At 42.8% G+C, this 72,089-nt stretch overlaps 3 gene segments (V, D, J or C); all 3 read left to right on the plus strand.

The window, feature by feature from the left end:
- Nucleotides 1-31,918: 31,918 nt before the first annotated feature.
- On the plus strand, nucleotides 31,919-37,058 carry LOC123482680. The segment is given in 4 exon segments: nucleotides 31,919-31,961; nucleotides 32,053-32,139; nucleotides 36,428-36,607; nucleotides 37,009-37,058. Coding segments are annotated over 4 exon segments (360 nt in total).
- Nucleotides 37,059-49,927: 12,869 nt separating this feature from the next.
- On the plus strand, nucleotides 49,928-50,403 carry LOC123482631. The segment is given in 2 exon segments: nucleotides 49,928-49,970; nucleotides 50,070-50,403. Coding segments are annotated over 2 exon segments (363 nt in total).
- An 8,451-nt stretch (nucleotides 50,404-58,854) lies between these two features.
- Nucleotides 58,855-59,346, plus strand: LOC123482681. The segment is given in 2 exon segments: nucleotides 58,855-58,928; nucleotides 59,024-59,346. Coding segments are annotated over 2 exon segments (369 nt in total).
- Nucleotides 59,347-72,089: the final 12,743 nt, after the last annotated feature.

The following is a 72,089-nucleotide window of genomic DNA, read 5'->3' on the forward strand; positions in this document are numbered from 1 at the left end:
CTTTCAAATTGAACATCAATATCAACTAAGAATATAGAAATGATATATAAATGATGTATGAATCACATTAACCATTTCCCCCCTTTGATTCATAAAATCATACTAAAATCACCTTAATTTTGAAAAAAAAAATTTGAAAAATGATCAAATTATCAAAAATGATATTTATCCATTCAGTTCCATTTGTCCATCTTCATCCAGATCAGGAACAGTCAACACCGGCATCTGAGTGTTGTCTCCAGGCATCACTCTCCAACCTATCTCAATCTCATAGCTTTCTCAAAGGTCAGTAACAAATTACAAACCTCACACACAGTGTTATCAAAGCTGCAACTAAAATCTGAACCATCACTGCCCCTACTGGGCCTACCTGATCTTGCAACCAAGTCTTCGCTGACTTCCGCTCCTTCAGATCTACCAAATGCATCCCTTATATTCTTCAATGCATATATAACCCTAGTGATAATATCTGAACTATCTGGACTCAAAGTATAACTAACATTATCAATAGGATCTTCCCAAATGTTACACCATACCATGGAAAAAGTCCCCCCTTCTCCCTTAGATTTATCCTTCAATGATAGGCTTGAAGACTATGACATGCCACCATGTCTCTTTTCACCCTATTTTCAAACCTAGCTTCAGATTTATCTGTGTCCGGTGCTACCCCTCTTTTAATGGTAAAAACCTCATATGGAAGCTTCAACGTTGACATGTAACAACATCCTGTCCATCCATAGGGTAAGAATATATATGCTTTATCACCACAAACCCTCAAAATAGCTCTAAAATTCCCCATAGTTACATTGCCAGGCAAAAGCTAATCTTTTAACCATCAAAGTCCTGCTGTTCTTACTACCTGGTACATAAAAAGTTACATATTATTTGTCCTCTCTAACCTTATGTTCGTGCTTATCCAAAGTCATCATATAATTATCACAATCTGATATTCCCATGAACATACCCTTTACATCATATGTTTTATTAGAACAAAAACAATTTTTAGCCCTCACTGCTTTCACCTCCAATGTTCCAGGGTTTGCTGTTACCTGAGTTTCCTTCCCATCTAACAAATGCACACAAGTTAATTCACTTAACCCAATACCACCTAACCCTAGGCTTAAACAAATGTTTTGACAACGACATTATTTTATCTGTTACTGACTGTTGTTGCTGATACAACAGTCATGACAAAGCATAATACTGACACACACTTGATAGAGGTCGAGCGACCGTCTCTAACATGTTTGACTGGAATTCTCAACAGACATGGACCCTCAAGATTCCTCACTGATATTACAGAATGAGCTGCTGGAACCTGCCCATCTATCTCTAATTTTCACAACAGAAGAATCAAACCACTCCATTTAGTTTCTCTCTTCCCTAACGAGCGGTACTGATCAGATACCTCTCCTTGTCTGTCATTAAAATCAAAGACCTCATCCTGTACCTCCATGATGAATCTATATTCTCTCTACTACTATCTGTTCTCCTATTTTAACCCTATTCGTACTATCATTGACAGCACTCTCCATCCGTAACATAAACCCCTGAGTCCTTCTTGCTACCCCCTTTAATTTCAGAAAAGTTGTTGTCGGTGTCATACTTCCTACATTTGCTATTGCCATCGTATCATTAATCCCTTCCAAAGTTACCATTAAAGTAGTTGATCTAGTTGATGTATTAACCTCTTAACTACTTCTAGTGCGAAAGTTCCCGATATCCTATGTGTATTATCTACTGTTGGACTGACTACTGTAATCTACTCCTCCTGAACTCCTTTGGTGACTGTGGAAACTTCAACAGATTTCAAATCTTCCATTATAGGCGTCACTTTACGAATTAAAATATACTTTCTTTCACTAGGGGCCACCGCTTCTACATCTGGTCCTGATAACAATACGTCTTCTCCATAATTACCTCTCCATGTGGGAGGAACGTCCCCATCCTAACCCTAATAAGTATTTTTCCTCTAAAATTGGTGCTGGAGCCATTGGCTCCCTTATAATCAAATGCGATATATTTATGGCTTTAATAACTATCAATGTTGAAAGAGTTAAATTGCTTCTCACTTTTGTTTTAATAGACTGAAGTGTTAATGTCCTTAGTTACTTCATCTAGTTTCCCCAAAGCTTTGAACTCTTTGCTTGTACTTCCATCTATCACCACTAGTGTCAAATGATGTAAATGTAACTTACATTCACTCTCTCTTCCTACTCTAAACCCTAACTTTCAAACTTTTGATTATAAAAAATACACCTACAATTACCTTGATCTTCCTGCTGGGAACTGTAACTATAGATACTCAATCACCCTCAATCTTCTCTTATCATTCAGCAACACATACTTTCTCAATGCATCTGCTCCTAACAGATCTAAACTCCTACCATATCTTCCCATTAAACTCTAAAATGTCCTTCACCACTGTTCTCTCTCTCTTACTACTAACTTTGAAACTTAGCTTACTGTCTTAGAGTTCCTTCAACCTAGTTCTCCTAACTTATTTTAATCTAATCTTTTCTCCTAACCTTTAAAAACCTTTTCCACTGATTTATTCACAAAATCCCTTTACCACCAAATTTTTAGGATATGTGATAGGGAAAGTCCCCACATGCTTCTGACTTCTTTACACACAGACTTGGCAAACGACTAAACACCTTTTAGCCTAGCCTGAAATCCCTTGGTGTAAGAATGTAACCCAGAATAACAGTCACCCCTTTTAACTTTATTTTTCAGACAGATTGTCTAATAGGCAGTCTAATAGATTATCATCCTTCCTATGATATTATCTTTTGAAGCAAATATGATTCCCAAAAACCCTACTTTTTTAAATCTTCTACCAGACAGCCGTTCAGTGTACATCTTATTGTACAGTCCAATTTACACAATGCATCTCTTCCCAACAATGCAATAGGTATATGTTCTAATATTAGTACCTTAAGAGTAATTAACTGTTTTACTACCTCAAATCCCTATCCTAATTAGTAAATTTTACATAGTGAGATGTTTAACCTCTTTAGGCTGAACACAGATAAAAGCTTTTCCACTATTCACCATCACTTCTCATAGTCCTCTGGTTTTACTTCAATTGTTAGATATTTTCTCTTCTTCTCTAATCGGTGCTATCAGCTGACACCCCCCTTCGTACCTTCTAGGCACTCTAGAATCTTTAGGGTTCACCTGGAGAACAGGTGATCTTGAATGGCCCCTGTATCTTCCTTAAAAATGTTCTCTGTTGTTTCCTCCTGACTTGTTGTGTCACGGTTTCGGCCGAGGCTGCCTCTCTCCCTTGTTCGGGCAGGCTTCGGCGTTCGTTGTCTCCGGAATACTAGCTGCCACCGTTGTATGTTTCATGTTCGTTTGCTTTTGTCTGATTGTTGTCACACCTGTTTTCATTTAGTGTCATTAGTGTCCTATTTAGTTCTCGTTGTGTTTGTCAGGTGTTGTGTGTTATTGATTTTGTCAGTCGTGTATTTCGCTCGGTTGAGCTTCTCTCCACTGCGCTGGAGTTATTACGCCCCTGTTTTGTGCGCTGTTGTTTCTATCGTATCTGAAGATTATGCCTTTGTTAAATGTTTTTCATGACGAAATGGAATGTTGGTTATGTTAGTATCAAAAGGCAATATTTAGTATAAGGTAACATATAATAGACAGGAAGTGTATTGTAAACTGGCCAGCAGAGGGAGCCCATCTTGTTGCATTGGTTATAAATAGGGGTACACGAAGAAGATAGGACGGAGCAGACATTAGAATTGGACGACACTGCTCTCCGGACCACGCGTGTCTGTAAACTCATGCTGAAGCTTGTGGTCTGAATAAACCTTATGATCAATGTTCAGTATGAGCCGACTCCTTTTGTTGACAGCAATAATTGCCACCATTCATCATATACGACAGAATGGCGAGCTTGCCAGGAGGGATGATGCAATCCTTCTTTGCTGCATTTGGAGTCATCAAGCTAACTCAAGCTGACTTTGGTCTGGAGTCATGACCCGACTAGACACAGCTAAGTTGTTGGTTTTGTTACTGCTTATGTACACTGGAGGAATGTACCCTTACGACCGTGTTTCGGGTGGCGTTATGGCTGTTAACTGGGAGTCTGAACGAAAATATTTTAAATTTGGTTGATGGGTAACGGGGAATAATAGCATGTTTAGGACAATGGATTGGTAGAGAATAAAGGTTGGAAGATATCTGCATAGTTAGGGCACCGTGAATACGGAAAAGACCTCGAAACGGGGCGACTCGTAATAATTCTTATTATTATTATTGAGTGGGCTACAAATCCTGGACTTAGTTAGGTTGGGTCAGGTTGATTCCTTAAGCGGGAATTATGAAGTGAATGGTTGTATTTATGTTATACTCCCCCTCTGGCCGACGGGAAATTGGTTGGGGATAACCGCTTGATATGAGATTCATCTTTCAAGGCAACAAAAAGTTAGACGGGGAGATAATTGTGATGATGATGATTTGGCCACGGTGCGGGGTGTTCATTTGTATAGCTAGTAGGCTGCAGTTAGCTGGAGGTTGGTGTTAATGCTGGATTGTTTCAGTCACGTGGTGCCTCGTGGTTAAATGCTTGATTGTATGGTTCGGGCCACGTGGTACATCGTGGCTAAATGCTAATGCTTAAGGCTAAAGGCTAATTTTTGTAAGGCTAAAGTGTGAATCATGCTACATCATGGTGGCTGAGGTGGATGCTAGTGCTAATTGTGTTTAGTGTCACGGTGTACCTTAGGCTAAGCTAAATGCTAAGGTTGAATGCTAATTGTGTTGCATGCTATATGCTAACGGATATCCTTAGAGATTCCATTGCGATGGATTAAAGTCTCTTAAACTTGTCACTGTCTGTAAGTCAGGTTGTATGTTTTGTGAGCGCTGTTAAATGTTGTTTGACTAGGGAGGGGAGCGAAAGGTACAGCTGGACTGGTATCCGTTTCGTGGAGGTGAAAATGTGGTTTTGATTGGATGTGCGCAGGCGTGTGATTTTACAGGGCGAGAGTTACGACATGCGGTCGTGCTGAGTCGACGGAACAAAATGGTGGCGTAAGGTCATATGATTGTTTGGGGGTTTCTTTTAGGGGTTTAAGAGCTATCGAGAAGAGAGGTGAACACGACTCTTTTAAAATCGTTAAAGTAACTGTTATGTGAACGTTAAACTATTTGGCGAGATGTAGTACATTTATAGATCAAATATATGTTGACGGAGTATAATTAATTAAAATAAGACGATTAAAATTAAATGAAATGGTTTGGAGCGATCTATGTAGTAAATGTATGGGGATGCGTTTAATTTTAAAATGATATTTGCGCATGCGTGGAATTCTGTAAAACAACACATTGGTTAAACTGCAGGGGGAGACAGAGGAACACAGACGACGGAACAAATACGCATAAAGAGATTTTAACACGATGATTCTAGTTTAAACTGCGATTGGTTAAAGATGAAACTTGTTTTGTAGCCTATTGAATTTATAAATTAAATATAGGATAATGGATTATAATAGATTGAATTAAATAATTAAATGACGGATTAAAAGCAAAATGTTTTTGGGCGATCTATAATTAGTCCTGAGTTTAGTCTTAGAGTGAATAATGTAGAACGAATGAATTTTGAATGGTTGGAAATACTCAGTGATGGCATGAACTACTAAAAGCTGTTCTTGTGTCTTTGTCCCTTGTCATGAGAGACAGGAGAGAGGGGGAGCGAGGAGATACAGGAAGTGATCACGTCACGTGGCAGAGGATCAAGTCAAAAAGGTTTTGGTACTGATTATGGTTACAAAATCTTTCCCTAACAGGATATGTGATGTTATGACGATTTTACATAGACTTGGCAAATACTATTTCATTAAAAATTGCATTTTGGAGGCTATGTGCATCACTGGGGTTTAATTACAGATGTGTTGGGAATCCAGGATGGATTGAGGAGTCTTCTGTAAATTTATGATAATTAGAGCTAATAGAGCAAGGGGTTATGGGAATTGGAGTATTGAAGGGTTGTAAGGTTAGAAGGCTTTGTTTATGGGTATTTTAGTCTGAAGATGACTAACTTGCATTTACTTGCATTTGATGGGTTGTGGTAATATACTCAACACTAATGGATAAATTGGTGACATAGGAATAAAATTGGGTTTAATTATTCAGGATGGTTAATGGATTTGTTTAGGTTATATTAAGAATTACAGGGGGAAGCCTATATAACTTATATAGTCTAAAATAGGATAGTTCACAATAAAGGAATTTAAAAGGGCTTGATATAGGGGAAAATTGATTAAAATAGTCATTTTTTAATCAAAGTAATCAAAGTAGGGTTAGAGTAGTGTTAGGAGAGACTAATGGCAGAAGTTAGTACACCTTTCTCACATACGGATTCAGCAGAAAGACATCATCCAGCAGGGTGATTATGGCATCAGAGATGAAGACGAATACGAGCAGAAACAACGATGAAGATGAATCCAGAAGACGGAAGGAAAACCGGGATGTCTGGGAACTTAAGGAGATGAGGAGGATGAAGAGGAGAGTGATTGATGAGAGGCCATGGGTGGAGGTGACTCTGTGATCAGAAGGAAGTGGCAAGAGAGGAAAGAAGGATACTGGAGACTTGATCTCTGATGAAAGTTGAACGAAGAAGGAGACAAGAGATTCGAGTTCTGATGAAGAAAGTGATGAAGATTTGGAGATGAAAGGTGTTGTATGTTCAAGAGGATTTTATCCTACAATGACTGGCAGAGAAGAAATAGGAGATATAGACCGAGGCGTATCAGGCCTGGAGGAAGAGACGACTTTGGGAGAGGTAAGGGAGCTAGAGGAACAGCTCGAGACGCTGAAGATACAGAAGAGACAAGGAGAAAACCTGCGGAGAACATTTTTAATCCCAAGAATTGGAGGAGAAGAAGAATACATTGAGGCAAAGATGCTGAAGAAAAGTAAGAAGATGATGGAAGACGATATTTCGAGGACAGAACTTGAAATATAAGCTTTTGAAGAATCCTGATATGTCAACAACAAAGAACAGGACGAAGAAACTCTGAGAAGTCAATCATACAACTGGTGGAGAAGAGAAGCTTGTGTGATGAAGAATCAGGGTGAACCAAATCAACAATCACTGTTACAGCTTCAACGGAACAATATCAAAGGCAATTGTACCAGCCAAGGGGGGACCAGATGTTCCATATCGACCGCCAGTTTCTGGACAGACACAGAATTGGAGAGGGAGAAGAACAAAGAAGAAGGAGGAATATTTCAGCTACACTTTCAGCAACTTTCAGAAGACTGGTATAATTATGGACAGATTGGGTACTTTACCTGTTCATGCAACAAGTTAGGAGGAAGAACAGAGAACCTTTTTAAGGAAGATACAGGGGCAATTCAAGATCACCTGTTAGTGTCTAGAATATCCGGAAGGGGGGTATCAGCTGAGAGCATCGATTAGAGAAGAAGAGAAAATAGCCAACAATTGAAGTAAAAACAACTGACCATTAGAAGTGATAGTGAATAGGGGAAAACTTATCTGGGTTTAGGCCTAAAGAGGTTAAACATATCACTAATTGATAACGAATTAGGATAGGGATTTGAGGTAGTAAAACAGTTAATCAAAATAGACATACTAATATTAGAAGATACTGTTATTGCAGTGTTGGGAAGAGAATTGAATTGTACAATAAGATGTACACTAGACTGTCTAAGACAATCTGTCTGAAAAGTTAAAAGGGGTGATTATTATTCTGGGTTACATTCTTACATTAAGGGATTTCAGGCTAGGCTAGGCTAAAAGGGGGTTAGTCGTTTTGCCAAGTCTGTGTGTAATGAGTCAGAAGCAGGTGGGGAACTTTCCCAATCACATATTCAAAAAATTTGGTGGTAAGAGATTTTGTCAATAGATCAGGGGAAAAGGTTTTAAATGTTATGAGAGAAAAGATTAGATTAAAATAAGTTAGGAGAACTAGGGGTGAAGGAACTCTGAGACAGTAAGCTAAGTTTCAAAGTTAGTAGTAAGACAGAGAGAGAACAGTGAGGAAGGACATTTTAAAGTTTAGTGGGAAGATATGGTAGGAGTTTAAATCGATTAGGAGCAGATGCATTGAGAAAGTATGTGTTGCTGAATGATTTGAGGGTGATTGAGTATCTATATTTACAGTTTCCAGCAGGGAGATCAAGGTCATTATAGGTGTACTTTGTGTAATCAAAAGTTTGAAAGTCAGGGATTTAGAGATAGGACTGAGATTTGGGGAAAAAGTGATACTAGTGGTGATGGATGGAAGTACAAGGAAAGAGTTCAAAGTTTTAGGGGAAAACTGGGGGAAACTAGGAGTAAATAAGGACATTAACACTTCAGTCTATTAGAACAACAGAGAGAAGCAATTTAACTCTTTCAACATTGATAGGTATTAAAGTCATAAATATATCGCATTTGATTATAAGGGAACCAATACAGCACCAATTTTAGGGGGAAAACACTTATTAGGGTTTAGGATGGGGACGTTTCTCTCATATGGAGAGATAATTATGGAGAATAAGTGTTGTTATTAGGACCAGGAGTAAAAGGAGGTATAGTTTAGAAGAGGGTTAGGAGTGACTGTTCACTTATTTTGCGTAAGGTTACAGATAAAGATCAGGGAGAATATGTGTACTTATCTAGTGAAAGCATAGAAATTTGTTCCGGTTAAGAATTATTGGTTAAAGGGCTATGTAATTTGTAAGGTGATGCTTATAATGGAAGATTTGAAGTCTGTAAAACTTTCCACAGTCACAGAGGGAGTTAAGGATAAGTTTATTACAGTAGTCACTCCAACAGGGAATAATCGAATAGGATGTTGGTAGTTTCCCACTAGAGGGAATTAAGGGTTTTAATTCATCAACTAAATCAACAACGTTAATGGTAACTTTGGGAAGGGATTAATGATACGATGGTAATAGCAAATGTAGGAAGGATGACAACAACTTTTCTGAAATTAAAGGAGGCAGCAAGAGAGACTCAGGGGTTTAGGTTACTACGAATAGGGTTAAAAAGTAGAGCAGATAGTAGTAGAGAGCAATATAGATTAATCTGAAATGGAGAAGAGAGATTCATCATGGAAGCTGCAGGATGGGGTCTTTTGATTTTGATGACAGAGGGGGGGGGGGCATCTGATCAGTGCTGCTCGTTCCTCTGTTGTGAAAATTAGAGATAGATTAACTCATTCGGTAAGAATCAGTGAGGAATCTTGAGGGTTGATGTCTGTTGGGGATGCCAGCCCAAGACGTGTTAGACGGTCGCGCGGCCTCTGGCAGGTGTGGGTCAGGGTTATGCTTTGTCATGACTGTGGTATCGGCAACAGTCATTGACCGATAAAATAATGTCATTGTCAGAACAGTGGTTTAAGCCTAGGGTTTAGGTGTTCTTGGGTAAATGGATTACCCTATGGGAATTGTTAGATGGAAAGTAAAGTCAGGTAACAGTGGAAACCTGAAGTATTCAGGTGAACCAGTGAGGATAAAAGTTGTTGTTATTCTAATAAAACATATGAGGTAAGGGGTGTGTTTATGGGAAGATCAGATTGGGATGTTATAGGATTACTTAGGATAAGTATGACCTTAAGGGTAGTAATGACAAATAATATGTTACTTAGGACTTTGATGGTTAAAAGATTAGCTTTTGACTGACAATGTGACTATGGGAATTTTAGAGATATTTGGTGGGTTTGTGATGATAGAGTATATTCTTACCCTATGGGGGGATAGGATGTTGTTACAGGTCAACGTTTAAGCTTCCATATGAGGTTTTTTACCATTAAAAGAGGAGTGGTACCAATACAGAAATCTGAAGCTAGGGTTGAAAATGGGGTGAAAAGAGACATGGCTACAGGTCATAGTCTTCAAGCCTATCATTGAAGAATAAGTTTAAGGGAGAAGGGGGGACTTCATTCATGGTATGGTGTAACATTTGGGAAGATAATATTGATAAATATTAGTTATACTTTGAGTCCAGATAGTTCAGATAATATCACTGGGGTTATAGATGCATTATAAGGGATGCATTTGAAAGGATTTGGTTGCAAGATCAATTAGGCCAGTAGGGGCAGTGATGGGTTAATGACAGCTTTGATAGCAAGGTGTAATATGTTACTGACTTTTGAGGAAGCTATGAGATTGAAATAGGTTGGAGAATGATGCCGGTGTTGACTGTTCCGGATCTGGACGAAGACGGACGAGGGGTCTAGATGGACTACTGAATGGATAAATATCCTTTTTGATTATTTGATCATTTTATTTTTATTGTTTCAAGGAAAACATTTTTTTTTAGTATGATTTTAGTATGATTTATGAATCAAGGGGGGATAGGTTAATGTGATTCATGCATCATTTATGTATCATTTTTAAAATTCTTAGGTGAAATGAAGGTTTAATTTGAAAGTGGTTGTTTTGCAAAGGATACTGTTTGGTCGTTTATTTTCTTGTCATTCCAGAAGCATTTGGGAGAACATGTGGAGATTGGAATACTCAAACAAAGACAATATGAAGGGAGAATATGACTGGAGGAGATGAAACAAGGAGGGTGTGGCTGATTCCATCATCAACAAGTCCATTGGAAGAGGACACTACAGGGAGATGAAGTGTAGTGGACTACATTCCAGTGTCTGCAATGAAATATAGACATATTTGATGTGTAATACATAATTGTGTCATATTCTTAGGTATTGATTTTAGTAGAATGATGTTTGATGTTATTGAATGCAGATGAGGATCTTAGATGCTTTTGTTTATTTCGGTGAATGTTTAGGGACAGAGAAGGTCTAGGAAGGGGAGAGATTCATTGTACGATTCGATGGGTTGACCAGCCGTACAATGGATATTTATGGATAGGATTTTGTTTACATGTGTATTTAATTACATCATAGTTTCAAATGCATTTACATGGTTAATGAGGTTATCTGGAGTACCGACGGTGGTTGCCTGGGGCAGAGGGACCGTGAGAGAATTTTACTGTCTTGATTGATATGGATGGATGGCTGCTGGACAGTTTTTCGCTCTTACACTCCATAGAGATTTCTTCATATGTCATAGTAATGTATTCACACTTCATAAACAGGTATTTCATAGGAAGGTATTTACACTCTAGAGGAGAATGTGTTTGGTTTAATGTTAAAGATACTCAAGGAGATAAATGGTTAATAGTCATAATCTTATTCTGTTTGTTTTCGAGACGTTTATTTCGTCTCGAAAGGGGGAATATCGTATCTGAAGATTATGCCTTTGTTAAATGTTTTTCATGACGAAATGGAATGTTGGTTATGTTAGTATCAAAAGGCAATATTTAGTATAAGGTAACATATAATAGACAGGAAGTGTATTGTAAACTGGCCAGCAGAGGGAGCCCATCTTGTTGCATTGGTTATAAATAGGGGTACACGAAGAAGATAGGACAGAGCAGACATTAGAATTGGACGACACTGCTCTCCGGACCACGCGTGTCTGTAAACTCATGCTGAAGCTTGTGGTCTGAATAAACCTTATGATCAATGTTCAGTATGAGCCGACTCCTTTTGTTGACAGCAATAATTGCCACCATTCATCATATACGACATTTCGTTTCGCCTTCGTGCGTATTTCGCCTTCGGGCAAGTATTGTCCGTTTGCCGTGTTTTGGCATTACTAAAGTCTGTTGGATTATCCGTCTGCGTCCTGCGTTTGATTCCACCACTGCACCTACAGCACGCTTTGACAGAATAACACACCCTCATGGAATCAGCAGGAGCCGCAGCAGCCCAGGCGACTCTGGAGGACAGGGTCCGGGAACAAGGTGACCAGATACTGCAGATGGGGACCGCACTGCAGGAGGTGATCACCACCATCCGAGGCTGGGGGACGCCTCCACCGCCACCCTCCGTGCCAGCACCATCGGCCAGTCAGCCTATTCCCGCACCAGAACCCTGAGGAGTCGCTCCCGAGGGCTTACGATGGGACCGCGACCGGGTGCCAGGGTTTCCTTCTCCAGGTGGAGCTGTACCTGGCCACCGTGCACCCGGCGCCCTCGGGACATGAGAGCGTGACCGCCCTGATCTCCTGCCTGTCCGGGAAGGCGTTGGAATGGGCCAACGCGGAGTGGAGGAGGATCGACGCGGACACCATAACTTACGACGAGTTCTCCCGCCGCTTCAAGGCGGTGTTTGACCATCCCCCGGAGGGGAAAGTGGCGGGGGAGCGTCTGGTCTTCCTCCGGCAGGGGAGGAGGAGTGCTCAGGAGTTCGCCCTCGAATTCCGTACTCTAGCGGCAGATGCAGGGTGGAATGATCGGGCCCTCGTCGATCACTACAGGTGTAGTCTACGAGAGGACGTCCGTCGGGAGCTGGCCTGTAGGGACACCAGCCTCACGTTCGACCAGTTGGTCGACATGTCCATCAGGCTGGATAACCTGCTAGCTACCCGCGGACGTTCCGAGGGGGACCGTCCATTTCACCCTCCAGCGCTTCCGAGCCGTGCCCCATGGAGCTCGGGGGCGCTGGCGCTAGAGAGAGGAGGGGTCGGCTTACTAGGGGGTCCATCCCCTGCACCAACTGTGGTCGGGGAGGACACACCGCGGCTAGGTGCTGGGGATGGCCTCCTAGGGGAGAGGACGACAGGTCCCGCACTGGGGATTCCCTCCAGGTGAGTAGGCGCCCCACTCACCCAGAGCTCTCTGTTGCACATTTTTGTATGCCTGTGCGTTTTCCACAGGTAGCACCTCATTCCCAGCATAAGGCGCTGGTAGATTCAGGCGCGGCTGGGAATTTTATTGATAAGAAGTTTTGTTTAGCTTTAGGGATTCCCCTTCTTCCTGTTGATGTTCCTTTCCCCGTTCATGCCCTAGATAGCCGTCCGGGCTTGATCAGGGAGGTCACTGCGCCACTTAGGATGTGTGCGCAGGGGGGTCATCAGGAGATGATTCAGCTATTTCTGATTGACTCTCCTGCGTATCCGGTGGTGCTGGGCATGCCCTGGTTGAGTACCCATAACCCATCCATTTCATGGCAGGAGAGGGCTCTGATGGAGTGGTCTGCCCAGTGTGTGGGTAGATGTTTAGGCGTTTCCGTAGGGGCTACCTCGGTGGAGAGTCCAAACCAGGTGCCCGCATTGCACGTTCCCCCTGAGTATGGGGATTTGGCTATTGCGTTTAGTAAGTCGAGGGCGACGCAGTTGCCGCCCCATAGGCAGGGAGATTGTGCGATAGACCTCCAGGCAGGAGCTGCGCTCCCACGGAGCCATGTGTATCCTCTGTCTCAAGAGGAGAAGAAAGCTATGGAGACTTACATAGACGAATCTCTGAGACAAGGATACATACGGCCTTCCACTTCCCCTGCGTCCTCGAGTTTCTTTTTTGTGAAGAAAAAGGATGGTGGTTTGCGCCCGTGCATCGATTACTGTGGTCTCAATCAGATTACGGTGAAGTACAGTTATCCACTCTCGCTGATTGCGACCATGACTGAGTCGTTGCATGGGGCGCGTTTCTTCACTAAATTAGATCTCAGGAGCGCGTACAACTTGGTGCGCATCAGGGAGGGCGATGAATGGAAGACAGCCTTTAGTACCACCTCGGGCCATTATGAGTATCTGGTCATGCCATACGGGTTGATGAACGCTCCGTCAGTTTTCCAATCATTCGTGGATGAGATCTTCAGGGACATGCAGGGGCAGGGGGTGGTTGTGTACATAGATGACATTCTCGTGTACTCGCCTACCCGTGTCGAGCATGTGGCCCTGGTGCGTAGAGTGTTGCGGAGGCTGGTGGAGCACGACCTGTATGTGAAGGCAGAGAAGTGTCTGTTTTTCCAGGAGTCGGTCTCCTTTTTGGGGTATCAGTTGTCTGCGTCAGGGGTGAAGATGGAGGTAGACCGGGTGTCGGCCGTGCGTAATTGGCAAACACCAACCACTGTGAAGGAGGTGCAGCAGTTTTTGGGGTTTGCGAATTACTACCGGAGGTTTATCCGGGGGTTTTGGACAGGTGGCAGCTCCCATCACGTCTCTTTTGAAGGGGGTCCGGTGCGTCTGCAGTGGTCGGCCGAGGCGGACAGGGCGTTTGGGAGGCTGAAGGACCTGTTTACCTCGGCCCCGGTGCTGGCGCATCCGGATCCCTCTTTGCCGTTCCAGGTAGAGGTGGACAGCGTCAGAGGCCGGTCTAGGAGCCGTGCTTTCACAACGGTCTGGCGCGCCACCAAACTCCGCCCCTGTGCTTTTTATTCTAAGAAGCTCAGTCCGGCGGAGCGGAACTATGACGTAGGGGACAGGGAGCTGTTAGCCGTGGTACAGGCCCTAAAGGTGTGGAGGCACTGGCTTGAGGGGGCTCAACACCCTTTCCTCATTTTGACGGACCACCGTAACCTGGAGTACATCCGGGCAGCGAGGAGGCTGAACCCTCGCCAGGCAAGATGGAATATGTTCTTGACCAGGTTTACTTTTAAGATCACGTACATCCCTGGGTCACAGAACGGCAAGGCAGATGCGCTGTCTCGGCGGTATGACACGGAGGAGAGGTCCGTGGAGCCCACTCCCATACTGCCGGAGTCGTGTCTGGTGGCACCGGTAGTGTGGGAGGTCGATGCTGAACTCGAGCGGGCGTTACGCACCGACCCTAGTCCACCACAGTGCCCGGAGGGTCGGAAGTACGTTCCGCTCGAGGTTCGGGATCGATTGATCTATTGGGCTCACACGTCACCCTCCTCTGGACATCCAGGTATCGGCCGGACAGTGCACTGTCTTAGTGCCAAGTACTGGTGGCCCACGTTGGCAAGGGATGTGAGGGTTTATGTTTCCTCCTGCTCGGTGTGCGCCCAGTGTAAGGCGCCTAGACATCTGCCTAGGGGTAAGTTACTACCCCTGCCCGTGCCACAACGACCATGGTCCCACCTCTCGTGGATTTCCTTACTGACCTTCCTCCTTCACAGGGGAATACCACTATACTGGTCGTTGTGGACCGGTTTTCTAAGGCCTGTCGTTTGCTCCCCATGCCGGGCCTTCCTACCGCCCTGCAAACTGCCGAAGCCCTATTCACCCATGTGTTCCGGCACTACGGGTACCCGAGGATATTGTGTCTGATCGGGGTCCCCAATTTACCTCCAGAGTCTGGAGGGCCTTTATGGAGCGGTTGGGGGTCTCGGTGAGCCTCACCTCGGGTTACCACCCGGAGAGTAATGGGCAGGTGGAACGTGTAAACCAGGATGTGGGCAGGTTTCTTAGAACATACTGCCAGGACCGGCCGGAGGAGTGGGCAAGGTACGTTCCCTGTGCCGAAATGGCCCAGAATTCCCTACGCCATTCCTCCACTAACCTAACTCCTTTCCAATGTGTGTTAGGTTACCAGCCGGTTCTGGCACCCTGGCAGCAGAGCCAGATCGAGGCTCCTGCGGTGGATGAGTGGGCGAGGCGCTCGGAGGAGACATGGAACGCTGCACACGTCCACCTGCAGCGGGCCCTCCGACGTCATAAGGCGGCGCCGATCTCCACCGCAGTGAGGGACCGGTGTACGCACCCGGTGATCGAGTCTGGCTCTCTACCAGGAACCTGCCCCTCCGCCTGCCCTGTCGGAAACTGGGTCGGCGGTTTGTAGGGCCATTTAAAGTCCTGGGAAGGTTGAACGAGGTGTGTTATAAATTACAGCTACCTGTTGAATATAAAAGTATTAACCCCTCGTTCCATATGTCCCTTCTCAGGCCGGTGGTAGCTGGCCCACTCCAAGAAAGTGAGATCAGGGAGACTCCTCCGCCCCATTGGACATCGAGAGGGCACCGGCGTACTCCGTGAGGTCCATCTTGGATTCGAGACGTCGGATGGGGGTCTCCAGTATCTAGTGGAGTGGGAGGGTGCGGTCCGGAGGAGCGGTGCTGGGTGCCGAGGAGAGACATTTTGGACCCGTCTCTCCTGACGGAATTCCATCGTGGGCACCCGACGCACCCTGCTCCGCGTCCTCCGGGTCGTCCCCGAGGCCGGAGTCGGCGCACGTCTGGAGCCGCGCGTCAAGGGGGGGGTACTGTCACGGTTTCGGCCGAGGCTGCCTCTCTCCCTTGTTCGGGCAGGCTTCGGCGTTCGTTGTCTCCGGAATACTAGCTGCCACCGTTGTATGTTTCATGTTCGTTTGCTTTTGTCTGATTATTGTCACACCTGTTTTCATTTAGTGTCATTAGTGTCCTATTTAGTTCTCGTTGTGTTTGTCAGGTGTTGTGTGTTATTGATTTTGTCAGTCGTTTATTTCGCTCGGTTGAGCTTCTCTCCACTGCGCTGGAGTTATTACGCACCTGTTTTGTGCGCTGTTGTTTCGTTTCGCCTTCGTGCGTATTTCGCCTTCGGGCAAGTATTGTCCGTTTGCCGTGTTTTGGCATTACTAAAGTCTGTTGGATTATCCGTCTGCGTCCTGCGTTTGATTCCACCACTGCACCTACAGCACGCTTTGACATGTTGCCCTCACAGGTAAAGTGACCAACCTGTCCATAATTATAACAGTCTTCTGAAAGTTGCTGGAAGTGTATCTGAAATCTTCCTCCTCCTAAGCCTTCTCGTCCTCTTCCTCTCCAATTCTTTGTCTGTCCAGAAACTGGCTGTGGATATGAAACACCTGGTACCCCCCTTGGCTGGTACAATTGCATTTGATATTGTTCAGTTGAAGCTGTAACAGTGATTGTTGATTTGGTTCACTCTGATTCTTCATAACCAAAGCTTCTCTTCTCCACCAGTTGTATGATTGAGTTTCTTGAGAGTTTCTTCGTCCTGTTCTTTCTTGCTGTTGACATATCAGGATTCTTCAAAAGCTTATATTCTAAGTTCTGTCCTCGAAATATCATCTTCCATCATCTTCTTACTTTTCTTCTGTGCCAGTCCTTGTAGGATAAACTCCTTTTGAATACACAGCACCTTTAGTCTCCTCTTTATCGCTGTCTTCATCTGAACTCGAACCTCATTCTTCTCTTAGTTTCCAGACATCTCGGTTTTTCTTACTTCTGGAGTTTTGGATTCATCTTCATTGTCGTTTCTGCTTGTCCTCTATCTATTATTTGTCTTCATCTTCATCTCTGATGCAACAATCACCCTGCTGGATGATCACTGGAAGCTGAGGATAAACATCCCTAAGCTCTACTTCCTTCTCGTAAGGTGGGTGTCTTTTTGCTGAATCCGTATGTGAGAAAGGTGTACTAACTTCTGCCATTAGTTTTCCTGTCACCTTCTCTATACCGTTGTTTATCTTATCACTGGAATCTTTTATCAGTTTTCGTTTGAGAATGAAGGGCAACTTTTGTTTCATTTGCCGGATAACCTAGCAATACTTTAGTTAAAGGGTTACCATTTCGTACTATATCAACCGGTGTAATGACTTTCATAGCCTTGCTGTCCTTTCTCCCCATTGTAACAACCCTTTTATATTCCTTTATCGTGAATAATTTTATTTTAGACTATATAGCCTATGGCTTCCCCCCTTTAATTATTAATATAACCTAACAACCTAAAAAAAAAAAAAAAAATTATTTTTAAAATTAAATCAATAAAAATATGAATAACTAAAACCAATTTTTTATTTCTACATTTGCTCTATACGCACCTAATTATCTAAAATTTACAGAATAATGTCAGTCCTTGATTCCCAACACAACTCCAATCAACCCAGTGATGCACATAACCTCCAAAATGCAATTTTTTAATGAAATAGTATTTGCCAAGCCTATGTGAAATTGTCATAACATCAAATATCCTGTAGGGGAAGATTTTGTAACCATAATCAGTACCAAAACCTTTTTGACTTGATCCTCTGTCGCGTCACGTGACGTGTACGTCAGCACCCCCTCTCTTTCTCTCTCTCTCTCCTGTCGTATCGTCCTATTGCTCCTCTCATATGACAAAAGAACATACACAGAAAAAGATTTTAGTAGTTAATGCAATACTGAGTTATTTCAACCATATTCAATATTCCTACGTTCACTTCGCTATAAGACTGAACTCAGAACTAAATAGATCGCTCAAAAACATTTTTATTTTATTTTAATCCGTCATTTAATTTAATTCATTATACTCCGTCAACATATATTTAATGTATAAATTCACTACATCTCAACAAATAGTTTCATGTTCAAACACCAGCCGCTTTAAAACAATAAGATTCGTGTTAAAATCTCTCCTCTTTGTTCCCTCGTCTGTGTCTCCCTGTCTCCCCCTGCAGCCCAGTCTAGTAAAATCCCACGCATGCGCGATACATTCAAAAATACTTTTTCACCGTGGAAGGGAGATTCTTACATCTCTCCCCAACCCCAAATAGACGGTTAACAGTCCTGCTGTACCTCCGTTTCCCCCTCATAGTCAAACAACATTTAACAGCGCTCACAAAACATAGAACCGAAATTCTACAGACAAACATAATTTAAGAGGCTTTCTCCCATCGCAGTGGACCTCCACGGTCACATGTTAGCATGCAGCATATTAGCATTTAGCATTAGCATTTAGCCTTAGCCTGTATGCACCATGTAGCATAAAAACAATGTACCCGACATTGCGTCTTTAATTACTTTTTCCTTTGTCCTAACTTTAGGCTGCCGTGAGTTCTGGATATTTTATGAGAGGCTACTCCAGACAAATGCTTCGTCAACCACCAGCTGAGATGTAACATCAATAGAATTTACAGTGGGGAAAAAAAGTATTTAGTCAGCCACCAATTGTGCAAGTTCTCCCACTTAAAAAGATGAGAGAGGCCTGTACTTTTCATCATAGGTACACGTCAACTATGACAGACAAAATGAGAAAAGAAATTCCAGAAAATCACATTGTAGGATTTTTTATGAATTTATTTGCAAATTATGGTGGAAAATAAGTATTTGGTCAATAACAAAAGTTTCTCAATACTTTGTTATATACCCTTTGTTGGCAATGACACAGGTCAAACGTTTTCTGTAAGTCTTCACAAGGTTTTCACACACTGTTGCTGGTATTTTGGCCCATTCCTCCATGCAGATCTCCTCTAGAGCAGTGATGTTTTGGGGCTGTCGCTGGGCAACACGGATTTTCAACTCCCTCCAAAGATTTTCTATGGGGTTGAGATCTGGAGACTGGCTAGGCCACTCCAGGACCTTGAAATGCTTCTTACGAAGCCACTCCTTCGTTGCCCGGGCGGTGTGTTTGGGATCATTGTCATGCTGAAAGACCCAGCCACGTTTCATCTTCAATGCCCTTGCTGATGGAAGGAGGTTTTCACTCAAAATCTCACGATACATGGCCCCATTCATTCTTTCCTTTACACGGATCAGTCGTCCTGGTCCCTTTGCAGAAAAACAGCCCCAAAGCATGATGTTTCCACACCCATGCTTCACAGTAGGTATGGTGTTCTTTGGATGCAACTCAGCATTCTTTGTACTCCAAACACGACGAGTTGAGTTTTTACCAAAAAGTTCTATTTTGGTTTCATCTGACCATATGACATTCTCCCAATCCTCTTCTGGATCATCCAAATGCACTCTAGCAAACTTCAGACGGGCCTGGACATGTACTGGCTTAAGCAGGGGACACAGCAGGATTTGAGTCCCTGGCGGCGTAGTGTGTTACTGATGGTAGGCTTTGTTACTTTGGTCCCAGCTCTCTGCAGGTCATTCACTAGGTCCCCCCGTGTGGTTCTGGGATTTTTGCTCACCGTTCTTGTGATCATTTTGACCCCACGGGGTGAGATCTTGCGTGGAGCCCCAGATCGAGGGAGATTATCAGTGGTGTTGTATGTCTTCCATTTCCTAATAATTGCTCCCACAGTTGATTTCTTCAAACCAAGCTGCTTACCTATTGCAGATTCAGTCTTCCCAGCCTGGTGCAGGTCTACAATTTTGTTTCTGGTGCCCTTTGACAGCTCTTTGGTCTTGGCCATAGTGGAGTTTGGAGTGTGACTGTTTGAGGTTGTGGACAGGTGTATTTTATACTGATAACAAGTTCAAACAGGTGCCATTAATACAGGTAACGAGGGAGGACAGAGGAGCCTCTTAAAGAAGAAGTTACAGGTCTGTGAGAGCCAGAAATCTTGCTTGTTTGTAGGTGACCAAATACTTATTTTCCACCATAATTTGCAAATAAATTCATTAAAAATCCTACAATGTGATTTTCTGGATTTTTTTTCTCAATTTGTCTGTCATAGTTGACGTGTACCTATGATGAAAATTACAGGCATCTCTCATCTTTTTAAGTGGGAGAACTTGCACAATTGGTGGCTGACTAAATACTTTTTTTCCCCACTGTATATTCCAAAACTCGTGTCCCCAGAACACACCTAATCACACCGACTGCGTTTTTAGGATTTTATGGCCCACACTATGGGTCGCCTCGTTTGTTCCGAGGGCTTATCAAATCCTGCAATGTCCTAACTTGTATACATATCTTGGCCCCGATTGTTCTTGACTTACTATTCAAGCAACACATCTCTATAAACAATCCATAAGCTCTACCCACTTTTGTGCTGTTTTAAAATTTTTATAATGATTAGCCAGACCCCCAGTTATCAGCAATAACGCCACACGAGGCACATTTCGGTCCTAAATGGTACATTTCTCCAGTGTACAATCACATAGCATCCAAACCAACAACTTCCAAAGCTGTGAGGAAAACTCACCCTTGTCTGACTTCAAAACGAATTAGCTTGGCGGCAACGAATGCAACAAAGAAGATTTGCAGACCAGCCCCACGTTGGGTGCCATTTGTCGTATCGGGTGAATGCTGGCAATTATTGCTGATAAACAAAGGAGTCTGCTCATACTGAACTTGGATCATAAGGTTTATTCATATCACAAGCTTCAGCATAAGTGACAGATCCGGAGAACGGCGTCCCAGATTGCAATGGCCGTTCCGACTTCTTCTTCGTTTTGCCCCTACTTATAAACAATGCAAAAAGAGGGGTGCTCCCTCTTCTGGCCAATCACCAGTCTCCCCTGTCTACAACACACTTCCTGTCTGTTGTATGTGGCGTTACACTAAAACATTCCCTCTTGATACTAAAATTAACGTCCTCTCTGGTTCCACTTAAAACATTAACAACGTCATAATCTTCATACACGACAATATCAAAGCCTATTGTGATAAGTTCTCTCAGTGAGGAGGAGCTCATGCAAAACTCTCCAGTCCTCCATCTTTATTAATGTCTCTGTTGAAGGCTGTTTCTAATGAGGATGGTCTCAACTACCTTTAGAGAAATAAACAGATCACCATGTTTCCTACCACAGGAATACTCTTACTGACAGTATATCTAACAGTTGAGGATATAATATGTTTAATTATGCTGTTTATCAAATAAACACGTTGACATCAGGTTTTAGTTTCAACTTCAACATGATCTCTGCTTTCTATTTCCACAGGTGTTCATGGTCAGACACTGACTGAGTCTGGACCAGTGGTTCAAAAGCCTGGAGAATCACACAAACTGACTGGTACAGCCTCTGGGTTCACGTTCAAGGACAATAGGATGGGTTGGATAAGACAAGTTCCTGGTAAAGGACTTGAGTGGATTGCTTATATTAGCTCAGCTAGTAGTCCAATCTCTTACTCTCAGTCAGTCCAGGGTAGATTCATCCTCTCCAGAGACTCCAGCAGTAAGCTGTACCTACATATGAACAGCCTGAAGAATGAGGACACAGCACTGTATTACTGTGAGAGAGAGTGGTGGGAGAGCTGTACAAAAATCCCTTCCCCATTTAGCACAGACAACCTAATTACTTTCAGATTAATGGTTTAATAGCACAAGCACAGCCATACTTTAAAAAACACACATTTTGTAGATACTGTACATATAGTATAGGATTAATAATAATAATGTGTCACGCCCTGGCTCTGGGGACACTGTTATGTTGAGCCAGGGTGTGTAGATCTATGTTCCCTATTTCTATGTTGGCCTGAGTGACTCCCAATCAGAGGCAACGAGTGTCAGCTGTTTGCTGGTTGTCTCTGATTGGGAGCCATATTTAAACTGTCGGTTTTTCCTTTGTTTTTTGTGGGTTCTTGTTTCTAGTTGGTTGTGTTTGACCGTGTACTGTCACGTTACCGTCTTTGTTGTTTTGATCGGGTTTTCGCTCAATAAAGAGTATGTTTGCCTGCAACGCTGCGCCTTGGTCCTCATCTGTTCCTGACGATCGTGACATAATGATTAGGTGGGTGCTTACATTTGTCCTATTTCAAGTGTGTATTATACACGTGTGAATTGTAACTGTATTTATTTTTGCATATCCCACTCCCCCTGAGACACCTTCAGAGAGTGGGGTCACAGTCAGGATGACCAATAATAAGCACCCATGTCATTTGTGTCCCATAGAGAATTTATAACCATTCTAAGGAGTTACTACATATCTCCCATATCTCCTATAAGTGTAGTGTCAAAAACTGACAAACTGTACAAGCAGCCAAATAGGATAGTCATGGATTCTGACCAAATTTACTGAACATATCAATATAAACTGACTATTAAATCATACATACTTACAGTATGGAATAAACATTTTATAGCTACTTTTGTCATAATTATTATGCTTTAAGTCACAGAAACACCATATTTTCCATCATTTTGGTCAAACTGTATGAGAAGTAACTATTAATGCATCCATTCCATAGCTAAGGGTTTATGTTTGATAATCCATTCCATTCCACACAGGCCCTGCTCTCCTTTTATCAGTTGTGTCTGTTTCTCTCACACACCCCACCCCTCTCTCTTCCCCTCTATGACCCTCACAGCTGTGTGGCACCACACTTGGTGAACTCCAGTCTGTCACCTGGGTGTTTCAGGGTCCCAGTTTAGCGTCTCTTATGATTCAGATACACAGTTAAAGCAGTTAAGTAGCCCTGGGGCTGTCCCTATACACTTTCATTATCTAATTCTCTCTTGTTTCAGATTAGGATAAAAAGCTTTTTTGCATAAGCCAGCTGGTGGCTGGTAACCATACAATGTTTCAACCACTTGAACACAATTTGCATTTGGTTTGATTAAATGGTGAGACGGATCAAAGAATCAGACAATTGATTCACTATTTCATTTATATTATAGACCTTGTCAACAGTAGTATTATTTACATTATTTAATATTTTCAGCCATTCACTGCCACTCATCAAACACAATTGTATTGACAGATCATGTTCAGGGTTTGTGTTGGTAGTAAATATAAAACACTTTTCAAGAATTGCATTAAACAATGAGTCCTTAACTAAAATAACAAATGTTCCTCCATATTCCACCCTCTCTCCTTTCTCCTCTCCCCCTGTTTCCTCTCTCTCTTTCTCTCCATCAGGTCTATATGGTCAGAGAATGGAGTCCATTCCCTCCAGGCCACTCCAGAACAAGCCTGGAGAAACTCTCAACCTCTCCTGTAGAGGAGCTGGGTATACCTTTACAAGCTATGGTATGAACTGGATTCACCAACCTACAGGGAAACAACTAGAATGGATGGGCTGGATCAACACCAATACTGGAGCAGTGGGCTATGCCAAAACCCTGGAGGGACAGATTGATCTGACCAAATACAGCTCAGTGAGCATGACACATGTGAAACTGTCTGGTCTGAAGGCAGAAGACTCTGCTGTGTATTACTGGGCACGCTGGGTACAGAGATGTGAGTGGTGGAGATGTACAAAAACCCCTCAGACATATACTGAACAAAAATATAAATGCAACATGTGACAATTTCAAATATTTAACTGAACTAAAGTTCATATAAAGAAATCAGTCAATTGAAATAAATGAATTAGGCCCTAATCTATGGATTTCACATGACTGGGCAGGGATACAGCCATGGGTGGGCCTGAGGAGCCAGGCCCAGCCAAACAGAATGAGGCTTTCCCCACAAAAGGGCTTTATTACAGACAGAAATACTCCTCAGTTTCATCAGCTGTCCAGGTGGCTGGTCTCAGACGATCCCGCAGGTGAAGAAGCCAGATGTGGAGGTCCTGGGCTGGCGTGATTACATGTTGTCTGTGGTTGTGAGGCCGGTTGGACGTACTGCTGAATTCTCTAAAACGACCTTGGAGGCGGCTTATGGTAGAGAAATGAACATTAAATTCTCTGGCAACAGCTCTGGTGGACCTTCCTGCAGTCAGCATGCCAATTGCACGCTCCCTCAAAACATGAGAAATCTGTGGCTTGTGTTGTTTGACAAAACTGCACATTTTAGAGTGGCCTTTTATTGTCCCCAGCACAAGGTGAATCTGTGTAATGATCATGCTGTTTAATTAGCTTCTTGATATTCCACAACTGTTAGGTGGATGGATTATCTTGGCAAATGAGAAATGATGGATGTAAACACATTTCTGCACAACATTTAAGAGAAATAAGCATTTTGTGTGTATGGAACATTTCTGGGATCTTTTATTTCAGCTCATGAAGCATGGGACCAACACTTATTTTTGTTCTGTACATAGATAGTGACATGCTGTGGAACATGTACAGAAACACACACTTCACTAACCCTTCTCTGCAAACAGTGGGATAGACAACCTTATACTTTAATATGAGATGTCCCCACCTCAGAAACACTGTCTATGCTTCATGAATAAGGCCTCTGAGTTGTTCCTTAATTTGTTACCTGTCTTCTTTTGGGAAAGAACAGAGAAGACAGTAAACATGTACAAGTATTTGTGTGTAGGAGTCATCTTTTACAATGGTAAGGATTTTGCTCTCGCCCTAATCTAACACAACTGAATCAAATCAGCTGCCCATAAGGACCTTGACTGTCCAAAAGAAGAGGATTGGCCAACTTTAACTTAACACTTAACAGTGACTTAACAGTATGGAACATTGAATTGTAAAAAAGCATTTTATTTCATATCAGTGACATTTGACAACATTCCATATAGTAATACTATGTGTAGCTAATGTAAGAATTTCATTTTTTGTTGTGTTACTCGAATTGAAAGAATAGTGCTACGATTCTGTAAAATCACACAGAAATATTTGCTGAGCATGGATTCTGCAGAAAGCTTTTTGACAGGGTAAAGAGTAAAAACTGTGTTGGGTGCCAAGCTCAGAGACCACCAAGCAGGGTTCCACCAAGACGACTCTTAGAAAGAGGAGCGATGGGTATATGGAAAGTAAACAAGTATTATTCTGCAGACTCTGTATTGATGTATGCAATGCATGGTCTATTCATAGGCTATATGATTATACATTATTACGTTGATGAGGCAATCAGTAAAGCTTCCTAAATGGTAATAAATTAATTTGAATGTCCCATGTGGCACTAGGTTAACCATGAATGTACCCATCCAGACAACATCTGTGGTAATGACACATTGAGCTAACTAACTATTTGACCTAGAACATGACACCATGAGTTCTATGGTAGTGCTGCTGTGGGGTAGGTGGTGGTTTCGACCTTCGATCTCCTGACGTAATAGATAGCTACTTTATTAATACTAAGGTCTATATCCGCCATGATCACTGTAGAATAGGTTGTATCTGATTTCGATCACTCAGAGTTTCCTACTGTAAGCATAGTAGAGTTAGTCATGTATGTATGCATGGAAAGCTGTGCAGCATATACATATTTACGGATCCTAGGTTGATGTCTCAATATTGACTCCTGTTTACTCTGTCAATGAAAGACGGACAATATGCAAATAATACCCTCTGCTATAAACTGTATTTATGAATGACCAGCTCTGAGGGGCAGCCACACACAGACACACACAGACACAACCTTCATCACTGCAACCACCCTGTATGTTAGTAACCAGACAGACACTGTCTGCCATTCAACAGAGAAACATGTTTCTTACGTCTCTCCTCCTCCTGGCCTTCCTGCCATGTAAGTAGGGTCATTTTCATCTCTTCAAATACAGATTACAAAACAAGATGGGAGAGAATATCTAGTAAATAAGGTTGTTTTTGCCCATGTGTTTGTAGTGTTAATTTTCATATAAAGATGTAGATAGCTGGAAAAAGTAATTTATTATCTTTCGTCAGGTTAAGTTTCCTGTCTCTCTTCTCCCTGCTCTAATTCAGAAATACACAGCATTAGTTTGACCTCCTCCCCTGCTCAACTCAAAGCTCATGGAGAGTCAGTGAAACTATCTTGCCAAGTCTCTGGCTATGCCCTGACAGACTATGGTACAGGTTGGATACGACAGCAGCCAGGGAAAACACTGGAATGGATTGGGATCATCTGGGCCAGTGGATCCATCAACTCTGGGGCCTCTTTTAAGAGCAGATTCACTATCTCCAGAGACAGTAGTAATGTACTGTACTTAGACATCACCAGTCTGCAGGCTGAAAACACAGCTGTTTATTATTGTGCTTGCTACCCACAGTGATACAAACCAGCACCAGAGCTGTGCAGAAACTCACCCACCCCATAAACGGTTGGAATTATATGTACCCACCAGGAGTGGGCAATCTTAGCCTTTACATGAAATAAATCCTACTATGATCTGATGACTGTATGAACTAGATGTAATATCAGTCACTAGTCATAACATAGGCGTACTGTAGTAGAAGAACAGATACAGATATAACGCAATACACTCAATATTAAACATGTATTAAAAAACTAATAAATGTTGCGGGATTGATTGAGGTTATGGTTGGTCTTTGGTCTTACTTTGACAACATGATGACAAGCTTGTACCAATATTACTCTACTGTCATGAGTAATAATTAGTACATTCATTCTCAAACTGTCCTGACAACTCTTCCTCAGGGTTTGTGTTGTAAATGGGAAATGTATTCTCCATCAATCTACCTGATAAAATAGATATACCATAAATATGAACACAAACAGCAGTTTTTATCATAGCAGCACATATCATTATGGCCTACTAGGTGAATTATGGGTAGTTTTCAAAGCCTCTTGTGATTGGTCCTCCCAGTGAGGAGGAGCTCATGCAAAACTCTCCAGTCCTCCATCTTTATTAATGTCTCTGTTGAAGGCTGTTTCTGCTGAGGACTATTTCAACTACCTTTAGAGAACTAAACAGATCACCATGTTTCCTACCACAGGAATACTCTTACTGACAGTCTATCTAACAGGTGAGGATATAATAAGTTTAATTATGCTGTTTATCAAATAAACACATTGACATCAGGTTTTAGTTTCAACTTTGAAAATATCTATACTCTCTATTTCCACAGGTGTTCATGGTCAGACACTGACTGAGTCTGCACCAGTGCTTAAAAAGCCTGGAGAATCCCACACACTGACTTGTACAGCCTCTGGGTTCACATTTAGTAGCTATAGGATGGGTTGGATCAGACAGGCTCCTGGGAAAGGACTTGACTTTGTTGCTAGCATCTATAGTAACAGTCCATATTACTCCCCGTCAGTGCAGGGTAGATTCACCCTCTCCAAAGATGACTCCATTAGTAAGCTGTTCCTACACATGAACAGTCTGAAGAGCGGGGACACAGCAGTGTATTACTGTGCCCGGCACACACAGTGAGAGAGAGTGGTGGGAGAGCTGCACAAAAACCACTTCCTCATTCAGCACAGACAACCAAATGTGTTCTTTCCGATTAATTGTTTAACAGCACAAGATCTGCCATACTTAAAACGCATACATACATACATACATACAGTATATTATTTATAATAGTAATGATTAGGTGGTGCTTATATTTGTCCTACTGTATTGGAAATGTGTTTTTGTCAAATCCCACTCCCCTTGAAACACCCTCAGAGAGTGTGAATTACCAATAATAAGCACCCATGTCATTTAAAATAATGTTTAACCATTCTAAGGAGGGGTTGATGACTCCGAGGTCATGTGATAGGTCAATCTCCTGCCCATTATGATGAATCATTGACTGAACCCTGACCTCAGAGTCATCAACCCCTCCCCCATGACATCATGATGTAAATCCAGATCCCTCAGAGTTCATATATACTTATGTTCTGCTGCTGACTTGATGTCTTGTTGTCTTGTGTGGAGCAGCTGAGTTCATTTATCCACCCTCAGTATGACAGGAAAACTCTACCTTCTGCTGCTCTCTCTCTGTCTGCCCTGTGAGTTCTGCTTGCTTTTACTCCTTATCAACTGTCCTTACAATAACAGTTTCCCATTGTAATCTCTAGCTCCATTGCACCTTCATGTTTTCCCTCAATATTCCACCCTCTCTCCTTTCTCATCTCCCTCTGTTTCCTCTCTCTCTTTCTCTCCTTCAGGTTTAAATAGTCAGACTATGGTGTCCATTCCCTCCAGTCCACTCCAGAACAAGCCTGGAGAAACTCTCAACCACTCTTGCAGAGGAACTGGGCATACCTTTACAACATATGGTACGAACTGGATTCACCAACCTACAGGGAAGCCACTGGAATGGATGGGCTGGATCAACACCAATACTGGAGCAGTGGGCTATGCCAAAACCCTGGAGGGACAGATTGAACTGACCAAAGACAGCTCAGTGAGCATGACACATGTGAAACTGTCTGGTCTGAAGGCAGAGGACTCTGCTGTGTATTACTGGGCATGCTGGGTACAGTGATTTTAATGTGTGGTGGAGCTGTATCAAAACCCCTCAGACTTAGTGTTATGATGAGTTTCTGGTAGTGAGAAGTTCTGGATGCAAGAGAGTATGTTACACAGATGGAGATTTGATTCAGTTATTATTTAATGGTTTCAATATTGGATTCAATGACAGGGGGTACGGACATAGCCTCCTGTCATCTGAATTACTTCCATACAAAATCTCTCAGTTTATATAATGCCCGTCCAATCTACTTCTGTCCCACACAGTTGCTAACCATCATTGAGTGTCACTCATCCACCACCATATCATCCACCTACTTGGTATCGTGTGGCACCCTAGCCAGGCCATTCCATCACACACCCCTCCTAAGATTAGCAACAGTGGCCCCCAATCTATCTTGGCACACTGACCTTCTGTTTCCAACCCGTGACACCAATATCACATGGCTTGTCCTTGTCTTCTGTCCCACATACAGCTTATGCGTTCTACATACATTAATGAATCTTGTATCACAAATCATCATAACACATAGATAGAGACAGGGTGTGGAGCATATACACACTGTTGTACTCCCCTGACACACTTCACTAACCCTCCTCTGCAAACATCTGGGGTAAACAACTGTATGCTTTAATAGGAGATGTCCTTACCTCAGAAACACTGTTTATGCTTCATGAATAGGGCCTTGACTTTTTCTTGATATTCTTTTGAGAAAGGTTAGGAAAAGACGACAATAAACATGCACAGGTCATGTGTAGGAGTCATCTTTTACAATGACCAGGATTTTATTAACACACCTGATCAAATACACCTAAATAAAATCAGTTGACTATAAGGACAGAGATTCCTTTTCCTATACGCAGACTATTCGGCCGCTAGGGGCCCCAGACCAGTTTTTAGTAAATGTGTTAGGGCATGTTACTTGTTATGTCAGTCACTCAATAAGCCCATGTCAGATAGCAGTTTTTTATTGCTAGGTAAGGTAATCTAACCAGCTATCATAACCAAATTACTGACCGTGTAGCAGGGCATGCGCTCAGGGTCCCTGATCCCCAAGGGGCCCCCATTCATTTTGTTAGTCACTATCATACAGATATCATATAAACATGTCATAAGTCATGGCAAAATGTGAAGGTTTAAGGAAAATGTGCTTTAAAACTGTAACACTTTCTCTTCAACCCATGGCAAAATGTGTAGAATTGCAGGGTGGGGGGGACCACCATATCTGGCTTAGGGTCCCCAAAAGGCTAGAGGTGACACTGCATAAGGGCCTTGACTGTGATGTCAGATCTGTTTGTGTAAGGCTAGTGCAAAAGCCTGCACACCCAGCATATTACATATTGAACTTGTTCACAACGCTTAAACAACAACCTCTGAATTGTAAAAATGCATTTTAATTTAATAACAAAGCAACATTTGACAACATACACAAAGTGGGTCATTCTTGTTTTTATAAAGGTAATCGAGGAGAGGTGGTGAGGAGAAGGAACGTGGACGAAAATGTGCTTGTATGAAATTACTCTCTCCACTCGCGCTTCAGGCAAATTACTTTTACAGGGGTGGTATCCCAAAATAAATGTGTAAAGTGATAAAATTAATTTAGCTAGTTGTGCATGATATTTTATAGATAAAGGGAGAAGTAGCATATCGTTTTTAAATGTTTGCATGCATTTCTCCTTCTAGAAAACAACTGCTTCAAAGGGGGTGTGGCAGACATCAAAACTCTTCCGTGAACTCTCTCCCAGATACCGGGGAATCGAACACCTTCCTTACCTCCGCCACGAAATCTTCCAGACTAAGGCAAACGGCGGATTGTTGATCTCACGCCGCTGCAGCCCAAGCGAGCGCCCTTCCAGACATCAGCGTTATAAGATACGCTATCTTTGACCGAGCCGAAGGAAACGATAAGGGCTGTAGCTCAAAGATGAGGGAGCACTGGGAGAGAAACACCCTGCAGGTTCCAGGATCTCCAGCGTAGCGCTCCAGAGGAAGTAAGCGGGGGTTCTCGGGAAGCCGGGGTAGGCTGGGGAGAAGCATCGCTAGTAGCGAGATTACTGAGCGTCCGGGACGTTTCCGTTGTGGCTTGCTCCAGTAATGAGTTGAACATATGGTCATGGCGTTCCTCCAAGGTATGGAGTCCCTCCATAAAGTTCTGAAGTAGCTCCTTGTGTCATCCAGTGGTGGCTCCTTGAAGGGAGACAGTGTTGTGGAGCTGGTCTGAGTCTGCTGGGTTGTCATGGCTAGTTCGTCCTATCACGACTCAGGATATGACCCATGATCTGATGGTTCGGTTCTCAGAATATTTATTATAACCAAGGAGCAGGCAAAAGGGCAATTTGAGGGCAGGCAGAGGTTTGTAGTCCAAGGCAGTCAAAAAGGGACAGAACGGCAGGCAGGCTCAGGGTCAGGGTCAGGGTCAGGGCAGGCAGAAAGGTCGGAACCGGGAAGACTAGAAAACAAGCACTAGAGAAACCGAAAAACAAGCTGGTAAGACCTGACAAACTGGCAACAGACAAACAGAAAACACAGGTATAAATACACAGGGGATAATGGGGAAAATAGGAGACACCTGGTGAAACAGATCAGGGTGTGACAGTTATAAATAAAAATATATGTAACTTAATATAAAAAAACTGGGGATCATTGACACTCCTGGGTTATGATACAAAAATTTTAGCAGAGTGTAAAGTTAATTGGATCCCAGTCCCGCTTAACATTATCCTCCAGTATAAGTCTGGCTTTTTACATGGACAATACATTATGTTAGAAGCTTTGGTTTTTCCATTTATATTTTGAGGTTGGACGTTAGCACATGAGGCGCACTGATTGGTGTCACCTTGTTAGTCAGTATTTGTTACACATATGCTGGCTTGTCCATCTGGTTAGTCTGAAGGTGTTTCACCTGTGCTGGCCCAGGTGATATTTAAGAGTGGCTGGCCAGGTGCGCCAGTCGTCTTGAGAGATGTGGAGAGTTAACACCTTTAGGTGGCGCTTCCTTTAGGGTTTTCGTTTAGCTCCACTTTATGTTTTGCTTCCTGTCTTTAACTTTGGTTTGGGTTTTTCTTTTGTTTGCCTCTTCTTGGGCAAATTAAGTGGGCTCTCATGGTGGGTGTCTTTTAGGTCCCAGTTGTTCTTGCTAGTCAACTTTCAGTGGAGACCCCCATGAGTGTCTTTCAGAACCCCTCCTAAAACCCACCTCTTTCATTTTGGTTGTTGTCAGTGACTCTTTGTTAGTTCCCCCTTCTGTTTGAGCAATTATTTTTGGTTTCCTGCTAAGGAACGTAACAATTATAATATTTATAGCTTGTACAGTTATTAAATATATTTTTTTACCACTGATACTCCCATTAATTTCATATATGAGTCAACTACCTATGCATATGTCACCTAGCCCCTCTTCCTTTCTCTCCCTCTACCTCCTCCTATATAAAACCTCTCTGTATCTGAGTTCTAGTACGTCCCTCTGAGTCCTGAGAGTAGAGAAGAACAGCTCCCACCAGTTCAGCATCAACACAAACCATGTTCCCTGCATCTCTGCTGCTGCTACTGGCAGCTGCCTCCTGTGAGTTCCTGACTGTAGTCTGGTCAGTATAACTTGTGTTGCTGTGATACTGATGTGATTAATCTGACCTGTCATTCTTCTCCCTACTCAGGTGTCCACTGTCAGGTCGTACTCACACAGGCTGAACAGACAGTCCAGGGGACCCCCGCAGGATCCCTTAAACTCTCATGTGTCTGCAGTGGATTCACTCTGAATGACTGTACTATTGACAGTAGCAAGAGCAATGCCCCGGTAGTACAGGGCTGATTCACTGCATCGAAGGACAGCAGTGTATTACTGTGTTAGAGACTCACTATGGTTAACTAATGAGAATAGCCATAGTAAAACCATCTGGTAGAGTAATGATGTACTCAGTCAAGCACAGGTACACACACACACACACACACACACACACACACACACACACACACACACACACACACACACACACACACACACACACACATACATGTACACACGCACGCACACACACACAAACATATATCAGTGGACCATAATAAGGACATGAGACCCAAATAAACTTGCGTAGAGCAAAGTGATGATGCTGTATGTGGCTGCTATGAAAGTGAACTGTGTGTGCGGGTGATCAGGGGTGTATTCATTCTGCTGATTTTTTTTGCAGAACGGTTTCTAAACGGAAGCAAATGGAATGAAACGGGGAGGGACCTAGATGAAATTGTCCAATAGAAACTCTTGCTTTAGTTGCAAAATGTTCCATTGGGTCTAATCATTGCACCGCAGATCATCTAGATGCAGGCAAGAGTGTGCAAGGCGGTATTGAATGCACCTTGATTACTTAAATTTGTCTCTAGATCTGTGTACCTACATTATAGATCCAGTACAACTAATCCTGTGTTATAATGCAACAATATTGGCAAATATGTCCTGTATGGCTTATTGTAACACAGTCTTGCAAATTAGTCACCGGTATCAGTCCGCTCTTTACATTGACAATACATTAGAGTATTTCAAGCTTGCACAGTTATTAAATAAAACATTTTCACACTGATATTCCCATTCATGTTATATATCCGTCAAATACCTATGCAAATTTCCCCTATTCCCCCATCTTCCTTTCTCTCCCTCTACCTCCTATATAAAACCTCTCTGTATCTGAGAGTCCTAGCACATCCCTCGGAGTCCTGGAGAGTAGAGAAGAGCAGCTCCCATCAGTTCAGCTTCAACACAAACCATGTTCCCTGCATCTCTGCTGCTGCTGGCAGCTGTCTCCTGTGAGTCTGGGTTTGGGGGAAAACACAACAAACTTTTTTTGTTATTGTGAGATGTTATTAATATTGTTCATTACTGTTTTTCACAGGTGTGATCAGCCTTGAACTCACTCAGCCAGCCTCTATGACTGTCCAGCCAGCTCAACCAATGACCATCTCTTGTAAGCCATCATACTTAGTTACTGGCACTTGGACAGCTTGGATTCAACAGTCTGCAGGGGAAACACTGGAGTGGATTGGAATGAAATATACTGGAGGCACACACCACAAAGTCTCCCTGAAGAACAAGTTCATTAGATAACATATGACAAGCATGCAATGTTTAAGCAATAAAGCACGAGGGGGTGTGGTATATGGCCAATATACCATGGCTAAGGGCTGTATGCACGACGCAACGCGGAGTACAAACTGGTTACCAACGTAATTAGGACAGTAAAAATGTATGTTTTGTCATAGCCGTGGTATAAGGTCTCATATACCACGGCTTTCAGCCAATCAGCATTCAGGCATCAAACCACCCAGTTTATAAAAAACAATAAAACATGACACAAACCTCCACTTCATTATTTTATAACCTCAGAAACTGTCACAGTGGAAAACAGTTTAATAAAGGTGATTGTCAACTTACACATAACTCCTGTCATCAAACTTTACGAAATACACTTATCCACAAGAAAGGTATATAGTTAATAAATGATTATTTTCTGAATACCTCCATCTCTACGTCAACGCAAACCCACCCTCTGGTTCTTTCCCTTCTTAAACAGCGTCTGTCTATCCTTAGAGGCCCTCAGAGTCCTAGAGAGTAGAGAAGACCAGTTCCCGCCAGTTCAGCTTCAACGTAAAACATGTTCCCTGCATCTTCTTTGGCTGCTGGCAGCTGCCTCCAGTGAGTTTTTCGGGATTTTTAAAAGTTTATGGACTATGAATTTTTCAAAACGTTCTGGTGAATAAATTGACACAATAGGTTTCAGATTCTGTTTTGACAAAATTGTCACGATCGTCTAATGAGGGAGACCAAGGCGCAGCGTTGCGAGCGAACATATTTACTTTAATTAGTAAAGCACCACACTCAAAATACAAAACAATAAACAATGAATGCGTGACGTCTAGGGTACAATACGAAACCACACGAACAAAATCCCACAACCCGAAAGAAAAACAGACAGATTAAATATGGCTCCCAATCAGAGACAAACAGCCGACAGCTGACACTCGTTTGCCTCTGATTGGGAGTCACACCGGCAAACATAGAAAATTGACAACCTAGAACACCCACCAAAGAAACAGAAAACATAGAATGAACACACCCTGGCTCAACATAATGAGTCCCCGAGCCAGGGTGTGACAGTACCCCCCCCTAAAGGCGCGGACTGCGACCGCGCCTAAATACGAACAAAAACAGGGGAGGGCTGGGTGGGCATTCCTCGGCGGCGGCTCCGGCTCTGGGCTAGATCCCCACTTCCTCTCCAACCCCCCAAAGTACCCCTGGTCCTGTCTAGCCCCGCTGGCCGGAGCCGGACTGACGACACGCGCCCCTGGCCTGGTGCGTGGAACAGGAACGGACCGGACCGGGCTAACGATACACACCCCTGGCTTGGTGCGTGGAGCAGGAATGGACCGTAATGGGCTGGCGACGCGCACCACAGACTTGGTGCGGAGAGCAGGAACGAGCCGGACAGGGCTGACGACTCGCATCCCTGGCTTGGTGCGAGTAGCAGGAACGGGCTGGACCAGGCTGACGACTCGTACCCCTGGCTTGGTGCGAGTAGCAGGAACGGCTGAACCAGGCTGACGACTCGCACCCCTGGCTTGGTGCGAGTGGCAGGAACGGGTTGGACCAGGCTGGCGACTCGCACCCCTGACTTGGTGCGAGTGGCAGGAACAGGCTGGACCAGGCTGACGACTCGCACCCCTGGCTTGGTGCGAGTAGCAGGAACAGGCCGGGTCGGGCTGGCGACGCACACCGTAGGCTTTGTGCGTGGAGCAGGGACAGGCCGGGCTGGGCTGGCGACGCACCCCGTAGGCTTTGTGCGTGGAGCAGGAACAGGCCGGGTCGGGCTGGCGACGCACACCGTAGGCTTTGTGCGTGGAGCAGGGACAGGCCGGGCTGGGCTGGCGACGCACCCCGTAGGCTTTGTGCGTGGAGCAGGAACAGGCCGGGCTGGGCTGGCGACGCACACCGTAGGCTTTGTGCGTGGAGCAGGAACAGGCCGGGCTGGGCTGGCGACGCACACCGTAGGCTTTATGCGAGAAGCTTGGATGGGCCGGACTGGGCTGGCGACGCGCACCACAGACTCGGTGCGGAGCGCAGGAACGGGCCGGGCTGGGCTGTCGACGCACACCGTAGGTTTGGTGCGGGGAGCAGGAATAGACCGGACCGTACTGGGGACACACACCACTGGCTCTACACCGGGATCTGGAACGGGCCGGACCGGACTGGCAACACACGCCAGTACCTCTCGCCGTGCCTCTACACCTTCCATCCCCTCTTCTACCAGTGGCCCCCGTAACCTGGCGGCCTCCTCTGCAACCCCGCTGGACCGCTCCATAGCGGCCTCCTGCTGCCCCGACGTCGTGAGCCCCCCTAAAAAATGTTCTGGGGTCTCTCCTCCCCGTGGACCAGGCCTCCAACATTCTCTCCCACTTCTCGCTCCTCTGTCTCCAACCCTCTTCACTCAGCTCCTCAATGGGCTTGCCCCAGTCGAAGCTGCCACGGAGATCTATTAGCGATGGCTCCTGGACACGCTGCTTGGTCTGGTCTTGGTGGGATTTTCTGTCACGATCGTCTAATGAGGGAGACCAAGGCGCAGCGTTGCGAGCGAACATATTTACTTTAATTAGTAAAGCACCACACTCAAAATACAAAACAATAAACAACGAATGCGTGACGTCTAGGGTACAACACGAAACCACACGAACAAAATCCCACAACCCGAAAGAAAAACAGACAGATTAAATATGGCTCCCAATCAGAGACAAACAGCCGACAGCTGACACTCGTTTGCCTCTGATTGGGAGTCACACCGGCAAACATAGAAAATTGACAACCTAGAACACCCACCAAAGAAACAGAAAACATAGAATGAACACACCCTGGCTCAACATAATGAGTCCCCGAGCCAGGGTGTGACAAAAATCTGTGATTTCTTTCAACAGGTGTTCATGGTCAGACACTGACTGAGTCTGGACCAGTGGTTAAAAAGCATGGATTATCCCACAAACTGACCTGTACAGTCTCTGGGTTCACATTCAGTAGCTATGGAATGAGCTGGATCAGACAAACTAAAGGGAAAAGACTGGAGTGGATTGCTTATAGTTATAGTACTACTACATACTACTCCGAGTCAGTCCAGGGTAGATTCACCATCTCCAGAGATGACTCCAGCAGTAAGCTGTACCTACAGATGAACAGCCTGGACAAAAATTCACTAAAAAACAAGTTCAGCATCACCAGATACACTTCCAGCAACACGTTGTTTTTAACTGTCCACAAGCAGGCACTGTAAGGAACCCATACTTATCACTGGTGACATACAGCATCATCTATTATTATCATCTATTTCCATGTTGGGGAAGCAATGGAGACTAGCCTGCTAGTACTTACACTCATGTGTTGTGATGAAAACATATTGGCAAAAGGTTTTTCTGTATAATGGAGTATTACAATCTGGGATTCCCTTCCATACCTTCCTCATTTCCTGATGCAAATTGCACTATGCTCAGCTCCTCCCCTCTCTAGCTCTCCATTTTATAAATAGTCTCTCTATGTACTATATGTTAGACCAAATACGCCCTAATTCTACAAGGGAAGAACTTCCAGACTGAAGACTTGGCTGTGTATTATTGTGCTCGTCTCCCACAGTGATACAAACCAGCAGCAGACCTGTACTAAAACCAATTCTCTGGGGACACACTGAATGGAACATGGAAGCTGAAGACCGGAGATGTGACCTGCAGTTTAAATTTCACGCTCTAGAGGGCAGGCTAAATGAAGGATTTGCCCTGTATTGAAAAGCATCCCACACATTTTTCAAGGGTTGATTCAGAGGACATGGTTTCCCTCTGGTACACTTCAGTAACAGATGGTACTGAAAATGTATCCACTCCAATAACTAACTAATCAATAGTTTGTCATTGCATATCTTCCACATGTCTGTGTTGTAAATGAGAGCGTGTCCCAGTAAAATAAAGATTAAGACATACAAACAAAATATTTTTCATAACAGAGCATCTCAATATTTGCCTGGCTACCTATCCACATCGCTCTGGCCAAACACCACACCTACTGATGTTTATTCTCCAAGAAGAATCTGGATTTGCTCTCCTCCCCGATGCCTTCTCGAATGTTAACACGTTCAAACCGGTCTGATTGGTTCCAGAAACTGATGGGTTGGGCCAGAGCCGGCCTACATGATGACGTTATCAACTTTGATACTCTGATTGGTTCGATTTGTTTGAAATGATCCAATAGCTGATCAATTTGTTTTGTACAACACCCCTCATTTTGACGTCACACAAACAACTTTTAGGATGGCATATTCCAACGGAACTTATGTAGTGATCCATAGAGCAGCGTAATTAAATTCAGTCTGAGTCATCAGGCAATCAAAATATGGCCTAGCAGGTGAACTGTGAGCATTGATCAAATCCTCTTGTGATTGGTCCTCCCAGTGAGGAGGAGCTCATGCAAAACTCTCCAGTCCTCCATCTTTATTAATGTCTCTGTTGAAGGCTGTTTCTGCTGAGGACTGTTTCAACTACCTTTAGAGAACTACACAGATCACCATGTTTCCTACCACATGAATACTCTTACTGACAGTCTATCTAACAGGTGATGATTTGCAGCCTAATTATAAGCATATCAAGGAAATAAATGGACACATTAGCTTTTAGCTTCAGCTTCAACACCCTCTTCAACATTCTTTGTATTTCAGCATGAGCTCAGAGTCAGACACTGACTGAGTCTGGATCAGTGGTTAAAAAACCTGGAGAATCTCACAAACTGACATCTTCTGGCTACACATTCAGTAGCAATGGAATCAGACAGGCTCCTGGGAAAGGACTGGAGTGGATTGCTTATAGTCATAGTACTACTGCTTACGACTCCGAGTCAGTCCAGGGTAGATTCACCATCTCCAGAGATGACTCCAGCAGTAAGCTGTACCTACAGATGAACAGCCTGTAGAGTGATGACACAGCAGTGTATTACTGTGCCCGGTACACACAGTGAGAGAGAGTGGTGGGAGAGCTGTACAAAATCCACTTCCCCATTCAGCACAGACAACCTATTTTTTTCTTTCCGATTAATGGTTTAACAGCACAAGCTCAGCCATACTTAAAACGCATACATACATACATACAGTATATGATTTATAATAGTAATGATTAGGTGGTGCTTATATTTGTCCTACTGTATTGGAAATGTGTTTTTGTCATATCCCACTCCCCCTTGAAACACCCTCAGAGAAAGGTGGACACGGCCAGGATTCCCAATAATAATCACCCATGTCCTTTGAGTTCCATAAAGAATGTTTAACCATTCTAAGGAGTTACTACATATCTCCCATATCTCCTATAAGTGTAGTGTCAAAAACTGACACATTATCATATAATTTCCCCCCATTTTGCAATGATATTCCCAGTCCTTTTATACATGATTATCTTCATTATGCAAATGTAATCTTACCCCCCCCTCTCTCTCTCTCTCTCTCTCTCTCTCTCTCTCTCTCTCCCTTATATAAACAAGCTCTATATGTCTGTCCTAGTACGTCCCTCTGAGTCCTGGAGAGTAGAGAAGAGCAGCTCCCACCAGTACAGCTTCAACACAAACCATGTTCCCTGCATTGTTGCTGCAGCTCCCTCCTGTGAGTCTCTCTGGATTTGGGGGAAAGATAGCACAATAAGCGATGGCTTTGGTTTTGTTAAAACTTGAATATGATTTTATTTGTAGTGAGTTATATTTTAAATGCTTTGTCCACAGGTGTTTACTGTGAAGAACTCACTCAGCAAGCCTCTATGACTGTCCAGCCAGGTCACCCACTGATCATCTCCTGTAAGGTCTCATAATTTGTAGGACTCTGTACACATCTTGGATTCGACAGCCTGCAGGGAAAGCACTGGAGCGGATTGGAAGCATATATACTAGAGTCACATCCTACAAGAATTTGCTGAAAAACAATTTCAACCTCACTTTAGACTCCTCTAACAACATAGTGACTTTAATGTCATTTTTAAGGGGTAAAATGTACAAGCAGCCAAATAGGATAGTCACAGATTCTGACCAAATTGACAGAATATATCAATATAAACTGACTATTTAATCATACATACTTAGAGTATGGAATTAACATATTTATAGTTACTTTTGTCATAATTATTATGCTTTCAATCACAGAAACACCATATGTTCCATCATTTTGGTCAAACTGTATGAGAAGTAACTATTAATGCATCCATTCCATAGTCTAAGGGTTTATGTTTGATAATCCATTCCTTTCCACACCGGCCCTGCTCTCCTTTTATGAGTTGTGTCTGTTTCTCTCACACACCCCACCCCTCTCTCTTCCCCTCTATGACCCTCACAGCTGAGTGGCACCACGTTTGGTGAACTCCAATCTGTCACCTGGGTGTTTCAGGGTCCCAGTTTAGCCTCTGTGATGATTCAGATAGATAGTTAAAGCAGATAAGTAACCCAGGGACTGCAGGGATGGTCCCTACACACTTTCATGATCTAATTCTCACTACCCTGTTTCAGCTGAGGAGAAACTGCCTAAAAAGCTTTTTTGCATAAGCCAGCTGGTGGCTGGTAACCATGCAATGTTTCAACCACATGAACACGATTAGCATTTTGTTTGATTAAATGGTGAGGTTGATCAAAAGAATCAGACAATTTAATCACGGTTTCATTTATTTGATAGACCATGTTAACAGTTGTATTACTTATATTATTACATATTTTCAGCCATTCACTGCTACTCATCACACACAATTTTATTGACACACCATATTCATGGTTTGTGTTTGTAATAAATATAACACACTTTTCAAGATTTGCATTAAACAATGAGTCCTTAACTAAAATAACAAATTGCTCTATGTGGTTTCTCATAGCTGTCCAGGGCACCTCCCCCTAAATACTTTAGTATGTATTGATTATAATTATATATAGGGAATAGAGTTTAAGAATGGTTTTTATGAGGCGTGTCTATCAAAATGAGTGTTGGGCGCAGTAGTTCAAAGCTACCCAAGCATGACTTCTACCCCAGGATGCACCTGTACTCTGATAAATCAATTTCCCTGATACAATATCTTGATTAACCCCAAAACATAACCAATATGTCATTGTAAAAGTGCAGTAACACATTTAAAAACGAAATAGATGCACTATTGCTATCAAAGTCATTCCATAGGTTAGGTTTAACAGAGCAAATGAAATGTGAACATACTTTCATATGATTGGTAAGCTATACAAAACTTTGCAGAGAGCCTATCCAATTGACAATCTCTTACAAAGAAATATAAATGATTGGAACCAAGATTTTAAAATAACTGATATTGGCACAAGATGGAGGGTATGTTGAAACATAACTAACAAGATTACAGTTATCGCAAATGTATGCTTAATCCAATATAAACTAATGTTTAGAATTTAATATACAAGAGACAACATTCACAAATTCTACAGCACAGGCAGAGTCATATATGAAGTGTAAAAATAACAATTACTCAATAATTCATGACTTCTGGGAATTTTATAAAGTCCAAAAGTTATGGTCAGAGTTGAAAAGATGGCTGTCAGAAGTATTACACTGTAAATGTACTTTTAATGAGTCTGTCTGGTGGGTTGAAAAAAATAATACTTATACTTAAAAACTGGAAATCAACCAATCGTCCGTCGTTCACGCAATGGAAAGGTCAAATGTATTACTATCTAAAAATGGAAGGTGCCTGGGCAACGGAGAGATACAGAATCGTGAAGTTTGAGGCCCTGTGGCAGAAAGTGACCCGGGAGCTGGAGATAGCGGTGAGGGCTAGTGGGTCTGGGCAGGTGTGATGTAGTTGATGTTTGTATGATGTCGTTGTTTGTATGTGTATGTTTTCTATTGTTGATAAAATACATAATTAAATCTGGCCACATTTTGAGGTTACTGTAACTATACATTTCTTCTTATGTAATCATATAAAGCATGCATGTTCAAGATAGCATGCATAGGTCATCGCAGGTCTGTGGAGATCTTAACAATTGCTGTAATAACCTGTGCAAAATCTTCAACAGCATTGTTCACTTGCACCATGCACTTTTAATGTAATCTCAACTGCCATCCAGGACATTTGATTCTGCTATTAGATGAAGCACAGAGATATCATATTCATCTGTTGTATAAATAAACATAATGTCTGACATTGTATTCCCATTTGAACTTTGCTTTGATTTTGAATGGTTGAAAGAGCAGTGATACCCATTTGGGTGACAACCAAACCAAAAATATGACATTGTTTTTCAACTGGAATTCGGTTGTGCTTTTAGATGGTTGAAAGAATAGTGATTACACATTGGAAATCCAACTAACTTTTGGCTGTCTTTTTGAGGAGGTCCATATAGGTTGTAATCTCATTGATCAACGTCTCAACCAAATATTACCCAATTATCCACGTTGAAACGACGTAGTGTGCCCAGTCGGTAGCCATCTAAGGCAAGTAGTTTGGTGACAGTTGCTGACCATGTGACGTTGAAACAATGGAAACACATTTTGTGAATAGTAATTTTTTTTGGTATCTTGTTTTATGTGTTTAATAAAATTTTCTGACTATTGAACAGATAGAGAGAGAGAGAGGATGACAGTGATAAAAGATAGAGGTTGTGTCAAAGGGCAGTAGGCCGGATTCGAGCCTATGCTGACAACATGTGACAAGATACCGCAATTTCTTTCAGGCGCCACTTGTTTGAATGTTTGTGATATTGTTGTGATAAGTATCAAAATGCAATATGATTTAATATAAATTATTGAATGACTGTTCTTTATGTTCCTTGTTGTAAAATACACAACAGAACAATGACTTTACTGTTTAAACAATACAGAAAATGTTTTCTGATTAACAGTGATCACTGATGTCTGGCTTTGTCTTTAATTTAATGATTGGCTTGAAACCTCTTTTATATGCATGGGACATGCTACCACCCAACCATGGTTGTCATGCAAATTCAGTCTCCCAAGTCTGTGTAATCACAGTGCATTCGGAAATTATTCAGACCCATTGACTTTTTCCACATTTTGTTACGTTACAGCCTTATTGTAAAATTGATTAAATAAATACAATTTCTCATCAATCTACACACAATATCCCATAATGACAAAGCAAAAATAGGTTTTTAGAATTGTTAGCAGATTTATCAAAAACAGAAATGCCATTTACGTAAGTATTCAGACCCTTTGCTATGAGACTCGAAATTAAGCTCAGGTGCATCCTCTTTCCATTGATCATCCTTGAGATGTTTCTACAACTTGATTGGAGTCCACCTGTGGTAAATTCAATTGATTGGACATGTTTTGGAAAGGCACATACCTGTCTATATACGGTCCCACAGGTGACAGTGCATGTCAGAGCAAAAACCAAGCCATGAGGTCGAAGGAATTGTCTGTAGAGCTCCGAGACCTATCCAGGCGTAAGATTTGACAGGCGTTACCAACGTATGGGCTATTGCGTCGGGCTGAACAACGGCATTTACCTTTGACAGTATTCAGCACATAGCACGGCCTCTTGTGCCTTATTGCTTAATTACATCATCTACACTGAGTGTACAAAACATTAAGAACACCTTCCTAATATTGAGTTGCACCCCTCCTTTTGCCCTTAGAACAGCCTCAATTCATTGGGGCATGGACTCTACAAGGTGGCTACAACATGGGAAACTGTTGTGTGTGAAAAACTCTGCAGCGTTTCCGTTTTTGACACAAACTGGTGCTCCGAGTACCTACTACCGTACCCCGTTCAAAAGCACAAATCTTTTGTCTTGCCCATTCACCCTCTGAATGGCACACATACACAACCCATGGCTCAAGGCACAAAACTCCTTCGTTAACCTGTCTCCTCCCCTTCATCTACACTGATTGAAGTGGATTTAACAGGTGACATCAATAAGTGATCATAGCGTTCAACTGGATTCACCTGGTCAGTCTTATGTCATGGAAAGAACAGGTGTACATAATATGTTGTACACTCAATGTATATACACGTATGCAGAAACAAAAAAAAAGAACAAGCTATGTGAGGTGTTGAATGTCATTGAGATGTGTTCGTTCATGATGAACAAGGAGTCTTTCCTTGACAAATGGATGTCTATATCTGCCATCTAAAATAACTCACAATTTAATTAAATCATGAAGGTTATCAATATTTAGAAAATCCTTGTTCCCCACAGTTCCTCCAGTCCTTGAGTCAGTTATGTGTATGGTGAGCAGGCCTGGAGGTTCTTCTGACTAAGTGAACTGACCAGGAAAAACTCTCTTCCTGGTCAGGTCATGTGATAAAGGACAACACCTGATCTTAATGATGAGTCATAGATTGACCCCTGACCTTAAAGTCATAAGCTCCTCCCCCATAACATAATGATGTAAATCCAGATCCCTCAGAGTTCATATATACTTATGTTCTGCTGCTGACTTGTTGTCTTGTTGTCTTGTGTGGAGCAGCTAAGTTCATATCTCCACCCTCAGTATGACGGGAAAACTTTACCTTCTGCTGCTCTCCCTCTGTCTGCCCTGTGAGTTCTGCTTGCTTTTACTTCTCATAAACTGTTCCTATGCTGAGCAAAGAGGATTTACAATTCCTTCCTCTCTCCTTTCTCCTCTCCCACTGTTTCCTCTCTCTCTTTTTCTCCATCAGGTCTATATGGTCAGAGTATGGAGTCCATTCCCTTCAGTCCACTCCAGAACAAGCCTGGAGAAACTCTAAACCTCTCCTGTAGAGGAACTGGGTATACCTTTACAAGCTATGGTATGAACTGGATTCACCAACCTACAGGGAAATAACTAGAATGGATGGACTGGATCAACACCAATACTGGATCAGTGGGCTATGCCAAAACCCTGGAGGGACAGATTGAACTGACCAAAGACAGCTCAGTAAGCATGGCACATCCGAAACTGTCTGGTCTGAAGACAGAAGACTCTGCTGTGTATTACTGGGCATGCTGGGTACAGTGATGTGAGTGGTGGAGATGTACAAAAACCCCTCAGACATATACTGAACAAAAATATAAACGCAACATGCGACAATTTCAAAGATTTTACTGAGCCACAGTTCATATAAAGAAATTAGTCAATTGAAATAAATAAATTAGGCCCTATGGATTTCACATGACTGGGCAGGGATGCAGCCATGGGTGGGCCTGGGAGGACATAGGCCCACCCACTGGGGAGCCAGGCCCAGCCAAACAGAATGAGGCTTTTCCCACAAAAGAGCTTTATTACAGACAGAAATACTCCTCAGTTTCATCAGCTGTCCAGGTGGCTGGTCTCAGATGATCCCAAAGGTGAAGAAGTCGGATGTGGAGGTCCTGGGCTGGCGTGATTACATGTTGTCTGTGGTTGTGAGGCCGGTTAGACGTACTGCTGAATTCTCTAAAACGACCTTGGAGGTGGCTTATGGTAGAGAAATGGACATTACATTTTCTGGCAACAGCTCTGGTGGACCTTCCTGCAGTCAGCATGCCAATTGCACACTCCCTCAAAACTTGAGACATCTGTGGCATTGTGTTGTTTGACAAAACTGCACATTTTAGAGTGGCCTTTTATTGTCCCCAGCACAACGTGGACCTGTGTAGTGATCATGCTCTTTAATTAGCTTCTTGATATTCCACAACTGTCAGGTGGATGGATTATCTTGGAAAAGGAGAAATGCTCACTAACAGGGATGTAAACCCATTTCTGCACAACATTTGAGAGAAATAAGCTGTTTGTGTGTATGGAACATTTCTGGGATCTTTTATTTCAGCTCATGAAGCATGAGACCAACGTTTTACATATTTTAGTTCTGTACATAGATAGAGACAACCTTATACTTTAATATGAGAGCTCCCCACCTCAGAAACACTGTCTATGCTTCATGAATAAGGCCTCTGAGTTGTTCCTTACGTTGTGACATGTCTTCTTTTGGGAAAGAACAGAGAAGACAATAAACATGTACAAGTATTTGTGTGTAGGAATCATCTTTTATAATGACAAGGAATTTGCTCTCGCCCTAATCTAACTGAATTAATCAAATCAGCTGCCCATAAGAACCTTCACTGTCCAAAAGAAGAGGATTGGCCAACTTTGACTTAACACTTAACAGTGACTTAACAGTATGGAACATTGAATTGTGAAAAAGCATTTTATTTAATATCAAAGGGACATTTGACAACATTTCATATAGTAATACTATGTGTAGCTAATGTAAGAATTTCATGTTTTGTTGTGTTACTTGAATTGAAAGAATAGTGCTACGATTCTGTAAAATCATACAGAAATATTTGCTGAGCATGGATTCTGCAGAAAGCTTTTTGACAGGGTAAAGAGTAAAAACTGTGTTGGGTGCCAAGCTCAGAGACCATCAAGCAGGGTTCCACCAAGACCTCTCTTAGAAAGAGGAGCGATGGGCATAAGGAAAGTAAACAAGTATTATTCTGCAGACTCTGTATTGATGTATACAATGCATGGTCTATTGATTGGCTATATGATTATACATTCTTACGTTGATGAGTCCCGTGTAGCTCAGTTGGTAGAGCATGGCGCTTGCAACGCCAGGGTTGTGGGTTCGATTCCCACGGGGGACCAGTATGAAAATGTATGCACTCACTAACTGTAAGTCGCTCTGGATAAGAGCATCTGCTAAATAACTAAAATGTAAAATGTAATGAGGCAATCAGTAAAGCTTACTAAATGGTTATAAATTAATTTGAATGTCCCATGTGACACCAAGTTAACCATGAATGTACCCATCCAGACAACATCTGTGGTAATGTTTTAAGGCACTGTGCAGAAGAACTGGCTGGTATTTTATATTTTATCTTTCACTCCTCTTTGGATCAACAACATGTACCTACTGTATGCTATGAAAAAGCTATACTATAGTACCCATCCCTAAATCAACAAACCCATCTCTGCTAAATGATTATAGGCCTGTAGCATTAACATCCCTGGCTATTAAGTCTAGTATTATTTATGTGTACTGACTTTCTCTTTCTGACCCTATCCTCTCCACCTGGGGCGTCTTCCTGAACTCGCTCATTGATTAAAATATAGACAGAGGAAGAAAATGGCCAGGCCACAGACGGTCACCACCACAGCAGCCGTGTTGGTCCTGTAAGCATGACCACTGCACTGCCTCGCCCCCTTCAGGTCCCTCTTCGCCATCTTCTTCCTCACCTGAGAGGTGAAAAACAAGGACATAGACATAAAGGGTTTTGTGCTTTTCTGATTTCAATGTCATTTAAATGTCATCTTAACTGGTCACATTTTACTCATGCTAGACCAACAATAATTGCATAAAGCGCATCTTATAACTCTCGAATTACACAATGGCGGATGGGTGCCCTAAAAAGTCACATTCCTGATTGGACTAAAACCCTTCAACCTATAACAAAGTGCCTAGGTAGATTGGAGCCATCATTGTACATACACAGCTCACCATGAAAACCATCCTATTTCTGAGTGCTTTGTTATGTCATGATCCAATCAATGTCAGCCATCTTATCTGATAAGAGCAGACCAGGGCCAGGAGCCCTAGGAAGAGGCAGTTGCAGAACATGGTGTTGAACACAGAGCAACAGAAGTAGTCTTTAATCTGGACTCCCATGTGTCTTAGAGAACGCTGCTGTTGTGGCTGTCGGGGTCGTCTGGGCCGTCCCTTCTCTTCCTCTTCCTCCTCTTCTCCCTCCTCTTGAACATCACCATACTGATCCATCTCTATGTCAGCTTCACCAAAATCTATCTGCACTTCAGGCATATCAAAATCAAATCCTTCCATGATTGTCAAAATGGCATTAACGTTGAGCTGAACTAAAGGTTTCACCAGTTATCTCTCCAATTCCCTCTCCCTCTCATACACTGTATACCATGTATCTCATACACTTGATGCTTAATGTCTGTAACATGCGGTGTGAACCAGTTACACCTTCCTAAGTAGAGACTGTTTATCCGTCCTTCAACCACAGCACCCTACTCTCATTTAAGGTTTAATGTTCCAAATCTCTGTGGTGAATGACACATTGAGCTAACTAACTATTTGACCTAGAACATGACACCATGAGTTCTATGGTAGTGCTGCTGTGGGGTAGGTGGTGGTTTCGACCTTCTATCTCCTGACATAATAGATAGCTACTTTATTAATACTAAGGTCTATATCCGCCATGATCACTGTAGAATAGGTTGTATCTGATTTCGATCACTCAGAGTTTCCTACTGTAAGCATAGTAGAGTTAGTCATGTATGTATGCATGGAAAGCTGTGCAGCCTATACATATTTTACGGATCCTAGGTTGATGTCTCAATATTGACTCCTGTTTACTCTGTCAATGAAAGACGGACAATATGCAAATAATACCCTCTGCTATAAACTGTATTTATCAATGACCAGCTCTGAGGGGCAGCCACACACAGACACACACAGACACAACCTTCATCACTGCAACCACCCTGTATGTTAGTAACCAGACAGACACTGTCTGCCATTCAACAGAGAAACATGTTTCTTACGTCTCTCCTCCTCCTGGCCTTCCTGCCATGTAAGTAGGGTCATTTTCATCTCTTCAAATACAGATTACAAAACAAGATGGGAGAGAATATCTAGTAAATAAGGTTGTTTTTGCCCATGTGTATGTAGTGTTAATTTTCATATGAAGATGTAGATAGCTGGAAAAAGTCATTTATTATCTTTCGTCTGGTTAAGTTTCCTGTCTCTCTCTTCTCCCTGCTCTTATTCAGATATACACAGCATTAGTTTGACCTCCTCCCCTGCTCAACTCAAACCTCCTGTAGAGTCAGTGAAACTATCTTGGCAAGTCTCTGGCTATGCCCTGACAGACTATGGTACAGCTTGGATACAACAGCAGCCAGGGAAAACACTGGAGTGGATTGGGATCATCTGGGGTGGTGGATCCATCAACTCTGGAGCCTCTTTTAAGAGCAGATTCACCATCTCCAGAGACAGTAGTAATGTACTGTACTTAGACATCACCAGTCTGCAGGCTGAAAACACAGCTGTTTATTATTGTGCTTGCTACCCACAGTGATACAAACCAGCACCAGAGCTGTACAGAAACTCACCCACCCCATAAATGGTTGGAATTATATGTACCCACCAGGAGTGGGCGATTTTAGCCTTTATATTAAATAAATCCTACTATGATCTGATGACTGTATGAACTAGATGTAGTATCAGTCACTAGTCATAACATAGGCGTACTGTAGTAGAAGAACAGATACAGATATAACGCAATACACTCAATATTAAAAATGTATTAAAAAACAAATAAATATTGTGGGATTGATTGAGGTTATGGTTGATCTTTGGTCTTACTTTGACAACATGATGACAAGCTTGTACCAATATTACTCTACTGTCATGAGTAATAATTAGTACATTCATTCTCAAACTGTCCTGAAAACTCTTCCTCAGGGTTTGTGTTGTAAATGGGAAATGTATTTTCCATCAATCTACCTGATAAAATAGGTATACCATCAATAGGAACACAAACAGCAGTTTTTATCATAGCAGCACATATCATTATGTCCTACTAGGTGGATTGTGGGTAGTTTTCAAAGCCTCTTGTGATTGGTCCCCGTAGTAAGGAGCTCATGCAAAACTCTCCAGTCCTTCATCTTTATTAATGTCTCTGTTGAAGGCTGTTTCTGCTGAGGACTGTCTCAACTACCTTTAGAGAACTAAACAGATCACCATGTTTCCTACCACAGGAATACTCTTACTGACAGTATATCTAACAGGTGAGGATACAGTATATTTAATTATGTAGTTTATCAAATAAACACGTTGACATTATGTTTTAGTTTCAACTTTGAAAATATCTATACTCTCTATTTCCACAGGTGATCATGGTCAGACACTGACTGAGTCTGGACCAGTGGTTAAAAAGCCTGGAGAATCCCACACACTGACTTGTACAGGCTCTGGGTTCACATTCAGTAGCTATATAGGATGGGTTGGATAAGACAGGCTCCTGGGAAAGGACTTGACTTTGTTTGCTAGCATCTATAGTACCAGTCCATATTACTCCCAGTCAGTCCAGGGTAGATTCACCCTCTCCAGAGATGACTCCAGCAGTAAGCTGTACCTACAGATGAACAGCCTGAAGAGTGAGGACGCAGCAGTGTATAACTGTGCTAAAGAGTCACAGTGGTTAGACTAATGGGAGTAACAGTACAAAAACCACTTCCACATTCAGCACAGACAATTGTAAATATTAATGTAATTTGTGTCCCGTAGTGAATGTTTGGTCCATATCTCCCATAAGTGTAGTGTCTAAAACGGACACATTGGAATTTCCCCCTAACTTGCCACTGATATCCCCAGCATTATTTTCCTGATTCCCTTCATGCAAATGTAATCTCACCCCTCTCTTTTTCTTACTCCCTCTATCTCCAACTTATATAAACAGTCTCAGTGTCCTAATACGTCCCTCTGAGTCCTGGAGAGTAGAGAAGAACAGCTCCCACCAGTTCAGCTTCAACAAAAAACATGTTCCCTGCATATCTGCTGCTGCTGCTGGCAGCTGCCTCCTGTGATTTACTAACTGTAGTCTGATCAGTATAACTTGTGTTGCTGTGATACTGATGTGACTCCTTGATTGATCTGACCTGTCATTCCTCTCCCTCCTCAGGTGTCCACTGTCAGATTGTACTCACACAGGCTGAACAGTCAGTCCAGGGGACCCCCGGGGGATCCCTCAAGCTCACATGTGCCTGTAGTGGATTCACTCTGTATGACTGGACCATGCACTGGATCCGCCAGGCACCTGGAAAGGGACTTGAATGGGTCCTTTATTATTGTAGTAAAAGTAGCAAGGGCTATTCTCAGGCAGTACAGGGCCGATTCACAGCATCGAAGGACAGCTCTAATTTCTATCTGCACATGAGCCAGTTGAAGTCAGAGGACTCTGAAGTGAATTACTGTGCTAGAGACTCACCATGGTTATACTAATAAGAATAGCCATACAAAAGCCATCTGGTAGAGAAAGGAACGACGTGAACAAACACACAGACACACGTATGGTATGACCAGTAGACCATGACAAGGGGATGCATGAGGAACAATTCTAATGATGTATCAAATAATTACACAATGATGCAACTGTTAATTACATGGTGGTTGTGTTGTTGATACACCAACAGGGGCGCTCTCTCTCCATATGATTAAAATACAGACCAGTACTGATGAAGGCTGTGCTAATTCATTTTATTACAGGAAAAAAATTATACTGTCTATGTTGATTAAAATTACTTTACAGTTTGTAAAAATGAAAGTAAAGTGTCTTAAATATGTTTTATCCACCACAACTATTAACTAATACTTGAATGTAGTGTTTTATATCCCCCCTTTACATTCTAAAAGATAACCGATGGAGGGTCTCTCAGTTTTCAGATGGCAAAGGTTACAGTAATATATAGACAGTGGGGAAAAAAAGTATTTAGTCAGCCACCAATTGTGCAAGTTCTCCCACTTAAAAAGATGAGAGAGGCCTGTAATTTTCATCATAGGTACCCATCAACTATGACAGACAAATTGAGAAAAATAAATCCAGAAAATCACATTGTAGGATTTTTAATGAATTTATTTGCAAATTAGGGTGGAAAATAAGTATTTGGTCACCTGCAAACAAGCAAGATTTCTGGCTCTCACAGACCTGTAACTTCTTCTTTAAGAGGCTCCTCTGTCCTCCACTTGTTACCTGTATTAATGGCACCTGTTTGAACTTGTTATCAGTATAAAAGACACCTGTCCACAACCTCAAACAGTCACACTCCCAAACTCCACTATGGCCAAGACCAAAGAGCTGTCAAAGGACACCAGAAACAAAATTGTAGACCTGCACCAGGCTGGGAAGACTGAATCTGCAATAGTTAAGCAGCTTGGTTTGAAGAAATCAACTGTGGGAGCAATTATTAGGAAATGTTAGACATACAAGACCACTGATAATCTCCCTCGATCTGGGGCTCCACGCAAGATCTCACCCTGTGGGGTCAAAATGATCACAAGAACGGTGAGCAAAAATCCCAGAACCACACGGGGGGACCTAGTGAATGACCTGCAGAGAGCTGGGACCAAAGTAACAAAGCCTACCATCAGTAACACACTACACCGCCAGGGACTCAAATCCTGCAGTGCCAGACGTGTCCCCCTGCTTAAGCCAGTACATGTCCAGGCCCGTCTGAAGTTTGCTAGAGTGCATTTGGATGATCCAGAAGAGGATTGGGAGAATGTCATATGGTCAGATGAAACCAAAATAGAACTTTTTGGTAAAAACTCAACTCGTCGTGTTTGGAGGACAAAGAATGCTGAGTTGCATCCAAAGAACACCATACCTACTGTGAAGCATGGGGGTGGAAACATCATGCTTTGGGGCTGTTTTTCTGCAAAGGGACCAGGACGACTGATCCGTGTAAAGGAAAGAATGAATGGGGCCATGTATCGTGGAGATTTTGAGTGAAAACCTCCTTCCATCAGCAAGGGCATTGAAGATGAAACGTGGCTGGGTCTTTCAGCATGACAATGATCCCAAACACACCGCCCCGGCAACGAAGGAGTGGCTTCGTAAGAAGCATTTCAAGGTCCTGGAGTGGCCTAGCCAGTCTCCAGATCTCAACCACATAGAACATCTTTGGAGGGAGTTGAAAGTCCGTGTTGCCCAGCGACAGCCCCAAAACATCACTGCTCTAGAGGAGATCTGCATGGAGGAATGGGCCAAAATACCAGCAACAGTGTGTGAAAACCTTGTGAAGACTTACAGAAAACGTTTGACCTGTGTCATTGCCAACAAAGGGTATATAACAAAGTATTGAGAAACTTTTGTTATTGACCAAATACTTATTTTCCACCATAATTTGCAAATAAGAGTAGAGAAGAGCACCTCCCGCCATTTCAGCTTCAACACAAACCATGTTCCTTGCATCTATGCTGCTGCTGGCAGATTTCTCCTGTGAATCTCTCTGTATTTGGGGGATAAACATAACAAAGAAATCTGCCTGTAGTATAAAACTGGCTTTAACATAACTAGCTACTAGAACTGATATATTGTAAGTACAACATCTTTCTATTTTGTGTATTTAATGTTGTTCATTATTTTTTCCCCCTAGGTGTACAGAGTTATGAACTTAGCTAGCCTCTAGGACTGTCCAGCCAGGTCAACCACTGACCATCTCCTGTAAGGTCTCTTATTCTGTTACTAACACTTGGACAGCTTGGATCTGACAACCTGCAGGGAAAGCACTGGAGTGGATTGGAAATGTATATTCTGGAGACACAGGATACAAGGATTCACTGAAGAACAAGTTGAGCCTCTCAGTAGACTCTAGCAGTAATACTGTGTTTTTAAAAAGGCAGAACCTTCAGACTGAAGACACAGCTGTGGATTATTGTGCCTACCCTCACAGTGATACAAACCAGTACCAGAGCTGTGTAAAAACCCATCCTCTTGGGAGATACTGTATAGAATATGGAATTTGAAGAGCAGATATAATGCTCCTCAGTTCCACTCATTTTATCGAAAAATACATGTTTTATCCATCAAATACTCAAGAAGAATGTCTAGCCCATCTCCTTTGTTTAATACATCAGATGAGTTATAGTCAATATACCAAATGCCCCTTGAATAACAGGGGACAACATATGCTAAATTGTTATACAAAATATTGACTAGCCTTGCCACTAGGTTCTAGAACAAAACATGGGGTAGCAATTACGGAAATGATACATCATTATGACAAGCTGTACAACTCATCCATTCATCTTCCCTGCCCAAACAAAAAATGGTGCCATGACAACACAGGTCATCACTGCCACGACTGGAAGTCAATATTTACACATACAAAAGGTACGTATGTATGTATGTACAGTATGTATGCACAGTATGTACAGTATTTATGTATTGTGTTGTATTGTATGTGCATATATTATGAGTACATTATGCATACATAATGCATCCAGTAATGTATCAGACACCTGTCTTTGTATGACAGACAGTATGCAAATAAACCCCCTCCCTCAGCTATATCAATGACCTGTTCTGACACAACCTTCATCAATGCAACCACCCTGTCTGTTAGTACCCAGACAGACACCGTCTATACAACAGAGAAACATGCTTCTTACATCCCTCCTCCTCCTGGCATTCCTGCCATGTAAGTGGGGGGGATTTTAGACTCTTTGAATACAGGACACAAAACATTGTGTTAGTCAGTTGTTTTGCTATTGTGTTAGTCAGTTGTTTTCCCATTGTGTTAGTCAGTTGTTTTACCATTGTGTTAGTCAGTTGTTTTGCCATTGTGTTAGTAAGTTGTTTTGCTATTGAGACAGTTGTTGATGAATTCCTCTCATCTCTCTCTCTCTTCTCACTGCTCTCTTTCAGATATACACACCATTAGTTTGACCTCCTCCCCTGCTCAACTCAAACCTCCTGGAGAGTCAGTGAAACTATCTTGGCAAGTCTCGGGCTATGCCCTAACAGACTATGGTACAGGTTGGATACAACAGCAGCCAGGGAAAACACTGGAGTGGATTGGGATCATCTGGGCCAGTGGATCCATCAACTCTGGAGCCTCTTTTAAGAGCAAATTCACCATCTCCAGAGACAGTAGTAATGTACTTAGGTATCACCAGTCTGCAGGCTGAGGACACAGCTGTGTATTATTGTGCTCGGGGGTCACGGTGGTACAAAACAGCACCAGAGCTGTACAAAACTCACCCATCCCATAAACGGTTGGCGTTATATGTACCCACCAGGAGTGGGCGATCTTAGCCTTTATATGAAATACATCCTGCTACGATCTGATGACTGTATGAACTAGATGTAGTATCCGTCACTAGTCATAACATAGGACTTGTCACGGTTCAGACAGACGACAAGAGGACCACAATTGCGTCACACCAGAAAGTTTATTTAAACTTAAGGGGAAAGGGATGTAGGGAGTGAGTGAAGGCTCCAGGGGTTATCCCGTCCGATGTGCTGGGTCTGTGCCTCCCCCCAGTGGCAGCGATGCGTCCGATGACGCCGGTGGTTGGTGGTCCAGAAGTCCTGGGGGGGGGAGGAAACACAGACACAACGAGGCGGAATGAAACCAGGCAGCAGTACAGTTCAAGGGAAATCCAAAAACGTAGTAGCAAGGCAGAAGGCTGGTCAGAGTTACCGGGATTGAAGAGTAGTCAGGAGTCGTAATGGCAGAAGCAGGTCTGGATCTCCTGAGGCAGAAGAGTATCCAAAAACCAGGCAGGTCCGGGGTCACAAAACCAGGGTGAGCCAGAAGCGCGAGCAAACAGGTTCCGGGTGTGAGCTTTGCAGACGATCTGACACAGGAGAGCTGAAAGACAGGGCTATAAATACTGGGAGAGGTTAGTGGGTAATGCAGCGCAGCTGGCAGAGTAATTAGAGCCGAGCAGAGCAGGGACAGGTGGAGCTAGTTAGGCTGAGTAGAGAGAGAGTGGTGAGCAGAGTGGAAACAACTTAAGGTGGTAACCCAGTGGAGTGAGAGGGCTCATGACAGAACCCCCCCAAGGGACGGCCCCAGAAGTCCCAAGAGCAACACCACGCCGGGCGGGAGGAGGGGAGCCGGAGGAGGGCTAGAACTCCTCCCGAACGGTCCGAGCGAACGTCCTCATCCTCGGAGGAAGCCGGAGGGCCGTGGTCGGGAGATGGGACAGGTCCCGAGACAGGATCAGGCACAGGACAGGAAGCCGAGCGGGCAGGACGGTTAGAGACCCCTCTGGGGCGGCCCCTACGGATTGCAGGTTGATCAGGATGCCGTTGGTGGAAAGCGGTGATGAGAGTCCTATCCACAATCCGACTAGCTGGCACCCAGGTCCTTTCCTCAGGTCCATAGCCCTCCCAGTCAATGAGGTACTGGAGACCCCTACCCCTCCGTCTGGACCGAAGCAGGCGGCGGACGGTGTAAACCAGACCACCATCGACGAGCGCGTGGAGGAGGAGGACAAGGCGCAGCAGGGACCAGCGGACTCCTGGGCACAGGCAGGGGCTGCAGCAATCCGGCTGGGGGCTGGCAGGACGACTTGTGTTGGTTGCAGATGGGGCAGGCTTGGACGAATTCCCGTACATCCTTCCTCAGAGAGGGCCACCAGAACCTCTGGGCGAGCAGGTTGTAAGTGCGGGTGGAGCCAGGGTGACAAGCTAGGCGGGAGTCATGTCCCCACTGAACGACCTGGGACCTCAGGTCTTCGGGGACAAAAAGGCGGTCAGCTGGGCAAGTGCTGGGACCTGGCTGGTTACGGAGAGCCTCCAGCACCTGTTCCTCAACAGCCCAGGTCAGAGCTGCAACGATGCAGGGACTTGGCAGAATCGACACAGGGTCCCTGGAGGGGTCAGGAGCGGAGTTAGTAGGTACTGGCCGAGGGGGTAGTGCGGCGGCAAGCAGGCAGGTTCGGTGGCAGTCCTCTCCCCACTCCCTGATCACCCCGGTCACCCAGTCGAGCTGAGGGTTGTGCCGGGGGAGCCATGGGTAACCCAGGATGAGGGGTTGGCCTGGAGAGGGGAGCAGGTGAAACTGGATAGTTTCTTGATGGTTTCCGGACAGACCCATCGAGACCGGGGCCGTGACATGAGTGACCGATCCGAGTAAGTGTCCGTCCAGTGCCCGGGCAGGAATAGGAGGTGTCAAACGGAGGTTCTCCAGTCCCAGTTGGCGTGCCAGCTTGATGTCCATTATGTTGGCTTCGGGCGCCAGAATCCACCAGAGCAGCCAGGGTGTGAGTTGAGTCAGGGAGGCGGAGGTGAACTTGCAGCAGGGGTTTGCGGTCGGAGGACTGGATGGTCATTGAACTCAACCGGACTCCCCCTATGCCCGGTGAGCTTCGGCCCTTTAAAGGGCAGGTTACCACACGATGTCCATCACCTCCACAATAGAGGCAGAGGTTTGAGGTGAAGCGTCGCTGGTGCTCTGCAGGAGTGAGAGAGGCTCGCCCAATCTCCATAGGCTCAGACTGATCAAGCTGACCTGGGTGAGTGGCAGTAGATGACAGGAGCCCAGTCGGATCTCTCCGAATGCCGGTAGTAGGTGGACCTTGGCGCCCCCTCTCACGGCACGACGGGTCTGTATCCCTCTGTCGATCCTGACAGTCAGTGCGATGGCTTCATCAAGAGTGGAAGGCAGTTCATGGGAGACCAACTCGGCCTTTGATATAGTCAGCCAAACTATGGAAGAACGCGTCCACCAACGATGGTGTGTTCCAAGAACTTCGTCTGAGCCAGGGTTCGGAAGTCGATGGAATGGTCTGCGACTGTACGTCTGCCTTGTCGAATACTGAACAGTTCACGAGACGCCTCTGCGGTTGGTGAATCCAGGTCAAACACCTTCAGCATCTCCTCAGCAAACAGGTCGAAGGTTGCACATGCGGGGGTTTGACGTTCGAACTCTGCTGTTCCCCAGAGTCGAGCTTCCGGCCCGTCAGGTGAGTGATGGCATACCCAACTCTAGCCCCCTCCGTGGCGAAGGTCCTTGGCTGCAAGGAGAACTGAAGTCGGCAGCTAGTCAGGAATGGCCGGACCTGGGTTGAATCGCCGTTGAACCGCTCGGGGTTTCCAATCTTGGGTTCCGGAGCAGCGGCTGCAATGACCGGGGCAGGTAACTCGGGGGCAGGGCTGGTGGGCAGACTGGCTGGGGTCAGGTTGGTGAGGAGTTGAATGATCATGGCGAGTTGTTGTTGCTGCTGCTGGGACTGCTGCTGGTGCTGCTGGAACTGCTGATGCTGTTGGTGGCCGACCTGAAGCAGAGAGGAGATGACGCGCTCATGCGGCCTAGCTCTCTCTCAGTGTGTTCCAGGCGTAGCATGGCGGTGGGGTTGCTCAGGCTCTTCGGTTTCCATGTCGGGGGAAGTGTGCGCTGAGTCCATGATGGTCAGATCGTACTGTCACGGTTCAGACAGACGACAAGAGGACCACAATTGCGTCACACCAGAAAGTTTATTTAAACTTAAGGGGAAAGGGATGTAGGGAGTGAGTGAAGGCTCCAGGGGTTATCCCGTCCGATGTGCTGGGTCTGTGCCTCCCCCAGTGGCAGCGATGCGTCCGATGACGCCGGTGGTTGGTGGTCCAGAAGTCCTGGGGGGGGGAGGAAACACAGACACAACGAGGCGGAATGAAACCAGGCAGCAGTACAGTTCAAGGGAAATCCAAAAACGTAGTAGCAAGGCAGAAGGCTGGTCAGAGTTACCGGGATTGAAGAGTAGTCAGGAGTCGTAATGGCAGAAGCAGGTCTGGATCTCCTGAGGCAGAAGAGTATCCAAAAACCAGGCAGGTCCGGGGTCACAAAACCAGGGTGAGCCAGAAGCGCGAGCAAACAGGTTCCGGGGTGTGAGCTTTGCAGACGATCTGACACAGGAGAGCTGAAAGACAGGGCTATAAATACTGGGAGAGGTTAGTGGGTAATGCAGCGCAGCTGGCAGAGTAATTAGAGCCGAGCAGAGCAGGGACAGGTGGAGCTAGTTAGGCTGAGTAGAGAGAGAGTGGTGAGCAGAGTGGAAACAACTTAAGGTGGTAACCCAGTGGAGTGAGAGGGCTCATGACAGGACTACTGTAAGATAAGAACAGATATAGGTAAAACACAATACCCTCACTATTAAACATGTATTCCAATTTTAATTGGGATTGATTCAGTGGTTGATTCAGAAATATTCCCTTTATCATACAAATGTTGATACTTTGCTTATGTTTTCATTTATAAAGCCCTTTTACAAAAAATCCCACAGTACCTTACATCATTACTAAACTTTAGACATAGGAGTTATCACGCCCGGTCTCAGGGATGGTTAACTCTGAAAATTCCTTTGGTCTTTACTGAGTTAGGTAAATCATCTTATGTTTTTTTGCACCTTATTTGTGGAACGATCTTCAAAATGTTCTTAAATTTGATGTTCTGGTGCCTCTAGGCCAATTCAGAAAGCTGATTGAGGACCTTATTACTGATGATTGTGTTTATTTTTTTTTATGACAGTGTTTTTCTTTCTGCTTGCATTTTGTATTTATATTTTGATTTGTGTTTTTTTGTTGTAATTTATGTAATTCGGGGCTCAACTGTAAAAGACACCTTGGTCTCAGTATGACTCCCTGATAAAATAAAGGTTAAATAAAAACTAAAAACAATTGTACAGTTATTCTCAAACTGTCCTGACAACTCTTTATCAGAGTTAGTGTTGAAATGGGAAATGTATTCTCCATCAATCTACCTGATAAAAAAAATATACCATAAATAGGAAAACAAACAGCAATATCTTATCATAACAGAACATCTCAAAATGGCCTACCAGTTGATCAGTGGGTATTTATCAAAACTTCCTTTGATTGGTCCTCTCAGTGAGGAGGAGCTCATGCAAAACTCACCAGTCCTCCACCAGTCTTTATTAATGTCTCTGTTGAAGGCTGTTTCTAATGAGGACTGTCTCAACTACCTTTACAGAACTACACAGATCACCATGTTTCCTACCACAGGAATACTCTTACTGACAGTCTATCTAACAGGTGAGGATATGCAGCCTAATTATACGTTTATGAAGGAAATAAATGGACACATTAGCTTTTAGCTTCAACAATATCTATACTCTCTATTTCCACAGGTATTCATGGTCAAACACTGACTGAGTCTGGACCAGTGGTTAAAAAGCCTGGAGAATCCCACACACTGACCTGTACAACCTCTGGGTTCACTTTCAGAGGCTATGAGATGGCTTGGATCAGACAGGCTCCTGGGAAAGGACTGGAGTGGGTTGCTTTTATTAGCACATCTAGTACTCCCATCTCTTACTCCCAGTCAGTCCAGGGTAGATTCACCATCTCCAGAGATGACTCCAGCAGTAAGCTGTACCTACAGATGAACAGCCTGAAGAGTGAGGACACAGCAGTGTATTACTGTGCTAGAGAGTCACAGTGGTTAAACTAATGGGAGAAGTCGTACAAAAACCACTTCCCCATTCAGCACAGACAACCTCATTTCATTTTGATGAATGATTTAATAGCAAAATGTTCACAAGCACCACCACACATGGGTTTTTGCAAGAATAACTTGATTCATATAGCATACAGTAGGATTATCAATAATAAGAAAACAATGGTTAACCATTCTAGAGTTTCATCTCCCATAAGTGTAGTGATAGAAACTGACACATTATCACATAATTTCCCCCATTTTGCACTGAGTACATGGACAACACAAAGTATGTATAGCTTGCACAGTTATCAAATACATTTGTTTTTACTGATATTTCCATTCATTTCATATACAGTACTTTATTAGAACTCTGGAATGATCATTTCTAATTTCGGATGCAAACTGACAATGCTGTGTATTGATGTGTGTTTCTCATTACAGATGTCTGCTGTGATATTGAACTCATCCAGCCTGGTCCAGTGGTTATAAAACCAGCAGAGTCTTTCAGCATCTCCTGCAAATTCTCTGGGTTTTCTATATATTCTTATTGTCCTGGATGGATATGACAAGCTGAAGCAAAAGCTTTGGAACATGTTGGTTATACATGCAGTAGTAGTACTTCCACTGTAGACTCATGATCAGTTCTAGTTATGACAGCTCCAGCAGTACAGTGTTTCTGCAAGGAAACAACTTCCAGACTGAAGACACAGCTGTTTATTACTGTGTCCGTGAGACACAGTGACACAAACCATAACCAGAGCTGTACAAAAACCCATCCTCCAGGTATTTATTGTAACTTATAATAGGGACTCATTAAATTCAATAAAACAGGGATGTTTCTCCACATAAAATTTGTAAACGAATATCAGTCCATCATTGGCGGTGCTGGAAATGTATATCTGATTAGTTTGTCAATTATACTCGTGGTATGACTTGATGGTATTCTAATTGATGTCTAACAAACATTCAATGAACTCATTCATGATCCATTGCTTTAAGGTTTGAATCATTCATATGATAAAGGTGGCCAATACCGAACAAGAAGGTCTAAGCTCTGTATTATCAAAAATATGCAAAGTATTATGATATAAATACAAATATATGCAACAATATAAAGACTGGGGACAATTGACACTAATGGGTTATGATACAAAAAATATTGGCAGAGTGTAAAGCTCACTGTATCACAGTCCTGCGTAACATTATCCTCCAATATAAATCTGGCTTTTTACATGGATGTCACGTTCGTTCATAGACGGGACGGACCAAGGCGCAGCGTGATATGCATACATGTTTATTATAACGAATAAACACAACGACAAAACAATAAACCAACGACATCGTGAAGTCCTAAGGTAACACACAAACCTTAAACGGAACAAGATCCCACAACCCACTAGTGCCAAAAGGCTGCTAAGTATGGTCCCAATCAGAGACAACAAGCTACAGCTGCCTCTGATTGGGAACCACACCGGCCAACATAGATCTACACATAATAGACCTACAACATAGAATATATATAACAAAGAATATACACACCCTGACTCAACATATAAGAGTCCCCTGAGTCAGGGCGTGACAATGGACAACACATTACAGTATTTATAGCTTGCACAGTTATTACATATTTGTTTCCCTACTGATATTCCCATAAATTTGACATATCCTCTCTTTATGCAAATGTCACCTAGCCCATTTACATTACATTTTACATTTTAGTCATTTAGCAGACGCTCTTATCCAGAGCGACTTACAGGAGCAATTAGGGTTAAGTGCCTTGCTCAAGGGCACATTTACGTCATTTAGCAGACGCTCTTATCCAGAGCGACTTACAAATTGGTGCAATCACCCTATAGCCAGTGGGATAACCACTTTACACTTTTTTTTTTTTTTTTTTTTTTGGGTAGAAGGATTACTTTATCCTATCCCAGTTATTCCTTAAAGAGGTGGGGTTTCAAATGTCTCCGGAAGGTGGTGAGTGACTCCGCTGTCCTGCGCCGTGACGGAGCTTGTTCCACCATTGGGGTGCCAGAGCAGCGAACAGTTTTGACTGGGCTGAGCGGGAACTATGCTTCCGCAGAGGAAGGGAGCCAGCAGGCAGAGGTGGATGAACGCAATGCCCTCGTTTGGGTGTAGGGACTGATCAGAGCCCGAAGGTACGGAGGTGCCGTTTCCCTCACTGCTCCATAGGCAAGCACCATGGTCTTGTAACGGATGCGAGCTTCAACTGGAGCCAGTGGAGTGTGCGGAGGAGGGGGTGACGGAGAGAACTTGGGAAGGTTGAACACCAGACGGGCCTTTGGCGGCATTCTGGATGAGTTGTAGGGTTTAATGGCACAGGCAGGGAGGCCAGCCAACAACGAGTTGCAGTAATCCAGACGGGGAGATGACAAGTGCCTGGATTAGGACCTGTGCCGCTTCCTGTGTAAGGCAGGGTGGTACTCTCTCCGAATGTTGTAGAGCATGAACCTGCAGGATCGGGTCACCGCTTGATGTTAGCGGAGAACGACAGGGTGTTGTCCAGGGTCACGCCAAGGCTCTTCGCACTCTGGGAGGAGGACACAACGGAGTTGTCAACCGTGATGGCGAGATCATGGAACGGGCAGTCCTTCCCCGGGCAGTCCTTCCTCCTATATAAAACCTCTCTGTATCTGAGTTCTAGTACGTCCCTCTGAGTCCTGGAGAGTAGAGAAGAACAGCTCCCACCAGTTCAGCTTCAACACAAACCATGTTCCCTGCATCTGCTGCTGCTGCTGGCAGTTGCCTCCTGTGAGTTCCTGACGTAGTCTGATCAGTATAACCTGTGTTGCTGTGATACTGATGTGACTCCTTGATTGATCTGACCTGTCATTCCTCTCCCTCCTAGGTGTCCACTGTCAGGTCGTTCTTCACACAGGCTGAAGAGTCAGTCCAGGGGACCCCCGCAGATTCCTCTAACTCCACATGTGCCTGTAGTGGATTTACTCTAAGCAGCACTAATATGTACTGGGATCCGCCAAGCACCTGGAAAAGGACTTGAATGGATCATTTTCAATCATTCTGACACTTACAAGAGGAATACCCCTGTAGTATGGGCCGATTCACTGCATCAAAAGACAGCACTGATTTCTATCTGCACATGAGCCAGTTGAAGTCAGAGGACTCTGAAGTGAATTACTGTGCTAGAGACTCACCATGGTTATACTAATAAGAATAGCCATACAAAAGCCATCTGTAGAAAAAGGGAAGGACGTGAACAAACACAAAGACACACGTATGGTACTGACCAGTAGACCATGACAAGGATTAAATGAGGAACAATTCTAATGATGTATCAAATAATAACACAATGATACACCTGTTAAATACATGGTGCTACTGTTGTTGATGCACCAACAGGGGGCACACTCCTCTCTCCATATGATTACAATAAAGACCAGTACCTAAAGAAGGCTCTGCTAATTCATTTATTACAGTGTCTTTGTGTGTTTTAGTTGTGTAAGTCGAATTGAAAGAATAGTGCTACGATTCTGTGAAATATTTGCTGAGCATGGATTCTGCAGAAAGCTTTTTGACAGGGTAAAGAGTAAAAACTGTGTTGGGTGCCAAGCTCAGACACCACCAAGCAGGGTTCCACCAAGACCTCTCTTAGAAAGAGGAGCGATGGGCATAAGGAAAGTGAATCAGTATTATTCTGCAGACTCTGTATTGATGTATAGCAATGCATGGTCTATTCATAGGCTTTATGATTATACATTATTACGTTGATGAGGCAATCAGTAAAAGCGTTTACTAAATAGTAATGCATTCATTTGAACATCCCATTTGACACGCAGTTAACCATTAAGGTACTGGTCCAGACAACATCTGTGTACTGACTCTCTTTTTCTGACCCTATCCTCTCAGAACTCGGGGGGCGGTAGCTTTTGGAGACATCGAAACTATTAGAATGTGTGATGATGAGCTGTCATATGGCCAGCTGTCATATGGACTGATCCTACATCAGGAAAGATAAATATTAATGGGATGAAGAATGATGAAGATGTAGAGGAAGAAACTGGCCAGCGCAAAGAGGGTCACTAGCACAGCAGCCGTGTTGGTCCTGCAAGTGTGACCTGCTGCACTCCAGCGCCCTTTGAGGTCCTCTTCACCATCCTATTCCTCACCTGAGAGGTGAAGTACAAAGACAGAGACAGGGGAATAAATGGTTTTGTACCTTTCGATTTCAATGTCACTAAAATGGTAGCTTCACTGGTCATGTTTTACTCATACTAAACCAACGGCACTTTCAGAAAGCGCATTGTATTACTCTCGAATTACACAATGACGCTTGGGTGCCCTAAATAGTCTCATCCCTGATAGGACTAAAACTCTTCAACCCTATAACAACGTGCCGAGGTAGATTGGAGCCTTCATTGTACACACACAGCTCACCATGAAAACCATCCCATTTCTGAGTGCCTTGCTATGTCATGATCCAATGTCGGCCATCTTACCTGAAGAGAGCAGAGCATGGCACATGGTCTCTAGCCCCAAGGAAGTTGCAGAAAATGGTGTTGAACACAGAGCAACAGAAGTGAGTCTTTAATCTGGATTCCATGTGTCTTTGAGCCTGCCTGCTGTTGTGGCTGTTGGGGTCGTCTGGGCCAGCCTGAGCGCCACTATCTCCCTTCTCTTCCTCTTCTTCTTCCTCCTCTAGAACATCCCCATACTGATCAATCTCTATGTCACGTTCACCAAAATCTACGCTATATATAAAAAAATGGCTCAGTCCGGAAGTGATAAGCCACCACAAGCTCACAGAACGGGACCGCTAGTGCTGAAGCGCGTAGTGCGTAAAATAATCTGTCCTCGGTTTCAATACTCACTACTGAGTTCCAAACTGCCTCTGAAAGCAACGTCGGGCACAAGAACTGTTCGGCCGGGAGCTTCATGAAATGGGTTTCATGACCGAGCAGCCGCACACAAGCCTAAGATCACCATGCACAATGTTAAGCGTCGGCTGGAGGGGTGTAAAGCTGCCCGAATACATAATGCCAACTGTAAAGTAGTTTGGTGGAAGAGGGAATAATGGTCTGGAACTGTTTTTCATGGTTCGGGCTAGCCCTAGTTCCAGTGAAGGGAAATCTTAACGCTACATCATGCAATGACATTCTAGACTATTCTGTGCTACCTACTTTGTGTCAACAGTTTGGGAAGGCCCTTTCCTGTTTCAGCATGACAATGTCGGGCTGCATAAAGCAAGGTCCATACAGAAATGTTTTGTTGAGATCGGGTGTGGAAGAACTTGACTGGCCTGCACAGAGCCCTGACCTCAACCACATCGAATACCTATGGGATGAATTGGAACACCGACTGCGAACCAGCAAAGGGGGACCAACTCCATATTAATGCCCATTATTTTTGGAATAAGATGTATTGACAAGCAGGTGTCCACATACTTTTGGTCATATTGGTTACATTTAATGCATTTATTAGCATTTAAGTAAATTAAATAAATTTTAAGTGATCTAAATTGGGTCACTTTTTTTGTACTAAAGTATATTCTTAGTATATTAGATAAAGAGCTAAAACAAATATACTTTTGAATAAACCTGAAGTACATTTTATTATGTTTATCATAATTCAGAAGTATACTAAAATGGTATTTTAATTAGAATTCCCTGTGTTTTCTTTACAAATAAAGCGTATTTACAATGTGTTTCAAGCATTCTTTACAAATAGACTTCTACTCATTGACCATATTAGCTATTGTAATTTGCCATGTAAAGGTTACTTTCATTGACCATGGCATTTTTTCAGCCAGTGTTAAAAGGCTGTTTACAAAGCAGTTGCAACTTACAAGTAACATCGTTGATAACTGTGCACCAGTGGCATTCACACTTTGGTTGTTCACATAACAGTGATAAATTAACAGTTCCAAAAATTTGTCATTTTTAAAAATGTATAATTAAAAGTACAACATTATTAACATCATCAAAACATTTGAATAAGCTAAATACGAGGAACAATATCATATTATAAAAAAACTTCAGATGCAGAAAAAGGATGTTTGTAATATGCAAAAAATAAATCACGTGTTTTTGAAAGTGTGCTTTCAATATATTTTGTGGACATTTAAGTTCAATTTTCTTTTTGTAAGTATACTTTAGGGCAACAGTTGTAGCTTAGCGGTTAAGAGCGTTTGATCAGTAACCGAAAGGTTGTTAGTTCGCATCCCTGAGATGACGAGGTGAGAAATCTGTCAATGTGCCCTTGAGCAAGGCACTTAACCCTAATTTCTCCTGTAAGTCGCTCTGGATAAGAGCTGTCTACTAACATGTAAATGCATATTTTCTTGAGATATGAAAAAAGTATACCTCTCAAGAAGCATGTACCTCAGCTGTGCATGTTCCCTTATGTGGAATAAACAATCATAATCATTGTCAACTTTCTCTGCACCCTCTGAATAGGAATTCAGAAAGTACTTCAAAACTCGTATTAGGCACGAAACTATAATTATAGTGTACTTGATCACTCACAAGCAGAGTATTAAAAAAACGATACAAACATTTAAAAATAACTCCAAGTCTATTTTAATGAATATTCAAAATAATATATGGGATATAAACTCTGGAGCCTTTTAATTTGAGATTACCATCTCCAGAGACAGTAGTAATGTACTGTATTAGACATCACCAGTCTGCAGGCTGAGGACACAGCTGTGTATTATTGTTTCAGGGTATGGTGATAAAACCAACACCAGACTTGTACAAAAACGCACCCACCCATAAAGAGATATGACACCTGGAGTGGGGCGATTTAGCTTACGTGAAATTAATCCTATATGATCTGATTACTGTAGATAAAGTACAAGTAGTAATTAAAAGTACAACAATCACGTTGGAAAATGAACATCAAAAACATTTTGAATAACCAAATATGAGTAACAATAACATATTATAAATCAAAACATCAGCTGCAGAAAAAGCATGCTGGGTAATATGCAAAAATAAATTAACATGCATTTTTGAAAGTATTCCTTAAATATATTTTGTGGAAATTATTTATATTTCAGAAAGTACATTTAAGCATATTTTCTTGAGATATTAAAAGTATACTCAAGAAGCATGTCATGTGCATGTTCCCTCATGTGGAATAATATAAATAATTATATTGTAACTTCTGCACCTTGAATAGAATTCAGAAAGTATCAAACTCTTATTGGACTGAAACTATACTTATAGTATACTTGATCACTAACATGCAGAGTTTTATAAAAAAAGAAACAATGCTTCAACCTTAAAAGCAATCTGATTTGAATGAATATATAATTACAATGAGTGTGTTTAAGTGTAGTAGTGAACATATAGTTTAATTAAAAAAAATTAGACAGAAAAAGCAATGAATTTAAAGATACATTTTATAGTGTGTTAAAGTGTAATGATAGTATAGTACACTAAAAGATTAAAATTATTACAATATATATTGTGGATTTGTTTATTTTAGAACTATGACACTGGGCACAGATGTAGTAATGTATTTGATAAATTTGGATGAGATAATTATATGAAATCAACAACAACTGTCACCATGTCATTGGATTTAGCTAAAAGTTGGGTGAAAAAAGACAAAATGCCTTTTATGTTTATGAATTTTGGAAATTCAATATTTAAGATCAACATATCAAAGATTTTAGGGGTTCAAATGATGTGGAAACCAAATTGATTAACCTTGTTTTTGCCCAGTGGGACTTCCATATATATAATAAAATAACAGCTTGTACCAATATTAATCTACTGTCACAAGGAATAATTAGTAAAGTAATTTCAACTGTCCTTAAACTTTCCTCAGTTTGTGGTAAATGGTAAATTTTTATCATCAATTTACCTGATAAAATAGATACATTAAAGAGAATCACAAACAGGATTGTATATAGCAGAACATTCTAATATGGCCTACAGGTGAAGTCGGTATTAATAAATTTCTGTGATGGTCCTCCCAGGAGGAGGAGCTCATGCAAAATCAGTTCCATCTTTATTAATGTCTCTGTTGAAGGCTGTTTTGGTGAGGACTATTTCAACTACCTTTAGAGAACTAACAGATCACCAGTGTTTCCTACCACAGGAATACTCTACTGACAATTAACAGTGAGGATATAATAGTATAATTATATGTTTATCAAATAAATAATTGAATCAGGTTTTAGTTTCAACTTCAACATGATCTCTGCTTTCATTTCACAGGTGTTCATGGTTAGACATTGACTGGAGTCTGGACCAGTGCTTAAAAACCTGGCGAATCCACAAAGAGACAGGCTTTGGTAATTCAGTAGCATATATGGGTTGGATTAGACAAGCTAAAGGGAAAGAGTTGAGGGATTGGTTATATAATGGTATTAATACTTATATCAGTAGCCCAGGGTGAGATTCACCATCTCCAGAGATGACTTAAGCAGTAAGCTGTACCACAAAGAACAGCCGGAAGAGTGAGGACACAGCAGTGTATTACTGTGCCCGGTACACACATTGAGAGAGTAGTAGGAGAGTGTACAAAACCACTTCCCATTTATTACAGAAAATGTAATGTCTATCAAATGAATGGTTTAATAGCACAAGCTCGAGCCATACTTAAAAAACACACATAGTGTAGATACTGTAATATAGTAAAGGAGTAATAATAATATGATTAGGTGGGAGTACATTTGTCCTATTCTCACACATGTAAGAGATTATACACGTGTGAAATGTAAATATGTTTTTGTATATACTTCCCTGAGAATCTCAGAGAGTGGGGTCACGGCCAGGATACCAATAATAGCACCCATGTATGTGATCCCATAGAGAATTTTTAGCCATTCTAAGGAGTTAGTACATATCTCCCATATCTCCTATATCTTCATTATGCAAATGTTCTCTCCCCCCCCCTTCCCCCTTATACTGTATAAACAGGCTTATGTGTGTGGCATAACACATCCCTCTGAGTCCTGGAGAAGATCAGTCCCACCAGTTCAGCTCTCAACACAAACCACATTGGATTTGAAACCTGCAGGGAAGAAAGCACTGGAGCGGATTGAAGCATGATATAATAGAGACACATCCTACAAGTATTTAATTGAAAAACAATTAGCCTCATTTTAAACGTCGAACAACATAGTGACTTTTGTATTTTTAAGGGGTAAAATGACAAGCAGCCAAATAGGATAGTACAGATTTTGATCAAATTTAGGGGCACTCCCCTAAATACTTTAGTATTTCTTGATTATAATTGTTTATAGGGAGAGAGTTTAAGAATGTGTTTATCAGTCGTGTATATCAAAATGAGCATTGGGACAGTTGATCAAAGCTACCCAAGCATGACTTCTGCCCCAGGATGCACCTGCACCTCCTCTGGTAAAGGCATTTTGATATAGTATCTTGATTAACCCTAAAAATGACCAATGTATCATTGTGAAAGTGCAGTAACACATTTAAAAACAACACACAACAGCAGATGTTTGAGAAAACGATACATTGGAATTGTAAAAGTATTGAGTGAAGTTTGGACGGTATGGTTTGGCGATAGTTGTGAATGTGACATTGAAACAAGGGGAAACACTTCAGGGTACAGATCAGGAAGGGAATTGTTATTGTTTTATGTGTTGTTTTAAAAAAAAATACATTTGTAAGGTATTTTAGACTTTACTGAACAGATAGAGAGAGAGGATGGCAGTAATGAAAGATAGAGTGTGTAAAGGGGCAGCAGGGGATTCAAAACTACCTAATCAGCTATTCTTTGTGGAATGATGAACATGGAAAAGCTTTTTGTAAATTTTGATTTCCTTAAATGTTTGCTTCCTTCATTTTTCTCTAAACATCTTATTTCTTTTCTCTCATCAGTTTAATGGTAGAATCTGGAGTCATTCCTCCAGTTCAGTCCTGACAAAGCTTGGAGAAACTATCAGTTCTCCTGTAAGATATCTGGATTCACCTTGACAGCCACAACACACACTGATAAAGCCAGCTGGAAAATCCTGGAATGGATGGGTTATTCTGGATTAGGCCGGGTTACCATGCTAAAAGGTTTGAAGGAGTATGGAAAACGATTAAAGATATAGCAACAGCATGATGACTTTGATGCTGTGGTGTGAGAGCAGAGGACTCTGATGTGATTATGTGAAAGAGACACAGTGGTGTGAGTGAGTGGAGGATTGTACATAAACCCCTCATAGAATCTAACCGCCAGCAGAGTAACAGAGGGGGCAGTAGAGCATCAGTACAACAGCACTTCATGTCTACTGAAGTATAATATTCCCCTGAGAGCCAAAAATAACTAACATATGAACAACACAACTACATGTACATCAATACAAGGCACATATTTCCCTGAGGAGAGGGGTAGAATGGAGAGGGGAATCACATACAGTTGTGCTCTTTCATAATAAACAAGGAGCCTTCCTTTACATAAAAAAATATATAGACGACTCACGTGAAGTGGGTCCCATGTTTCATGAGTTGAAATAAAAAATACACACAATTTTCCATACGCACAAAAATTGTATTTCTCTAAATTTTGTGCACAAATTAGTTAATCCCTGTTAATGAGCATGAAATATCACAATATGAGCAGCAGGTATGCAAAACCCTGGAGGGACGGATTGAATGACCAAAGACAGGTCAGGATCATGAATCTGAAACTGTTGGTCTGAAGGCAGAGGACTCTGCTGTATACTATGTGTACGCTGGGTACAGTGATGTGAGTGGTGGTGGAGTGTAAAAACCCTCAGACATAGATAGAGACAGGCTGTGGAACATGTACACACTAATGTACTCCTGACATGCTTCACTAACCCCCCCCTGATTCCCCACCTCAGAAACACGCTTATGCTTCATGAATAGGGGCCTCTGAGTTCTGAGTTTTATTAATGTGACTGTCTTCTTTGGGAAAGAACAGAGAAGACAGTACACAAGTATTTGTGTGTAGGAGTCATCTTTTACATAGACAAGGATTTTGCTCTGCCCTAATCAATCAATTAATCAAATCAGCTGCCCATAAGGACATTGACTGTCCAAAAGAAGAGGATTGGCCAACCCTGACTTAACACTTAACAGTGACTTAACAGTATGGAACATTGATTAGTGAAAATGCATTTTATTTAATAACAAAGTGACATTTGAAAACATAATATAGTAATAGATATTGTAGATAATGTAAGACTTTTAATTCTTGTTGTGTTATCAATTGAAAGAATAGTGTAGATTTGTAAAATATACAGAAATATTTGCTGAGCATGGATTCTGCAGAAAGCTTTTTGACAGGGTATAGAGTAAAAACTGTGTTGGGTGCAAGCCAGACACCACCAAGCAGGGTTCACCAAGATCTCTTAGAAAGAGGAGGATGGGCATAAGGAAAGTAAACAAGTATTATTTGCAGACTTGTATCGATGTATAAATGAAGGTTATTCATAGGCTGTGTGATTATACATTATTAGTGGATGAGGAATCAGTAAAGCTTCTAAAATAAATAATATGTATGGACACCAAGTTAACCATGAATGTACATCAGACAACATCTGGTGGTAATGTTTTAAGGCACTGTGCAGAAGAACTGGCTGGTATTTTATTATTTCATCCTGGATTATATAGTAATCCCTAAATCAACAAACCCATATGAGCTAAATTATTATAGGCCTGTAGCATTAACATCCCTGGCTATAAGTCTAGTATTATTAAGTGTGTACTGACTCCCTTTCTGACCCCATCCTCCCCCCCCGGTAGCGCTGAACTCAGGGCCGGGCCGGCAGAATGTGATGACAATATTATTTGGCACACTGGTGTCAGAAAGAGAATGATTAAAATATAGAAGAGGGAATATAATGAGCCACAGACGGTACCACCACAGCAGCCGTGCTGGTCTGTAAGACATGACCACTGCACGCCTCGCCCCCCTCAGGTCCCTCTTCGCCATCCTCTTCCTCACCTGAGAGGTGAAAACAAGGACATAGACATAAAGGGTTTTGTGCTTTTCTGATTTCAATGTCACTTAAATGTCAGCTTAACTGGTCACATTTTACTCATGCTAGACCAACAATAATTGCAGAAAGCACATTGTATAACTCTCGAATTACACAATGGGGTTGGATGCCTAAAAAGTCTCATTATTGGACTAAAACTCTTCAACCTATAACGAAGTGCCTAGGTAGCATTGGAGCCATCATTGTACATACACAGCTCACCATGAAAACATCATATTTTGAGTGCTTGGATGTCATGATCCAATCAATGTAGCCATCTTACCTGATGAAGAGAAGACCAGGGCCAGGAGCCCTAGGAAGAGGCAGTTGCAGGAACATGATGTTGTTCACAGAAGGCAACATGAAGTAGTTTTAATCTGGATCCATGTGTTTAGAGAACGTGGTGTGGCTGTGGGGCGCCTGGGCCGAACTCCCCCTCCTTAACATCACATATGATCCATCTATGTCAGGTTACCAAAATCGATCTACTTCATGGATATCAAAATCAAGTCCTCCTCCATGATTGTCAAAATGGCATTGAAAGGTTCACAGTATTCACATCCCCCTCTCATACACTGTAGACCATGGATCTCATACACTTGATGCTTAACTGTCGTATAACATGCGGGTGAACCAGTTACACCTTCCCAAGTAGAGACTAGTTTATCCGTCCTTCAACCACAGCACCCTACTCCTCATTTAAGGTTTAATGTTAAATCTCTGTGGTGAATGACACATTGAGCTAACTAACTATTTGACTAGAACATGAACCAGGAGCTCTATGGTAGTGGGGGGAGTGTGGGGT

The sequence above is a fragment of the Coregonus clupeaformis genome, chromosome 35 (assembly GCF_020615455.1).
Source record: "Coregonus clupeaformis isolate EN_2021a chromosome 35, ASM2061545v1, whole genome shotgun sequence".
Taxonomy (NCBI): Eukaryota; Metazoa; Chordata; class Actinopteri; order Salmoniformes; family Salmonidae; genus Coregonus; species Coregonus clupeaformis.